This window comes from Lagenorhynchus albirostris, chromosome X (assembly GCF_949774975.1).
Source record: "Lagenorhynchus albirostris chromosome X, mLagAlb1.1, whole genome shotgun sequence".
Lineage (NCBI taxonomy): Eukaryota > Metazoa > Chordata > Mammalia > Artiodactyla > Delphinidae > Lagenorhynchus > Lagenorhynchus albirostris.
Window position 1 is genome coordinate 18,910,015 of NC_083116.1, and position 72,089 is coordinate 18,982,103.

Sequence of the window (72,089 nt, forward strand, 5' to 3'; positions counted from 1 at the left end):
TGGGGAGGAAGGTGATCTCCACGTCTTACTCCTCTTCCATCTTGAAGGTCCTCCCCTCATTTCTTCAGCTTTCATTGAATTTTTTACAATATTGCTTTTGTTTTATGTTTTGTTTTTATGGCCACAAGGCATGTGAGACCTTAGCTCTCTGACCAGGGATTGAACCCACATCCCCTGCATTGGAAGGTGAAGTCCTAACCACTAGACCACCAGAGAAGTCCCTCATTTCAGTTATTGTGTTGTTCATCACTGTTTGTTTGTTCTGTAGTTCTTTTATGTCCTTGTTAAACATTTCTTGTATCTTCTCAATCTATGCCTCCCTTCTATTTCTGAGATCTTCATTCACCTTTAATGTCATTACTTTGAATTCTTTTTTAGATAGATTACTGTTTTCCTCTTCATTTATTTGGTCTTGTGAGTTTTTACCTTTCTCCTTCATCTGCAACATATTTCTCTGTCATCTTATTTTGTCTAACTTACTGTGTTTGTGGTCTCCTTTCAGCAGGCTGCAGGGTCTTGCTCTTGCTTCTGGTGCCTGCCCCCTGGTTGTTGAGGTTGGTCCAGAGGCTTGTGTAGGCCTCTTGGTGAGAGGGACTGGTGCCTGCACTGTGGTGGGTGGAGCTGAGTCTTGCCCCTCTGATGGGCAGGCCTTCATCAGGGGTTGTGCTTTGGGGTGTCTGTGAGCTTAGTACAACTTTAGGCAGCCTGTCTTGCTGATGGGTGGGGCTGTGTTCCTGTCTTTCTGGTTGTTTGGCGAGAGGCGTCCAGCATTGGAGCATGCAGGCATTTGGGTGAAAGTGGGTTTTGGTGTCAAGATGTATACCTCTGGGAGCACTCAGGCCTATTAACATTTTCTGGGGCCAGGAATTATCTGGTGTTCCAGCATCCTGGACTGAGCACTCCCATCCCAGAGGCCCAGTCCCAACCCCTGGCCGGGGAACCAAGACCCCTCAAGCCAGGCAGTGCAGCCAAAAAAAAAAAAAAAAAAAGAAAAGAAAAGAAGCAGTCAAACAAAACCCAAGGCAAATAGCAAAAACAAAGAAACAGCAGCAACAACAGCCAAAAGAAAAGGAAAAGAAAACAAAACCCAAGACAAGTGATAAAAGCAAAACAAAATAAACAAACTATGAAACAGACCCCAAAACACAAAGAAAACAAAATAAGAGAACAACCAACCAAAAAAAAAAACCCAAAATGAAAACAAACAATAAAAACAAAACACACAAAAAAGAAAAACAGAAAGCAAACTAAAAAAAAAAAACATAAAACAAACACAGAAAAACAATCAAAAAAAGATAAAAATAAAACAAAAATAAGAACAGAAACAACAAAAAAGTAAAGTAAAAATATTAAAAGAAAAAATACATTAAAAAGTTAAAAAAAGAAAAAAAATAAAAACAACAAAAAAGAACAAAACAAAACAAAAAAATAGTAATAATAATATTTTCCTGGGGCCTCCACTGTCAGTGTCCTTACCCCCACAGTGAGCCACAGCCAAACCCTGCCTCCACAGCAGGCTCTCCAATACCTCTAGGTAGGTCTCTGGACCCACTGTGGGCACTGTGGGGTCAGCTCAGACTCTGACCTGGCACAACTCCCATGTGTACTTGCCCCCAAAGTTCACAGCTGCTAAAGCTAGACTGGTCTCAGTCGTGGGAGCACTTGCCCATTCAGATATTCCACAGATGCAGGGTTTACCATGCCGATTGCCGGGATTTAATCCACAGTTTGTGCAGGTGCAAGGAAGAGATTTCTGTTCCTCTTCCTTAGTCACACAGCCCCTGGAGCTCAGCTTTGCTTTTGGCCCCACCTCTGCATGTGGGCCACCCTCAGGCATCTTTTCCCTGCCCAGATGAGAGGGGCCAAAAGCAGTAACTGATTGGGGCACACTTACTTGCTCAGGCTGGGGAAGGATAAGGCGGCCACAACTAGGGCATGCGCAAAGTGCCTGTGGTGGCAGAGACTGGAAGGAAGTTGCAACAGCCTACAGTGTGCTTGCTCTGGTGGGAGTCCCCCCCAGTGCCCACAGAGGCAGGGGCTGGCATGTGGGGAGAGAGTCTGGGATGTAGGCTCCGCCCCTTGCACACCACTCAGCAATGGTGCCTTGTTTCCAAGGCAGACCACGCTTCCTCTAGGAGCATTCCTGGCCATGGAGCTCCTCACTCCTGTCCTCGGAGCCCCTCACTCCCATCCCCTCAGGTTTCCTCCAAGCAGCCGATAGCGGTCCTCTCTCTGATCCGCTCTCCTAACCCCACACTTTAGCGCTCAGCCCCTGCCAGCATTGGCAGATTCCCATCTCAGGCTGGGGCACCCAGGGCTGATTCCCAAGGAGGCTTTGGCATGAGCGGCATGCGTGGGCCCACCGGGGCCTGTGCAGCCAACAGAGGCTTTGGCAGTGTCAGCACTCAGGACCTTGGAGCCTGCACAGATGGAGGAGGCCTTGGCTTGAGGAGCGGGCGAGCCTGTTCAGATGGGTGCCCCCCCCCAGTGCCCACGGAGGCAGGGGCCAGTGAGGGGGGAAGGGGTTGCAATGCTGACCCTGCCCCTTGCATGCCACTCAACAGTGGCACCTTGCTTCTATGGTGGCCCAGGCTTCTTCTGCAACTTTCCCAGTTGTGGGGCTCCTTACTCCATCCCTTCAGGCTGTCTCTTCACAGCCAACAGCTGTCCCTTCCTTGGGTCCACTGTCCATACCCCACTTTCCAGCTCCCAGGCCCCCACTCTACCAGGGGACACATGACTTATGCTGGGGTGTGCAGGGCTGTGGCACAGACCATGTGCACAGTTCTTACTTTGTCCTGCCTTCCACAGACTGGTTACTGCATTCCCCTCTGATTCCCGAAAGGTCTCTTTCTGTCCCAGCTGATTTCCCCACCGTGAGCAGGGCTTTTCTGAGTGTGGGAACCTCTCTTCACCTTCAGCTCCCTGCCAGGGGTGCTGGTCCCTTCCTGTTTCCTCTTTTCTTTTTTTCTTCCTTTCATCCTATGCAGTTGTGTGGGGATTTTTCTTGTCCTTTTAAGTGTCCGAGGTCTTCCACTAGTGTTCAGCAGGTGTTCTGTGAAAATCATTCCACTTGTAGATGTATTCTTGATATACTTGTGAGGTGAGGTGAATTTCACGTCCTCCTATTCCGCAATCTTGACTACTCCCCCCCAAGACTCATATAATCTTAAGTCATTCTTTCACGATGAGTTATTTAGCACCTACTTTGCACTTACCATTGCTTTAGGCATTTGGGATACATCATTGAACAAAACTGACAAGATCCTGCCTTCTTGGAGCTTACATTGAAGGGGTGAGGAAAAGACACACAGAAAACAATAAACATAATAAATGAGAAAAGTTTTTAATAGATTAAAGGTGGCAAGTGTTGAAGAAAACAAAAGTAGAGCAGGATGGGGAAGCTGGAAGTGCTGGGGGTGGGGTGAGGGCATGTTGCAAAGCTAAACAGGGGTGCAAAGACTCGAAGGCATAGGCTTTAGCAACACTGATATCAAAAGGAATACATCTATGCCAAAAGTACATCTAAGACCTCACCTGTTACATTTCTAGTTTAACTTCTATATTACATGTATATCCTTATATATATTCTTTATATATCTTATATATTTTCATGGAAAAAAATACACCAAAATGTCACAATGGCTATCTGTAGAAAGTGGGATTGTGGTGATTTTTAAATTTTATCTTTTATATAGTTTACTGTATTTTCTAAATTTTATAACATGAGTAGGCCCAGTTTTATTATCAAGAATAAAACAATATATGATATTTTTTAAAATGTGAGATTCATTCAACAGTGATTATTCAGAACACAATCAGTCAATCCATAATCAAAGAAAGGGTCTTGTCCCCTACATCAAAAGATTAGTTAAGGAATATATCTTTGCATGGAATAAGCCAAAATAGAGTATTCTGAAAAATGAAGTGTTAAGGGGCTGTGTGAGCTTAATGACTCTTTGCTTTAATTGATGTATTTTTAATTTAAAAAAATTTCAATTATTTATTTAATTGAAGTATAGTTGATTTGCAATGTTTCAGGTGTACAGCGAAGTGATTGTTTCACATATATATATTCTTTTTCAGATTCTTTTCCATTATAAGTTATTGCAAGATATTGAATATAGTTCTCTGTGCTATACAGTAGGTTCTTGTTGTTTGTCTGTTTTAAATATAGATGTTTGTTTCTGTTAATCTCATATTCCCAATTGAGTTCCCCCCCTTTCCCCTTTGCTAACCACTAGTCTGTTCTCTATGTCTGCGAGTCTGTTTCTGTTTTGTAGATAAGTTCATTTGTGTCATAGTTTAGATTCCACATATAAGTGATATCACATGATATTTGTCTTTCTCTGTCTGACTCACTTCACTTAGTATGATAATCTCTCGGTACATTCATATTGCTGCAAATGGCATTATTTCATCCTTTTTATGGCTGAGTAGTATTCCATTGATATATATATATATATATATATATATATATATATATATATATACCATATCCTCTTTATCCATTCATCTGTTGATGGACATTTAGGTTGCATCCATGTATTAGCTATTGTAAATAGTGCTGTTATGAACATTGGGGTGCATGTATCTTTTCAAATTAGAGTTTTCATTTTTTCCACATATATGCCCAGGAGTAGAATTGTAGGAACATATGGTAGTTCTATTTTTACTTTTTTAAGGAACCTCCATACTGTTCTCCATATTGGCTGCACCAGTTTACATTCCCACAAACAGTGTAGGAGGGTTCCCTTTTCTCCACACCCTCTCCAGCATTTATTATTTGTAGACTTTTTAATGATGGCCATTCTGATTGGTGTGAGGTGGTACCTCGTTGTAGGTTTGATTTGCATTTCTCTAATAATTAGTGATGTTGAGCATCTTTTCATGTGCCTGTTGGCCATCTGTAGGTCTTCTCTGGAGAAATGTCTATTTAGGTCTTCTTCCCATGTTTCGATTGAGTTGTTTGTTTCTTTTTGTATTAAGCTGTATGAGCTGTTTGTATACTTTAGAAATGCTTTAATTGATGCTTTAAATTAAATATCCAATATCAGTCCCTGATGGTATTGGTTAAAAAGGTATTCATCATACAGAGTCCTGCTTAAGATTTTATGTTGAACATGATGAAGGAGAAGGAGAAATTGGGGAGGGAAAGGAGGAAGGGGAGTATAAGAAGGAGAAGAAGAAAAAGAAGTAGAAGGAGGAGGAGAAGACAGGGAAGCATCTAGTGCTTCTAGACTTTTTAATTTCCAAATTTTTGTAAACTGATACTTTTGTAAAATAAAACAAAAACTTCATAGCAATGTGAAATTGCTCTATATTTCTAAATGTTTGTCTCAGTTTCTAAACTTATCTCACCTCAATCCCTCTGCTGACCAGTAACAAATAGTTTTGTGATTAGCATAGGTCGGCAAACTACACTTTGAGTGCACTGACTGAACTATTGTGGTGTCGCAGCAAAGCCACAAACCCAACCCTGAAGGCAGAACAAAGAGCTAGGTTCATTCAACCAGACAGTATAACTGGAATATGTTTTAGCAGTATCAGATGCATGAAAGCCTGAAGTTTCCTCCATGATCAAAGGTTAGGATATTACACAGATACAGAATAAAAGAACCCAGGTATCATGTCTTAAGTTTCATAACCACACCTCAAATCCTCATATTCTTGTGTATGTTGAATACCTGATTTTCTTTATGTTTCTCTTGATTTATTTTGGACTCCTGGCACCTACCCACTGTGGCACTTTAACAGCCTCAGAAAGTTTTAACCTCTAACATGTTCTATATCATCAATGCGGGTAGCTAGGAGGCAAAAGTTAGTATACTGTTTCATGAATTGTATCAATGGGACACTAAGCTCAGAGAGATTAATTGAGTCATCTAGTATTACTCAACAAGTCAGCAGAAGATAAACTAAAAATAAATTTTCTGTTTTGAGAGATGACAATTGTTTTATTCAATTTGGTTTACTGAATACCTACCCTGTTTCAGGCATTATACTAGGCTAGAGCTACAGAGACTAATAAAACATAGTTCCTGTACACTGTAAAGAGATCAGATCATCCTGGATAACACTGACAAATATAATTATAATTAATTGTGATAAGTGATACAATAGTAAAATAAAGTGCTACAGGATCCTAGAGGAGAAAAGGGAATAATTTTACCTAGAAAGGTGTAAGAATTATGAAATAATTCACAGAGAGTGTAAGACCTGAGATGGAGCCTTTAAAAAGTGTCAAATGTCTGTAGGAAGAGAGAATGGAACAGATATTCCAAGGAGAGGGTGTAACATGTACAAAGACAAGAGTCATGCAAATCCATACACTGCCCAAAGAATGACAAAGTGTCCAGTGTACCTGGGATGTAGGGTGTTCAAAAGATGGTGAGCAGATAGCGAATGATGATTCTTACTTCTGGAAATGTAGGTGAGTGCAGGTGGTAGAGGATCTTAGATGCTGAAGAACTTAAGCTTTGTTGGGGAGCCTCTGTAGGGCTCAGAGCAGGACAAATGACATGATAGTTTTTGCCTTAGTTTGTTTATCTTCTATTAGTGCATCTTTTTTCTTGCCTAGTACATGAGAATGATACAGTATTCACCCCAAAATACTAGTGTGAATCAAGTCATTGTTTGGAAGTTGTGAATTTCCAAATGGTATTATCTGTAAGATATTTTGAACTATTGTCATCAATGTTTTCTTCCTTCCTTCCTCTTTTCCTCCCTTCCTTCCTATCAATGATCTAGCATGTAGGGTTTGGTAGAGGGGGAAGGGAGGCACCAACCAAAAATTAGAGACCAATTAGTAAGTACTGACTACACAGCCATAAGCTTATTCAGGTAAAACTCTGTTTGTAAATTGTGAAGGACTGTGGAGTAAAGGAGCATTTTTGTTTTGTTTTATTTTGGTATTATTTTTATAGAGAGATGAGTCCTATCTAGAGTCTTGGACCTGTATTTGGGACAGGAAATGGATGGGGAAGAAACTACCATGGTGGCACAGTAGCCTGAGGTTTGGATCCTCTGTGTGCTCATCTAAGTCTAAGAAGTTGATACAGGTATTTCTTACAGCAGGGATCACCATCTCCAGAAATAGATTTCCCTGATGAGTAGTCTCCTCAGTGCTCCTTTCATGTCCTTGTTCCTTAGACTATAGCTGAAGGGCTTCATCATGGGAGTTACAACCGTATACATGATGGCAGCCACCTTATCCCTTTCTGCTGAGTAGGCAGAAGATGGAGGAAAGTAGACCCCAACAATGGATCCATAGAAGAGGGCCACAGCTAAGAAATGGGAGCCACAAGTGGAGAATGTTTTCCACTTCCCCTTGGCTGAAGGAATCCTAAGTACAGTGCAACCAATAAGGGAATAGGAGACAAAAATGAAGGTGAATGGGATGAAGATAACTGATCCCCCAATGACTAGGATTGTCAAATCATTGATCTGGCTGTCTAAACAAGCAAGCCTTAACATGGTTTCCAGGTCACAGAAGTGTGGGATTTCTCTCTGATCACAGAAATTCAGGAGGCCCAGCAGACTGAGATGCAGTACTGAAACAAGATTAGAGACAACCCATGGAGTCACTACCAGCAGGACACAACCCTTGGGACTCAGTAATGCAGCATAGTGTAATGGGTGACAGATGGCAATGTTCAGGTCATATGCCATGGCTGCCAAGAAGAAATTGTCCAGGTCCACCAGCAACACAAAAAAGTACATTTGTGTAAGGCACCCTGCAAAAGAGATGATTAGGCTCTGGCTTTGGATGTCTGCCAACATTTTGGGGATGGTAGTGGTTGTAAAGCAGATGTCAGTGAAGGATAGATTGCCAAGGAAGAAGTACATGGGGCTGTGGAGGTGAGCGTCATTGATAATAGCCAGGATGATGAGTAAGTTTCCCACTATGGTAACCAGATACATGCACAGAAACAGCGTAAAGATGTGCTGCTGCTGTTCAGACACCACTGTGAGTCCCAGGAGGAAAAATTCGGAGATAGTTTGGTTTCCTTGGTGCATGATTTTGCTGTGTCTAAAACGGGAAAAATTCGACTTCACCGTAAAATGGTAACATGACACAAAATCCAGTCAGAGGACATTGTACCATATTATAGAAGTGAATCAAGCCTTGAACCAGATAGTCTTGTGTCTTATTTTCTGCTTACCAAAATACAAGCTCCACAAGGGCGTTGATTTTATCTACTATGTTCAATGCAATACACCAGTGTTAAAAACAGTGCCCAGCACATAGTAGGTGTTCATAAATATTGGTTGTATTTATACAAGAATGAGTGAATAAATTAAAAAAGAAATATTTTGAATTTACCACTCAGTATCTTCATGACTGTTATCTGTGCTTTTCTAAGATTATTTCATCAATTTTAAAATGTGGAGAATACCCACTTTATAGGATTTTTGTGAGGATTGCAAGGACATATGTAAAATGCCCATATCTGTATTTTAGCTATTGCTGCACAAATAGTAGCTGATATCATTCACTAATTTGGAAAAATCACAAACTTTAAAGGCAAAAAGAAACCTTCAGAGAACATCTAGCTGAGCCTCTGTCTTTGGGCAAAAAGAAACCTTCAGAGAACATCTAGCTGAGCCTCTAAATATTCAATATGCATGCGATGGTTTAGCTGATCATGTTTTAGTGTTCCAGAGAGAGAGATGCCACACTCTACTTCCAGCACCTGATCCAAAATTTTATCCTTTAAGTAATTAGTTCTTCCTCAGATCTTTCTGAAAACTTCCCAGTTTTTACTTCTCAACAAGGAAAAATTAGTTATTTGCCATAAATGCTGCTGAAGTCATGCAGGGGTGTCCACTGAATTAAGCAATGCAAAGGTAAGTGTCCTTAACAAGGCTATTTATAGTGGAGCTGATTGGGCATAAGCCACAATGAAGAAAGTTTTGGGATAACACTTTTAACAGCGAGTGTTTATTGAGGGCTTACTATGTTGCAGTTGCATGCAAGTGCTAAGTGCTTTACATTGATTATTTTATTAAATATTCACCACAACTCTGTAAGCTGAGTAGGTCTACTAAGAAAATGTTCCATTTACAGATGAATAAATCAAGAATTAAAGAAGTTAAATAATTTGATAAGAGTGATGCATAGCTAGTGTAGTGGAGTGAGGATTCTGAGCTCAGTCAGTCTGACCTCAGAACCTCTTACTTAACAACTGTGCTCGATTGCTACTATATTGCTTACAGCTTCATGTTTGTGAAGAGCATCACCTATGTTCTAGGCACATAAGAGCTTGCTCAGCCAGCGTCACAAAGCTAGCAGGTGGTGGAGATTGACTTTGAATCTTGATGCCAAAGCGTTTTTACCATATGTGTGTAAGTCCAAATGAGAGCAAATGGGCTAACAAATGGGAAGCTTTGTCTTTGCTTATTCCAGCTTGTACCTTATCTATGCTGCTGTGAAATCCATTTTACATACTTGCTACTTACTCAAAAATCTGTATGTGTTGGGCTTCCCTGGTGGCGCAGTGGTTAAGAATCCACCTGCCAATGCAGGGGACACGGGTTCGAGCCCTGGTCTGGGAAGATCCCACATGCCAAGGGGCAACTAATCCCGTGTGCCACAACTACTGAGTCCGCGTGCTACAACTACTGAAGCCCATGCTCCCAGAGCCGGTGCTCCATGGCAGGAGAAGCCATCACAATGAGAAGCCTGCAAACCACAATGAAAAGTAGTCCCCGCTAGCCACAACTAGAGAAAGCCCGCGTGCAGCAACGAAGACCCAACACAGCCATAAATAAATAAATAAATAAAACCTATAAAAATTAATTCTTAAAAAAAATCTGTATGTCTTCATACAACCTTCCCAGTGTAACACAACTGTATTGCCATTGTATAAATTCACATACTTCTGCTGGTTTGCTGTTTAACTTCATACAATCTGCAAAAAGAGGTTAGCAGAACTAATTAACAGTTGGAGCAAAATTGCAGGAGAAATGTTGCACTTACTTAACAACACAATTTTCCCCAAGTACTATAGCAGTTCTTATTTGCATACTAACAAATAAATGTGCTGATTATAAATCAGGCAGGATCAGTTCTGGTGGGACCTCTGCTAGGCAACATTTAGCCATTTCATATGTACAGAATGTACTGAAAATAATAAAGTGGCATATTATTATGTACATGTAATATAGGCTTTTCACTAATGCAGACTGTATTAGCAAAATTTGACAGTCCACGTTTCTGATTCCACCTTCAAACACCATATCAGTCAGTTCCATTTAACTGCATGTTCTCATCTACTATCTCCTAGGTGGCACCATCTTTTACAACCAAACACGTAAGTATCTTCAGGTTTTCAACCCTTGTATATTCAGGTCACTAATTTGTGACTTGAATCAAGGCACAATACTCTTGTAGTGGACTTGGGTAACAAACATTTGTGTATTTGGGTTGGGGATCCCCCTCCTTTGGAACTTACCTAGATGTTTTGTGGCTATTTCCAAAGCTTTTCCAGAAAAAAAAACAGTTCCACTTCCTCCACTCAAAAAATGGTGATTTTCCCAGCCACAGATGTGAACCTTTTCTCTTTCTAAATACAGAAAAAGACAGAGGAGAGGGATGAAATAAAACTGAAAACCTCAACTGGTGGTGGTGTCCCTGCTGCTGGATTTAGAAAAAGATCACCCTAGGGCTCAGGACACAATTCTCTAGGCTACTTATTAGAAACCACTCTCAATTCCATCCTCTATGGATGAAGTCCTCTCTACTGGGATATATTGATACTCACTGATTTCTTGGGATTTATATATATATACACATATATCTTTTCACAGATGAGGAAACTGAAAATAAAAAAGTTAAATGATTTGCCCAAGGTCATACAACTACTTTATGGTAGAGCCAAGGTTCTTAGCAGAAACTCTCACTCTTGATCCCATTTTCTTAATCACTGCACTAAAATATCCCTTATTAATCATGGGGGAGCTCTAGAAATAAAAGCATTCTGAGAACTTGACTAAAAATTATCTTCTGAAACTTCACTCCTATCTTTCTCCCTACTCTGAATCCCAGCAAAGGACCTCACTTCTGTTCAACTCTACCTCCAAACCGAGAGATTATGGACAATTCACTACCCTCCTCTTTCTTAATGTTACTACGGAAGGTTATCCTTCCTTTTATTAAGGGCCAATCCCTTCACCTATATTCTGGATTCCTTCCCCTTTTACTTTCCCAGAAGACTTATGCTATCAGTTAACTTATTTCTTATATCTTCAATCAGCCCTTCTCTACTGGATTTTTCTTTTGGCTTTAAAGCATGTTATAGTCTTTCTTATGTTCAAACAAAGAGACAAGCAAGGCCCCCAGGATCCCTTAGCCTCCTCAGTTACTAAACAATCTCACTCATACCATTAAACACAAATTTCTTGAATTGTCTACATTTCTGTCTCCATTTCTTCACCTCAACCCACTCCAATCTGTCTTCTGCCTCACACAACTCTATTGAAATAGCTCTCGATAAGGTCACAATGACACCCATGTTGCTAAATCCACACTTCTTGGCAACTCAACAACACTCACCTCAGATGATGGTCCTCTTTCTTTATATATATATATATATATATTTTAATTGAAGTATAGTTGATTTACAACGTTGTGTTAGTTTCAGGTGTACAGCACAGTGGTTCAGGTATATATATATATATATATATATACACACACACACACACACATATATATCATTTTTCAGATTCTTTCCCCTTGTAGGTTAGTACAAAATAGTGAGTATAGTTCCCTGTGCTATACAGTAGGTCCTCTTTCTTGATGTACCCTCTTTTGTTGGATGTTGAGAACCTGCAATCCCCTGGTTTTCCTTCTATCTCTTTGACCACTCTTTCTCCATCTCCTTTCATGGCTCTTCAATATAACCTTTAAATGTTTGTTGTGATATCACGAAGTTTTTATTTGCTCACTCTACTCTATCCCTAGAGTAAAATTATCCACTTTCATGACTTCTGTTACCATCTTTATGCTGATGATTCTGTTTCTTATCTTTAATTAGCTCTCTCTTCTGAGCCCCAGAACCACACACCTGACTGTTTGTTATATACAATTCTATATCTCATAAGCACCTCAAATTCAGTATTTTCAAAACCATATTCATTGTCTACCCACAACACTGCTGAAATCAATTTTGGCCCTCCTCTATTATTCCTTACCTCAATAAAATATAGCATTATCAATTTTTGTCATTTTTGATACCTTCCATCTTTATTTCTTAAGATCCCATTATTTAAGTCCTGTAGATTCCCCATCTTAAATATCTCTCAAATGTATCTGCTTCTCTCCATCACCCTATTCTAAGCCATCACCATGTCTCTACATCTACTTTTGTTCCCTCCAAACAGTCCCCAGGCTGATAATTTTCAGTGACTTCCTAATCCTCTTAGTTTATGGTCCAGAATTAATAATGTAGCCTACAATGCCTGGCCTTCTTCTGAATTCTCACGTTGTGCCACTTTCCCCTTCTTTCAGTTTCTTGAAAATACCAAATTCCTTCTTGCCTTATTGTTTTTTTCATATGTTTGTATTCTCTTTCTGGAAGGGAACAGCCTTTATATTTGGCTAACTCATGTTTTTATTTCAGTTCTCAATTTAAATGCTCCTTCTGAAGGTATACCTTTTCTGACCTCTCAAGACTATGTCATATCCTTGCAGTGACATCCCATAGCCATGTATACATCTCCTATGAAAAGTACTGCAAATACGTATTTTTCCTATTATCCTATAAATTCTATAAGGATAGGGAATATGTCTACCTACTGTTATATTCCCAGTGCTTAGCAAAGTGCCTGACAAATTGTTCATACTCAACAATTTGTGAATGACTGAATTAATAGAAGAATAGAAATTATTTATAGAACAATTAATTTGAGGTAAGGGTAGGGATCATGGAAGACTTTAAAGAGAAAATAGCTTAAAAATATGTCTTACGTAATGAAATGGAGGATGGGATGGAGGCATTCTAGCAATTTGAAACACAATTTGTAAAGATATAGAGGGGAAAAAAGTGTGAGTCCTCAAAATACAAGATGCGTGCAGTAACTTAGAGTTGTCCAGTGTGGGCTGTAGCACAGGAGATAGTGGTAGAAAGTGAGACTAGCTATAGCACAGGAGAAAGTGGTAGAAGGTGAGACTAGAAAGTAATAGGTTGGGTATGATTGTGAAGGTTTTTGTGTATACCATATGATTAAGGATGCTTGGCAACATCTAAGAGAAATAGTAAGCATCATTTTCTGTCATGGGAAATTCAGAGATCAGAGCTGACTGACAGGTACCAGGTAAGAACTAACATCAGAAGTACAAAGCAAAATAGCTATAAATAATTACTTCTTTCCTTTGTGGCTCTACTTCTATGTTTGGAGGCTCCCTAGAAACCCGACCCCCTATTTACAGTGACCAGAGAGCATGTGTGGGGCTTGCCTGACTTTCCAGCTCACTAGAGAAATGGCTGAGTATAAAGACAGAGGAATGAGGAATCATGTCACTCTCTTGTGAACCCATCAGCGCAATTCCCCAGGCCAGTAGAAAAAGGGTGTCTCTTCATTCCCCTTTTGTGTTCCTTTTTCAATTTGGTAAATCACTTCACAAACTTCACTGGATTTTCCATTTTTTTCAGGAGCCTTGAACTTTCCTAGAGGAGATTTCTAAGTCTTCAGGCAATTGGTATTCAGTATTGTAATGTCTGATTCTTTAAAGGGACATATTTGGAAACAGAACAGTGACACTGACCTTTTCTCTGAGTGGCTGCCTTTGCAAACGTCATAGCAAGTGCGTTTAGGAATTGCTCATTCGTGGGGGCTGTTCAGAGGCCAGGGAAAGAAAGAGTCCTGGGAATTGACAATAGCAGCAAAGCAGTACAGGAAAGAGCAGGGATGTTCAGATATGATGAATGGGGTCATTTTTGATTTGAAAAGATTGATGCTTCCTCATTTGGAGGATGGATCCAAATACCCTTAAATTCTTAGTTGAATATATGTTTGTTTTGACACAGAGGATCATAAACATGGCCATGGTTTTAGTTGAACTTATATTCTTAACTACCTGAGTGACCTTTGGAAAGCCCTTTCTCTGGGTATTAGTTTTATCCTCTGTAAAATGAGAGGGTTAGACTAAATTATCTCTATACTACCTTCCCACTCTGATACTTGACAATTCTGTGATTTCTAATTGGGTACATTTATGAAGGTTGTGGTGGAAATGTGATCATATATGACTAGAAGGTGGGTAGTAGAAATAGTACAGTTTCTTTTCATCTAACAATGTGGGTTTAGTATATGTGTTTTGATGTATAATTCATGAAGTTTTTCAATTTCTAGCTTAGAAAGAGTTTGTGACAATAAAATTACATTCTGCCTGATGGGTTCACCTATGCTATGTGTGGGGGTAGTGGGCTTATTATAGAAGAGGTGTTAGGGAAGAGGGGTCATCTGGAGGTGGTAGTAAAGGTTAGCAGCAGAAGGGAGAGAAAAAGATTAAACATAGCTTTAAGTAATCTGATTAATAAAAGTTTTTGAAAAACACTAGGAACTGTTATCAGCTTGTCAACTAGATTGGAGCCAATCTCTGTTTCTGCCTTTAATGGCAACCTCTTCAGGGTAGACAAACAGATTATCCATTAATTCGTTGTTTCACTAATGGGAGAAAGAGGCATTATTAAAGCTCTTCTTCAGGATTAGAGAAGAGGAAATGAAGTGAGAGAAGCATGCCATAGGTCTCCCCTCTCCTCTCTCATTCAGTTGGGAGAGGGGGCCCAAGGATCTAGGATTGACTCCCCTTCTTACCTGTTTCTTTTTCCCCTCCACAAACATCCTTTACTGCAAAAAAACAAAAATAAAAACAAAAAATACTGAGAGGAGTGATAAAGCTAAGAGAGCAAGTGTTAGATTACCTACAGCATCCTTGTTCCATCCAGTTATCAATTTATGAAGGTCTTGTTGGCAGCTACATAAGGAGACATTGGGACCTAGCGGGACTATTGAAGGGAGATCAGTAGGGAGATATTTGGCTATCAAAGTTAAACCATTTAGTTCCTATTATCACAGAGAATCATAGCAGATTGTGTCACATTTTGCTATTCAGCTTGCTTTTTTGGTACATGAGCCATATTTTTCCAACCCTTAGCTTTTATGCTTCCCCATAACATTAGATTATTTTGTCAGTGAAAAGAAATGCAGGAAAGAGAAATTTAGAACAGATAAAGCACAGGTAATGAAGACCATACTCAGAAGCAGCTATACAGAACACACAAGTTGGTTAGGGAGAACACATACTTGTACAATGACAGCTCTGCATCCCAAAGTAGTCTTTTAAAGCAAAAACTGAACAAAGGCAAACAATAGAATGCAAAGTAGAGGAATTGAGTAGTCAGAGTTAGGTGGGTTTTATCATAAAAGATGTCCTGGAGAACATAAGTTTAGGGGAGGTGACAGTTCCTATACCCATAATTGCTTCATAATCAGGAGATCATTGGGACTCTTTTCTAGTCAATGCTTCAATCTCAGTAGTAATCTGATATTTTCAACTGCGGTATGGAATTATTGGTCTGTGTTAAGTAATATTTGTTGTCATGTGGGTCTTAGGGAGCACACTGTCCTTGAAGGCAGCTGGCAAGGGAACAAGGTACTTGCAAGCTTCTAATTGGCCTGGAAAAGGATGAAATTTGCCACCTGAAGTGCCAAGGGAACAAGTACACAGTGTACTTCTTCCCTAATGAGATTCAAGGTTGGTAGAGAAGGAGGATCTTCCTGATTTTCAGTTACTTAGATGAAGTGAAAGACAGAATTCAACAACGAAGTACAGAGTAAGGGTCACAGTGACCCAAGGTTTTAGCAGCCCTTAAATCTCTATGGCATTCTTTCAGAACCAACCTGAGGCATGGGTCTCTTGGGACAATAGCCGTATCTCCAGAGGGAAAAGCCTTTTGCTGGGAGACAAGAGCTCTGGTCCCAAATCCGGCTTGAAATCTTATTTTCAGTGTGACTTTGAACATATTATTTTCCTAATATGCATACTGGATTTATGATCTATTAAACATGAAGGAATTCCTTTCCTGGCTATGTAACTTGATCCCATCAGATAACTTTAGAATATAACAATCTTTGTATTTACCACATGATGGTTTGGAAGGGTAGTAGGATGGAGAGGGGAGTGCTGGGAGTTGGATAATTGGAAATGTAGGAGTGCTTTAGTGAGCTCCACCAATAGATAAATCGTGAGAGGGATGTAATTGTAGACTCTTTCATTCAACTGTATCATCTGGCAGGCCTGCCTTACACTTTGCCTCTTTTCTCTATTAGTTTCATTACTGCTGTGGACTGAATTGCGTCCCCCCACCCAAATCCATATGTTGAAGCCCTAACCCCCAGTGTGATGGCATTTGGAGATGGGACCTTTTGGAGGTAATTAGGTTTAGATGAGGTTATGAGTGTGGGCACCTCATGATGGGATTAGTATTAGATGTCTGATAAAAAGAGACATCAGAGTGCACGCTCTCTCTCTCTCTCTCTCTCTCTCTCTCTTTCTGCCATGTGAGGACACAGCAAGAAGGTGGTTGTTTGCAAGCTGGGAACAGAGCTCTCACCATTAATTGACCATGATGGCACCCTGATCTGCAACTTCTAGCCTCCAGAACTGTGAGAAAATAAATTTCTGTTGTTTAAGCCACTCAGTGGTATTTTGTTATGGCATCCTTAGCAGACTAAGACAAGTACCCTCTCCGAAACTGGGCTTGCCATGTGATCTGTAAAGAAAGGAAATCTAATACCACCAATTTGAGTTTATGTTCTTGAGAATCAGTTAGAGCCTGGCTCTTCAGGGGTCTCTTTTTGAGGGGCAATAAAAATTATTTTTTCTATTGCTACAGTGAGGAACTGGGCTTGATTACCCTCTTTTGTATCAAAATAATCACCCCTACCTTGCACATACATACTCCATTTTACACCATTTGTGTATTTCTTACTAGTGTATCTTTTCTCCATGTTTGCTACTCCTTAGTCATGGGAACAAAGAAGCTAGAGGACATTATAGCAGAGTTCGAAGCTATTGGTTTCTCTTCAGGTGTGACATTGATGAGCCTGTTTATCATTTTTTCCTCAGCCATGGGATGCCTTTCGGATTATCTAATATGTGGCCACTATGTCACCATGTAAATCTGCAACTCTATTCTGTTGCTGTGTTAAGGTCTGTGAACTCTTGGTGGTTAATCCATTAGAAAGTTAATTCAGGCGATATTTATTGAGTACCTATGAACATGCAAAGTGATAGGCAAATTCACTTTTGCCCATATGGCACTTATATTCTTGTGGGAGAATACAGATAATAAATATATACAGAGAGATGAATTTAAAAACATAATTTTAGCTGATAATAGCTAGAATAAATGCTGGAATAAAATGGTGTAGAGAATTGCTGGGTCAGTGACTGCTTTAGGTAAGTTGATCAGGGAATTTTTCTCTGAGGAAGTGACAAGTGAGCTGAGACCTAAGTAATGAGTGATGAGAAAGAGCTGGAGATTGCAGATAGAGACTAGTGAAAAAGATCTAAGCTGGAAATGTAGTGGGCATGTACTTAGAATGTAAATTAAATCAATGTGTCTGGAAGTAATGAGAGAGACAGATAGATGATGATGTCAAAAGATATTCAAGGGCACCTAATAGTGGAGTCCAGAATGCTATGGTGAAGTGTTTGGACTTAATTCTGAAAGCAGTGTAAAGCCATTGATAGGATTAAGAAAGGAAGAAAAGAGGTCTGATTTACACTTTGCAAAGATGATTCTGGCTGCTATCTGGACGATGGGCTATAGGGGGCCAGAGTAAAGACAGAGAGCCCAGTTATAGGCTACTGTAGTAATCTAAGAGAAAGACAATTGGATTGGGCTAAGAGGGTACAGTGGAGGTAAATAGAAGTCTTTGGATACTGGATGACCTTTTAGAGTAGAGCAGGCAGAGTATGATGGATTGGATATAGTGGTTATATGCAATGCCATGACTGTGGTCATCACTGTGGCCCTTATTCATCTTTGCCTTCCTACTCAACTTCTGCCATTCAAATATAATCTCCTCTTGGTTTCCAGTATTCTTCGTATATTTCAATATGGCATGCCTTGGTGTGAACCTACTTGCATCAGTATTGCTGGGTACTCAATTGGCCCTTTTAATCTGGAAACTATTTCTTGAGTTCTGGGAATTTTACTTAAATGATTTCTTTGATAATTTCCTCTCCTCCATTTTCACTGCTCTCTTTCAGAAAAACCTTTCATTCCTATCAAACCTATTCCAAACCTCCTGGTTTGATCTTCTAAATAAAAAAATTTTTTTTCTTACTTTCTGTCTCTGTTTCCTTGGACTAGTTTTTTTTTTTTTACATCTTTATTGGAGTATAATTGCTTTACAATGGTGTGTTAGTTTCTGCTTTACAACAAAGTGAATCAGCCACAGATAGACACATGTTCCCATATCTCCTCCCTCTTGCGTCTCCCTCACTCCCACCCTCCCCATCCCACCCCTCCAGGTGGTCACAAAGCACCGAGTTGATCTCCCTGTGCTATGCGGCTGCTTCCCACTAGCTATCTATTTTACATTTGGTATTGTATATATGTCCATGCCACTCTCTCACTTTGTCACAGCTGAACCTTCCCCCTCCCCATATCCTCAAGTCCATTCTCTAGTAGGTCTGTGTCTTTATTCCTGTCTTACCCCTAGGTTCTTCATGACATTTTTTTTTCTTAAATTCCATATGTATGTGTTAGCATACGGTATCTGTCTTTCTCTTTCTGACTTACTTCACTCTGTATGACAGACTCCAGGTCTATCCACCTCATTACAAATAGCTCAATTTCGTTTCTTTTTATGGCTGAGTAATATTCCATTGTATATATGTGCCACATCTTCTTTATCCATTCATCCGATGATGGACACTTAGGTTGTTTCCATCTCCGGGCTCTTGTAAATAGAGCTGCAATGAATATTTTGGTACATGGCTCTTTTTGAATTATAGTTTTCTCAGGGTATATGCCCAGTAGTGGGATTGCTGGGTCATATGGTGGTTTAAATAGAAATACGTATGGTAGTTCTCTTTGTAGTTTTTTAAGGAACCTCCATACTGTTCTCCATAGTGGCTGTACCAATTCACATTCCCACCAGCAGTGCAAGAGTGTTCCCTTTTCCCCACAACCTCTCCAGCATTTACTGTTTCTAGATTTTTTCATGATGGCCATTCTGACCAGTGTAAGATGATATCTCATTGTAGTTTTGATTTGCATTTCTCTAATGATTAATGATGTTGAGCATTCTTTCATGTGTTCGTTGGCAATTTGTATATCTTCTTTGGAGAAATGTCTCTTTAGATCTTCTACCCATTTTTGGATTGGGTTGTTTCTTTGTTATTGAGCTGCATGAACTGCTTGTAAATCTTGGAGATTAATCCTTTGTCAGTTGTTTCATTTCCAAATATTTTCTCCCATTCCGAGGGTTGTCTTTTGGTCTTGTTTATGGTTTCCTTTGCTGTGCAAAAGCTTTGAAGTTTCATTAGGTCCCATTTGCTTATTTTTGGTTTTATTTCCATTTCTCTAGGAGGTAGGTCAAAAAGGATCTTGCTGTGATTTATGTCACACAGTGTTCTGCCTATGTTTTCCTCTAAGAGTTTGATAGTTTCTGGCCTTACATTTAGGTCTTTAATCCATTTTGAGCTTATTGTTGTGTATGGTGTTAGGGAGTGTTCTAATCTCATACTTTTACATGTACCTGTCCAGTTTTCCCAGCTCCACTTATTGAAGAGGCTGACCTTTCTCCAGTGTACATTCCTGCCTCCTTTATCAAAGATAAGGTGACCATATGTGCGTGGGTTTATCTCTGGGCTTTCTATCCTGTTCCATTGATCTGTGTTTCTGTTTTTGTGCCAGTATCATACTGTCTTGATTACTGTATCTTTGTAGTATAGTCTGAAGTCAGGGAGCCTGATTCCTCCAGCTCCGTTTTTCGTTCTCAAGATTGCTTTGGCTATTCGGGGTCTCTTGTGTTTCCATACAAATAGTGAAAATGTTTGTTCTAGTTCTGTGAAAAATGCCAGTGGTAGTTTGATAGGGATTGCACTGAATCGGTAGATTGCTTTGGGCAGTAGAGTCATTTTCACAATGTTGATTCTTCCAATCCAAGAACATGGTATATCTCTCCATCTATTTGTATCATCTTTAATTTCTTTCATCAGTGTCTTATAATTTTCTGCATACAGGTCTTTTGTCTCCTTAGGTAGGTTTATTCCTAGATATTTTATTCTTTTTGTTGCAGTGGTAAATGGGAGTGATTTCTTGATTTCACTTTCAGATTTTTCATCATTAGTGTATAGGAATGCCAGAGATTTCTGTGCATTAATTTTGTATCCTGCTACTTTACCAAATTCATTGATTAGCTCTAGTAGTTTTCTGGTAGCATCTTTAGGATTCTCTATGTATAGTATCGTGTCATCTGCAAAAGGTGACAGCTTTACTTCTTCTTTTCCGATTTGGATTCCTTTTATTTCCTTTTCTTCTCTGATTGCTGTGGCTAAAACTTCCAAAACTATGTTGAATAAGAGTGGTGAGAGTGGGCAACCTTGTCTTGTTCCTGATCTTAGTGAAAATGCTTTCAGTTTTTCACCATTGAGGACGATGTTGGCTGTGGGTTTGTCATATATGGCCTTTATTATGTTGAGGAAAGTTTCCTTTATGCCTACTTTCTGTAGGGTTTTTATCATAAATGGTGTTGAATTTTGTCGAAACCTTTCTCTGCATCTATTGAGATGACCATATGGTTTTTCTCCTTCAATTTGTTAATATGGTGTATCACATTGATTGATTTGCGTATACTGAAGCATCCTTGCATTCCTTTGATAAACCCCACTTGATCATGGTGTATGATCCTTAAATATGCTGTTTGATTCTGTTTGCTAGTATTATGTTGAGGATTTTTGCATCTATGATCATCAGTGATATGGGCCTGTAGTTTTCTTTCCTTGTGACATCCTTCTCTGGTTGCGGTATCAGGGTGATGATGGCCTCGTGCAATGAGTTTGGGAGTGTTCCTCCCTCTGCTATATTTTGGAAGAGTTTGAGCAAGATAGGTGTTAGCTCTTCTCTAAATGTTTGATAGAATTCGTCTGTGAAGCAGTGTGGTCCGGAGCTTTTGTTTGTTGGAAGATTTTTAAACACAGCTTCAATTTCACTGCTTGTGAGTGGTCTGTTCATATTTTCTATTTCTTCTTGATTCAGTCTTGGCAAGCTTGTGCATTTCTAAAAATTTGTCCATTTCTTCCAGGTTGTCCATTTTATTGGCATAGAGTTGCTTGTAGTAATCTCTCATGATCTTTTGTATTTCTGCAGTGTCAGTTGTTACTTCTCCTTTTTCATTTCAAATTCTATTGATTTGAGTCTTCTCCCTTTTTATCTTGATGAATCTGGCTAATGGTTTATCAATTTTGTTTATCTTCTCAAAGAACCAGCTTTTAGTTTTATTGATCTTTGCTATTGTTTCCTTCATTTCTTTTTCATATATTTCTGATCTGATCTTTATTATTTCTTTCCTTCTGCTAACTTTGCGTTTTTTTTGTTCTTCTTTCTCTAATTGCTTTAGGTGCATGGTGGTTGTTTATTCGAGATGTTTCCTGTTTCTTAAGGTAGGATTGTATTGCTATAAACTTCCCTCTTAGAACTGCTTTTCCTGCATCCCATAGGATTTGGGTTGTCGTGTCTCCATTGTCATTTGTAGGTATTTTTTGATTTCCTGTTTGATTTCTTCAGTGATCACTTCGTTATTAAGTAGTGTATTGTTTAGCCTCCATGTGTTTGTATTTTTTATAGATCCTTTCCTGTAATTGCTATCGAGTCTCATAGCGTTGTGGTTCGAAAAGATACTTGATACAATTTCAATTTTCTTATATTTACCAAGGCTTGATTTGTGACCCAATATATGATCTATCCTGGAGAATGTTCGATGAGCACTTGAGAAAAATGTGTATTCTGCTGTTTTTGCATGGAATGTCCTATAAATATCAATTAAGTCCATCTTGTTTAGTTTATCATTTAAAGGTTGTGTTTCCTTACTTATTTTCATTTAGGATGATCTGTCCATTGGTGAAAGTTGGGTGTTAAAGTCCCCTACACTGAATGTGTTACTGGCGATTTCCCCTTTCATGACTGTTAGTATTTGCTTTATGTACTGAGGTGCTCCTATCTTGGGTGCATAAATATTTACAATTGTTATATCTTTTTCATGGATCAATCTCTTGATCATTATGTAGTGTCCTTCTTTGTCTCTTCCAATATTCTTTATTTTAAAGTCTACTTTGTCTGATATGAGTATTGCTACTCCAGCTTTCTTTTGGTTTCCATTTGTATGGAATATCTTTTTCCATCACCTCACTTTCAGTCAGTATGTGTCTCTAGGTGTGAAGTGGGTCTCTTGTAGACAGCATATATATGGGTCTTGTTTTTGTATCCATTCAGCCAGTCTGTGTCTTTTGGTGGGAGCATTTAATCCATTTACATTTAAGGTACTTATCTATATGCACGTTCCTATTTCCATTTTGTTAATTGTTTTGGGTTTGTTATTGTAGGTCTTTTCCTTCTCTTGTGTTTCTTGCCTAGATAAAATCCTTTAGCATTTGTTGTGAAGCTGGTTTGGTGGTGCTGAACTCTCTCAGCTTTTGCTTGTCTGTAAAGTTTTTAATTTCTCCATCAAATCTGAATGAGATCCTTGCTGGGTAAAGTAATCTTAGTTGTAGGTTTTTCTCCTTCATCACTTTAAATCTGTCCTGCCAGTCCCTTCTGCATTGCAGAGTTTCTGCTGAAAGATCAGCTATTAACCTTATGGGGATTCCCTTGTGTGTTATTTGTTGTTTTTGCCTTGCTGATTTTAATATGTTTTCTTTGTATTTAATTTTTGACAATTTGATGAATATGTGTCTTGGCGTGTTTCTTCTTGGATTTATCCTGTATGGGATTCTCTGTGCTTCCTGGACTTGATTAAGTATTTCCTTTCCCATATTAGGGAAGTTTTCAACTATAATTTCTTCAAATATTTTCTCAGTCCCTTTCTTTTTTCTCTTCTTCTTCTGGGATCCCTATAATTCGAATGTTGGTGCGTTTAATGTTGTCCCAGAGGTCTCTGAGACTGTTCTCAGTTCTTTTCATTCTTTTTTCTTTATTGTGCTCTGCAGTAGTTATTTTCACTATTTATCTTCCAGGTCACTTATCTGTTCTTCTGCCTCAGTTATTCTGCTATTGATCCCTTCTAGAGTTTATTTACTTTCATTTATTTTCTTGTTCATCATTGCTTGTTTCATCTTTAGTTCTTCTAGGTCCTTGTTAAATGTTTCTTGCATTTTCTCTATTCTATTTCCAAGATTTTGGATCATCTTTACTATCATTATTCTGAATTCTTTTTCAGGTAGACTGCCTATTTCCTCTTCCTTTGTTAGGTCTGGTGGGTTTTTATCTTGCTCCTTTATCTGCTGTGTGTTTTTCTGTCTTATTTTGCTTATCTTACTGTTTGGGGTCTCCTTTTTGCAGGCTGCAGGTTCGTAGTTACTGTTGTTATTGGTGTCTGTCCCCAGTGGCTAAAGTTGGTTCAGTGGTTTGTGTAGGCTTCCTGGTGGAGGGGACTAGTGCCTGTGTTCTGGTGGATGAGGCTGGATCTTGTCTTTCTGGTGGGCAGGTCCATGTCTGGTGGTGTGTTTTGGGGTGTCTGTGGACTTATTATTATTTTAGGCAGCTTCTCTGCTAATGGGTGGGGTTGTGTTCCTGTCTTGCTAGTTGTTTGGTATAGGGTGTCCAGCACTGTAGCTTGCTGGTCGTTGAGTGAAGCCTGGTCTTGGCGTTGAGATGGAGATCTCTGGGAGATTTTCGCCATTTGATATTACGTGGAGCTGGGAGGTCTCTTGTGGACCAGTGTCCTGAAGTTGGCTCTCCCACCTCAGAGGTAGAGCACTGACTCCTGGCTGGAGCACCAAGAGCCTTTCATCCACACGGCTCAGAATAAAAGGGAGTAAAAAGTAGGAAGAAAGAAAGAAAGAGGATAAAAGAAAATAAAGTAACGTAAGATACAATAAAGTAAAGTTATTAAGATAAAAAATAATTATTAAGTAAAAATTTTTTTAAAAAGTAATAAAAACGGATGGATAGGACCCTAGGACAAATGGTGAAAGCAAAGCTATACAGACAATATCTCACACAGAAGCATACACATACACACTCACAAAAAGAGGAAAAGGGGAAAAAATAATAAATCTTGCTCTCAAAGTCCACCTCCTCAAATTGGGATGATTTGTTGTCTATTCATGTATTCCACAGATGCAGGGTCCATCAAGTTGACTGTGGAGCTTTAATCCGCTGCTCTTGAGGCTGCTGGCAGAGATTTCCCTTTCTCTTCTTTGTTCGCACACCTTCCGGGGCTCAGCTTTGGATTTGGCCCCGCCTCTGTGTGTAGGTTGCCAGAGGGTATCTGTTTTTTGCTCAGACAGGACAGGGTTAAAGGAGCTGCTGATTCAGGGGCTCTGGCTCACTCAGGGCGGGGGGAGGGAGCGGCACAGAGTGCGGGGTGGGCCTGCGGCGGCAGAGGCCGGCGTGACGTTGTGCCAGCCTGAGGCGCACCGTGCTTTCTCCCGGGGAAGTTGTCCCTGGATCCCGGGACTCTGGCAGTGGCGGGCTGCACACGCTCCCCAGAAGGGGGGTGTGGATAGTGACCTGTGCTCACACACAGGCTTCTTGGTGGCGGCAGCAGCAGCCTTACTGTCTCATGCCCGTCTCTGGGGTCTGTGCTGTTAGCCGCGGCTCACGCCTGTCTCTGGAGCTCCTTTAAGCAGTGCTCTTAATCCCCTCTCCTCACGCACCAGGAAACAAAGAGGGAAGAAGAAGTCTCTTGCCTCTTCGGCAGCTCCATGTTTTTCCCACGCCGCCAACACCAGTTCTCTCATTGCGCTCCGACCGAATCCCGAGCCTCAGCTCCTAGTGCCGCCCGCCCCGGCGGGTGAGCAGACAAGCCTCTCGGGCTGCTGAGTGCCGGTCGCCACCGATCCTCTGTGCGGGAATCTCTCCGCTTTGCCCTCCGCAGCCATGTTGCTGTGCTCTCCTCCATGGCTCTGAAGCTTTCCCCCTCCGCCACCCGCAGTCTCCACCCGAGAAGGGTCTTCCTAGTGTGTGGAAACCTTTTTTCCTTCACAGCACCTTCCCAGTGGTGCAGGTCCCATCCCTATTCTTTTGTCTCTGTTTTTTTTTTTCTTTTGCCCTACCCAGGTACGTGTGGAGTTTCTTGCCTTTTGGGAGGTGTGAGGTCTTCTGTCAGCATTCAGTAGGTGTTCTGTAGGAGTTGTTCCACGTGTAGATGTATTTCTGATGTATCTGTGGGGAGAAAGGTGATCTCCGCGTCTTACTCTTCCACCATCTTCCCCCTTTGGTCTAGTTTTTGTGAGAATCTTTCAACTTCATTTTCCACTACTTCTACTGAAGCTTTATTTCTGCTGTCATTTAAAATATCCAAGAACTCTTTTATTTAATGCACATTTAAAAAATAATATACTATTCTTGTTTAATGACTACAATATCTTCTTTTATATTTCCGATGATTTTTAACGTTCTCATCTTCCTAAAATGTTTCCTCTAAGTTGCTTTTTTTCCTCATTCGTTTTGATCTCTTCCTTCCATGAAATAATTAAAAACAAATCATATGTCTTGCGATCCTTGAATGTTTGGTTATATTTGAATGGGGCATGAAAAGCACGATTAAAACTTTTTGTTATGGTGGGCCCTACTGTAGGATGATTTGGCTGGATTCTTTCCTTTGGTTAACCCCTAATTATTTTCAGATAATTTTCTGTAAGTCTGGTCAAATTCTCTCAGAAAATAATCTTCTACTTGGGGGATACAAGCGTTGGCTGTAGGTTTCTGAGAACCAAGTGGAAGAGGGCTGGTGGTCTCAACATGCAGTATATAGCTAGACTTTCACCTAATCTTACACTCAGTTCTAAGACAGAACTCCTATTTTAATTATCAGAGAATAAGTCTCTAGTCTTTTATGAGAGGGAAGTACGTAGGGGAATTACCCAGCTGCAAAGAATAAATGGGATTTGGAGGCCTAATTGCTTCCCAAATCACTTATCTACTAATTCCCATGTTTTGGGCTCCACTTTTACCCTCACTTATAGAAGTACCAGATGCTGACTAGATGCTGCTAGTGTCTGAGCCTTTTGGGGGGAGTTTGTTGGTACAAATTGTATTGTTCATTTTCTCACTGCTGGTTTAGGATTCAGGTTCCTTGGGTCTGCTAATCAGTTAATATTTGCTCTTTAGCTTTCCATTTTCTAAAATGCTGCTGTTTTCATCCTCTTTCCTGTTTTTTTCTCATGGGTTTACGGCTCTAAAATAGTTCTTTTATGTCATTTATAGATAAATATGAATGTCTAATCCACTGCATTTAACTGGAAACACTTTTTCATCATGGCATTTAACAAGTTTATTGTAGCACTTTCGTTGTATTATATATTTATATATTTGTTTATTATATGTCTTCATCTACAAGTATGCATGTTTCATAAAAATAGGGATATTGTCTATCTTGTTCACGATGCATTTCTAGTGCCTAGGACATAATAGACCCTCAGTAAATATTTGTTGAATAAATTAATCTGGCATTTTATTATTTGGAAGAAATGATATTTGTAGTCTTAACATCTGATAGTGTTTGCGGGAAAAGTGAAAATAATTATATAGCAAATTAGTCAAGTCAAAATGATAATTAGTGACTCAAGGAAAAGAGGTATACAGGACAAGATACATAATAATAGTACATAAATTTTCCCTTTTTCCATACATATTCCAATTTTTGTCTTAAAAGACCAACTGGATGTGCATAATAAATTTATTTTAGAAGCCTAAGAAAAGCCAAATAGAGATCAATTAGCAGATTTTTGCAGTTTCCAGGTGAGAAAAATTTTTCACCTAGTAGAGGGGTTAGAAAGTATTAAACAGAATTTAGAAGATAGAGTTAGAAGGACTTGGTTACCTTTGGATAAGGGAGGAGTGGAGAAAGGAGGTATTGATATTAAGGTGTTAAGTGTGACTCCTAGGTTTCTGGCTAGATGGAGAGTTGCACCCTTCACTCAGATGGTCAGACTAACTGGAGGAGGACAAGAGTATATATGGGGAAGTAAGCATTGACATTAATTTGCCCTGCTTCTTCTGCAACTGCCCAAGTATTTTTCATTTGGCTCTTTTGCCCCAAACATAGGAAAAAAAGCTTTAATCTGAATTACTCAGATTTCCAGTATTCTATTTTGCTCTTCTTGCATAGACTTAGATAAGCAGTAAAGGACATGGGGAGGGGGAAGGGTAAGTGAGAGAGTGGCATGGACATATATACACTACCAAGTGTGAAATAGATAGCTAGTGGGTAGCAGCCGCATAGCACAGGGAAATCAGCTCGGTGCTTTGTGACCACCTAGAGGGGTGGGTTAGGGTGGGTGGAAGGGAGACGCAAGAGGGAGGGGATATGGGAATATATGTATACGTATAGCTGATTCTCTTTGTTATATAGCAAAAACTAACACACCATTGTAAAGCAATTATACTCCAATAAAGATGTTAAAAAAAGTGAATGAAAATAATTGTTATTATTGCCTGACACCGCAAACTGTTAATAGCAGTACAGCCTAGTCTAAAGTGTATCAGTTGAGTGCATAAAATCTGCTGACCTGGGGATGAGATGACCTGGGTTCTAGATTCAGCTCTGTCACTAACTCACTGTATGATGTTACACTAGTCATATAACTTTGGTTTCCTTATGTGTAAAATCAGGTTGCTAATAAAGTAATTGCACTATTGCCAAGCTATTCCTTGGGAAAGTAGAGAAGATCTATGTTTATTTTGAGAGCTAGAAAGAGAGAGTATTTATAAATAATTAATGTACAAATATGTTCTGAAGAGAAAGCTACAATGTATTAGCCTACATAGCAGCTAATAATGACCACCATTTATTGAGAAGCTGTCATTGCCATGTGCTTTACCTATGTTTCATATTTAATCATCACGATAGCATATGAGCTTAGTATTACTATCACCTTTTTTTTTTAAACATCTTTATTGGGGTATAATTGCTTTACAATGGTGTGTTAGTTTCTGCTTTATAACAAAGTGAATCAGTTATACATATACATATGTTCCCATATCTCTTCCCTCTTGCGTCTCCCTCCCTCCCACCCTCCCTATCCCACCCCTCCAGGCTGTCACAAAGCACCGAGCCAATATCCCTGTGCCATGCGGCTGCTTCCCACTAGCTATCTACCTTACTACGTTTGTTAGTGTGTATATGTCCATGACTCTCTCCCGCCCCACCTTTTGACAGACAAGAAAGGTGAGGTTCAGAGAGGACAACTTTGCTAAAGTAAAACTGTTATTTCGTAGTAAATACAAGATTCAGACTCAGTTTTGTTGTACTTCAAAGCCAATATATTTTCAACTTTATTATTTATTTAACATCTTTATTGGAGTATAATTGCTTTACAATGGTGTGTTCGTTTCTGCTTTATAACAAAGTGAATCAAAGTGAATACATATACGTATATTTCCTCCCTCTTGCGTCTCATCCAATACTATATTTTGGGCATAGTGGACTGCCCAGAAACATGTCTATGAATTTAAACTCATTGAATCTTCTTTTTTTTTTTCCAATAGGTATTTTGTTTCTTTTTCTTTTTTTTTAACATCTTTATTGGAATATAATTGCTTCACAATGGTGTGTTAGTTTTTGCTTTATAACAAAGTGAATAAGCTATACATATACATATATCCCCATATCTCCTCCCCCTTACATCTCCCTCATACCCTCCCTATCTCACCCCTCTAGGTGGTCAGAGAGAACTGAGCTGATCTCCCTGTGCTATGTGGCTGCTTCCCACTAGCTATCTAATTTACATTTGGTAGTATATATAAGCCCATGCCACTCTCTCACTTCATCCCAGCTTACCCTTCCCCCTCCCCGTGTCCTCAAGTCCATTCTCGACGTCTGCATCTTTATTCCTGTCCTGACCCTAGGTTCTTCAGAACCTATTTTTGTTTTTTTTTTTAGATTCCATATATATGTGTTAGCATATCATATTTGTTTTTCTCATTCTGACTTACTTCACTCTGTATGTCAGACTCTAGGTCCATCCACCACACTATAAATAACTCAATTTCGTTTCTTTTTATGGCTGAGTAATATTCCACTGTATATATGTGCCACATCTTCTTTATCCATTCATCTGTCGATGGACACTTAGGTTGCTTCCATGTTCTGGCTCTTGTAAATAGCGCTGCAATGAACATTGTGGTACATGACTCTTTTTGAATTATGGTTTTCTCAGGGTATATGCCCAGTAGTGGGATTGCTGCGTCATATGGTAGTTCTATTTTTAGTTTCTTTTTTTTTTTTTTTGGACGCAGAGGTAGTCTTTTTTTTCTTTAACATCTTTAATGGAGTATAATTGCTTTAAAATGGTGTGTTAGTTTTTGCTGTATAACAAAGTGAATCAGCTATACATATACATATATCCCCATATCTCCTCCCTCTTGCATCTCCCTCCCTCCCACCCTCCCTATTCCACCCCTCTAGGTAGTCACAAAACACCGAGCTGATCTTCCTGTGCTATGTGGCTGCTTCCCACTATTTACCTATTTTACATTTGGTAGTATATATAAGTCCGTGCCACTCTTTCACTTCGTCGCAGCTTACCCATCCCCATCCCAGTGTCCTCAAATCCATTCTCTATATCTCTGCCTTTATTCCTGTCATGCCCCTAGGCTCTTCATAACCATTTGTTTCTTTTTTTTTCATAGATTCCATATATATGTGTTAGCATACAGTATTTATTTTTCTCTTACTGACTTACTTCATGCAGTATGACAGACTCTAGGCCCATCCACCTCACTACAAATAGCTCAATTTCATTTCTTTTTATGGCTGAGTAATATTCCATTGTATATATGTGCCACATCTTCTTTATCGATCATCTGTCAATGGACACTTAGGCTGCTTCCATGTGCTGGCTCTTGTAAATAGCGCTGCAATGAACATTGCGGTACATGACTCTTTTTGAATTATGGTTTTCTCAGGGTATGTGCCCAGTAGTGGGATTGCTGGGTCATATGGTAGTTCTATTTCTACTTTTTTAAGGAACCTCCATGCTCTTCTCCATAGTGGCTGTATCAATTTACATTCCCACCAGCAGTGCAAGAGGGTTCCCTCTTCTCCACATCCTCTCCAGCATTTATTGTTTGTAGACTTTTGGATGATGGCCATTCTGACCGGTGTGAGGTGATATCTCATTGTAGTTTTGATTTGCATTTCTCTAATGATTAGTGATGTTGAGCATCCTTTCATGTGTTTGTTGGCAATCTGTATATCTTCTTTGGAGAAATGTCTATTTAGGTCTTCTGCCCATTTTTGTATTGGATTGTTTGTTTTTTTGATATTGAGCTGCTTGTAAATTTGGAGATTAATCCTTTGTCAGTTGCTTCATTTGCAAATATTTTCTCCCATTCTGAGGGTTGTGTTTTCGTCTTGTTTATGGTTTCCTTTGCTGTGCAAAAGGTTTTAAGTTTCATTAGGTCCCATTTGTTTATTTTTTATTTTATTTCCATTTCTCTAGGAGGTGGGTCAGAAAGGATCTTGCTTTGATTTATGTCATAGAGTGTTCTGCCTATGTTTTCCTCTAAGAGTTTGATAGTGTCTGTCCTTACATTTAGGTCTTTAATCAATTTGAGTTTATTTTTGTGTATGGTGTTAGTGAGTATTCTAATTTCATACTTTTACATGTAGCTGTCTAGTTTTCCAAGCACCACTTATTGAAGAAGCTGTATGTTCTCACTTCTATATTCTTGCCTCCTTTATCAAAAATAAGACGACCATATGTGTGTGGGTTTATCTCTGGCTTTGTATCCTGTTCCATTGATCTATATTTCTGCTTCTGTGCCAGTGCCATACTGTCTTAATTACTGTAGCTTTGTAGTATAGGCAAAAGTCAGGCTCCCTGATTCCTCCAGCTCCGTTTTTCTTTCTCAAAATTGCTTTGGCTATTCTGGGTCTTTTGTGTTTCCATACAAACTGTGAATTTTTTTGTTGTAGTCCTGTGAAAAATGCCATTGGTAGTTTGATAGGGATTGCATTGGATCTGTAGATTGCTTTGGGTAGTAGAGTCATTTTCACAGTGTTGATTCTTCCAATCCAAGAACATGGTATATCTCTCCATCTGTTTGTATCATCTTTAATTTCTTTCATCAGTGTCTTATAGTTTTCAGCATACAGGTCTTATGTCTCCTTCGGTAGGTTTATTCCTAGGTATTTTATTATTTTTAGCCCCTTTAAAGCTGTGTTCCCGCAGCCAGCCCCAGTCCTCTCCCTGGGATCTGACCTCCAAAGCTGGAGCCTCATCTCCAAGCCCCCTCCTGCCCCAGCAGGTGAGCAGACAAGCCTCTCAGGCTGGTGAGTGCTGATCGGCACTGATCTTCTGTGTGGAAATCTCTCCACTTTGCCCTCTGCACCCCTGCTGCTGTGCTCTCCTCCGTGGCTCCAAATCTTCCCTGCTCCGCCACCTGCAGTCTCTGCCCATGAAGGGGCTTCTAGTGTGTGGAAACCTTTCCTCCTTCACGGCTCCCTCCCACTGGTGCAGGTCCTGTTCCTATTCTTTGTCTCTGTTTTCTCTTTTTTCTTTTGCCCTACCCAGGTACATGGGGAGTTTCTTGCCTTTTGGGAGGTCTGAGGTCTTCTGCCAGCGTTCAGTAGTTGGTGTTCTGTAGGAGTTGTTCCACATGTAGATGTATTTCTGATGTATTTGTGGGGAGGAAGGTGATCTCCACATCTTACTCCTCCGCCATCTTGAAGGTCTCTCACATTGCACTTTCTAATTTGAGGCCTGTTGATAGGACCTGATCGTAATCAGCCCAGATGTGAAAGTGTGTACCAACACTGGCCTAGTAATCTCACAGGGGTGTTAGGACAGTGAAAGTGTAGGAATAGATTTGAGTGGGATTTGGATGAAAAAAAATTAGTGGCATGAGGTTTTTTTTAACATTTGCTAAAACATAAGATATAATTAAGGAAAGAGAGTTTTTTTACACAGCAGCCTTTCAGTTAGCCTCAGATTTTCTCAGAGGAGAATGATTCTGTATTATATGATGTATATTGCTTGTTTTGAATACTACACAATTGGATCATAAGTGGCTATTTATATGGATAGAAGTCCAGGAAGCTGAAAGCCTCAGTCCTTCCAGAAGAAACAGTTGAGGGAGATGGGTGAAATGCTGAAGGTGTCCTTGATAAAAATGACAAGACATTGTAGGTGAGTTTAGTGGCATTGTGCATTTTGTTGAAATCCCTACATTTGGAGTGAACAATGGGGTGGGCTTTTTCACCAAGAGCCACTGATTTTGGTCATACAGTAAAAATTGATCTATTTTTATATGTTTGCCTGAGGCATAGAACTTGAAAAACTTCAGACATAGAAACAAGATTGTCTTTGAGTAGCTCCAAATTGGTATTCACATTTCTGTTTTATGTCTGCAAAGGAAACACTCAATAAATTTGGGTAAGAATGTAGTGGGGAGGAATCAGAGCTGATGAATTCCAAGCTTACATAAACTAAGGTTCTCAATCCTGGGTGCTTTTCTTTCTCCCTGTTAGTAGACTTAGTAAAACAAGACAGATGTTTGGAGTCCTCCTAACTCCTATCCCATTACTCATGGATTTTGGAGACAAGGCATTGCAATTGCTTGTTGAAATAGAAGAGGATTTAGTGGGCTAGGATATGAGGGGGCAAGAGGGTGACTAGAGGAGGGAGCAGCACATCAAGCACATGACTCGTGTTCATAGGAAATGTAAAAATGAAACACAGAATCCAGCCCCTTGCAGTAACCACAAGCAACTACCACTCTTATTTTCCTGAAGACACTGCAGGAACTTAATGTTCACAGCCTTCCTGACCCTGAGAGTTTAATCTCAGAGAAGGACCAGTTCAAATGCTTGTTGGTTTGTCTTAGCACTCATATGTATCTAGTGGTGTTGACTTTTTAAAATTATGAAACTTGAGCAACTTTACCGAATCAAACATTGTGGATATCCAGCACTCTGAGTGCCTGTCTGACATTTTTCAGCTACAATCATGGTTTTATGTGGCTTGAGGTTATTTCACAAATATATTTCTTTTGGTTGTTTCTAGTGATTACATAGGCATCCAGCCTGTTAATATCCAGTGGTGTGTTTAGCCATCCCTCAGCTATTGATCATTTGGAATCTTACATGAAATGTCTTTTAACCATTCCCATCTTGTACCAAACCCCACTCATATTTCAAGGTCTATGTTTAATATTACCTCCTCCATGATACCTTTTTTCTCCCCAACCCCACCCCACTCCACCCTGATGGAATGAAATTGGTTCTTCTTCTTTGCTGCTGTAGTTCTTTATCTTACATATAGTTGCCTTCCCAGCTACATTATGGGATCCTTGAGGAGAGGGATTGGGTCTTACACGTAGTTGAATCCCCTAAACATATAACATGGTGATTTACAGATATACATATACAGTAGATGAATATTTAAATAGCAATATAATGAACATTTTTGCATAAATTACTTTTATTTATTTTGGATTGTATCCCTGGGGATGTATTCCTGCAAACAAAATTTCTTGGGCAAAGAGCTGTGTTTCATAAATATCACCAGCAATTTACATGGCAAGACAGATAATAAACATTTCCATCAGGAATTTACAGGGTGACCTGTTTCCTGATAGTGCTCTTTATTTTTTATATATATATATATATATATATACATATATATATATATATATATATATATATATACTTACCAAGGTTTTTGGGAAACTGTGTTTTAATTTGTATTATGCTGAGGTCACATGTTTTGTCATGTGATTACATACTCAGTAAGTTTCCTACTGTGAATGTTGTCCATTTTTGACCATTCATCTGGTGAGCTTCATACATTGATCTCATATGTTTCATTATTTATTTATATCTTCTGACTGGTGTGTTTTAAAAGTTCTGCTCAATCGCATAATTTTCTCTTTCTGTTGTTTCCTTTTTGATCTTCATTTTGTTATAGTACAGTGTGCACAAGTTTTTTAGTCATATTTGAACACATCATCTTGGCTTTGATGTTACCTTCCATTTTTTCAATGGCTACACTAGCTAGATAAACAATGCTATTCATTTTTTTTCTAGTTTCACAGTTTAGATTTTTATGTTTAACTTTTTGATCTGGAGTTTACTGAAATATATGATGTGAGTTACATATCCAAATTTATTTCTCTTTTTATAGATACACACTTTTCCCAATAATATTTATTTGTGAGTGCTTCCTTTACTGTATGTGTATATATATGTATGTGTATGCATGTTCTTTCTAGCCAACTGGAGACGTTTTTATGTATTTGGTTTTCTTTCTCTAAAATATGCTATTTCATTGATCAATCTTTGTTTTTAACCCAGTGCCAGATGGTCCTTTTTACATGTATGGATTAGTAATAAAGTTTAAAACTTGAGAAGCTATCTCCATCATTACTAAAAATGATATTTTTTGTCATTTTTGTCTTCTTATTCTTCCAGGTGAATTTCACTATAAATTTGTCATAGTCTATAAAATATCCTGGAGAATTTTGAATTGATATTGCATTAAATCTATACATGAACTTAAAGAGTCTCATCTTTCTTATATTTTAGCCTTGCTGTTTGGGAGCAAGGTGTCTCTTTCCATTTCTTTATTTCTCCAATTATGATTTTATCATTTGTTTTGAATACATTTCTTGTATCATTATTAAATTTTTCAAAGTACTTTTAAATTAATGATCTCATCCAGTGCTTACCAGGGCCCTCTGCTGTAGGTCAGTAGAAGGATTTAGATGCAGCCAAGGATGACCAATCTATAATGGACTTTTTCCCCTAGTACTCATCAGGATTACTGTTTTTGGTAACAGATTTATTGAGATGTAATTCACATACCATAAAATACACACATGTGAATGTGTGTACATTCAAGAGTTTTTAGTATATTCAGAATTGTGCAACCTTCACCATAATTTTAGAACATTTCATAACCAAAAAAAGAGAGAAAGGCTGAGAAACTTGTAAACATATGGGAATATCAAATAATGGTGGACATTGAAATAAAGGAACAATAAGGTCCTTGGCAGCATAAGTGTCAAAAGTTTAAGACCTATTAAAAGTATAAGTCCATAAATTTTTAAGGATCAGATAGCTTTTAATCAAAACAAACAAACAAACAAACTCCCATACCTACCATTCCTGCACCACTCCTCAAGACCTTGCCAACCACTAATATACTTTCTGCCTGTGTAGATGTGCCTGTTCTGGACCTTTCATATATATGGAATCATAAAACAAAAAATGGACTTTTAAGGAGAAGTCAAAGCAACATTTATTAAGCACCTAAATATCTGTTAAGCACTTTGTATATTTTTTCTTATTTAATCTTCAAAACAGTCACTTAATTTAGGTAAAATTATTTCCATTTTAGATAAGGGAATTGATGGCAGAGAGGTTGAAAAAACTGTCTGAGATTATAGGGTTAGAATGTGACATAACCTGGACACTTTAACCCGATCTTTGACTGAGCTGTTCTACTTTAAGGTGGCTAGTAAGTTTGGAAACATCCCTCCCATGCTCTTACCTCAGTGTCTCACACTAAGACCAAACACCAATATGACATTTCTGTCACTGTGAGGGCTGAGAGAGCAGAGTAGGATGGAGTGGTTTGTATAGCCTAGATTCATGGAATTACAGAAATTTTCTTTCAGCATCCCTCAGTCAGATATTGAGAATGACCAATGATGTGTATATAGTTTAACTCACGGAGCCATGCAAAATTAGAGCTTAAAGCTGGAAAGAGCCTCAGAGACCACCTAATCTAGCTGCTTCATTTTACTGATGAAGAAACTAGGACCCAGAAAGAGCAAGATATTTTCTCAAGATCATATAGCTCAAATACAGCAACAGAGGATGACATTGTTATTTCATCTGTTATTGAAAGAATGAATGTACCAAAGGCGAAAGTCCTATCCAGAATAACTTCAGAAAACAAATTAAGGGGAAAGCCAGATAGTGATGTGAAAAGGTCACTGAATTAGGTCAAGGAGATCTGGGTTCCATCACCAGCTCTGCCACTAATTCATTGTGAGACCTTAGACAAGTCTCTTAACCTCTCTGGACTTCTGTTTCTTCATCTGGAAATATGTGGGTTGGAATATATGATCTTTTGGAAGACTGCACTGAGAGAGTGACATGGACATATATACACTACCAAATGTAAAATAGATAGCTATTGGGAAGCAGCCGCATAGCACAGGGAGATCAGCTCAGTGCTTTGTGACCACCTAGAGGGGTGGGATAGGGAGGGTGGGAGGGAGGGAGATGCAAGAGGGAAGAGATATGGGAACATATGTATACGTATAACTGATTCACTTTGTTATAAAGCAGAAACTAACACACCATTGTAAAGCAATTATACTCCAATAAAGATGTTTAAAAAAAGAAATTTTATTGAATAAGTAAATAAGTGAACTTTTATTTAAATTCTAAATGTTATGCTATTTTTGGAAGATCCCCACCGAGCTACATAACTGAAGAAAAGACGGGTAACCAAAAAATTTTTCTTAAAGAGCTCGTACTGTAAATTTACATGAATGCATTTTTCAAACATGAAAGGTTACTTCTTCAACAAATAAGAGGAGTGCCTGATTATTTCCTATAAGTACATATCCAAGACACATTAGCCAAGTTAATAACATACCCATTCTGGCTGTTATATTGACACTAGTTAATGCAGTGGCATGTGCAGATGGGGTGTATCAAATCATTTCCTTAATACAGTCTTAATTTTGTATGTTTATTTCTTTGGGGAAGAAAAAGCAATTCAATCTTATTTTAAGGGAAAAAGATTTCACTATGTTCTAAAGACTAATAGAGAGTCATTTATTCATTCAACTAATATTTATTGAATGCCTACAATAGATACAGACATCAAGGAATAGTGTTAGCCTAAAATGGGAAATTTAAAAAATGATACAAGGACGTGAAAGTAACATTGAAAACCTGTCTTTTTTTGTGATTCAAGATACATGAACAACTAAGAGCTGTTTGTTTAAGCCTTCACAGGTTGAAACTTTCACAGTGGAGAGGCAGAACAGATGATGTGTGTGTAGAGGGTGAGTGGGAGGGCAAAGAGTACAGCTCTGTAAGCAGGAGCTGAAGCAGGCAGCAGAAAATGATCATATTGACGCATTCCTCCTCCGTCTCCCACCTCCCATGATGGAAGAATAATAGGGATCCGTTCCAGGTGTATTGTATCACACTTCAGAGTTTACGGAGTGTTTTCACATTCATTATCTTATTTGATCCTCATGCCAACCTTAAAAGAGAGCCATGGTGGATATTGCTTTTTCCATTTTCAAGATGAGAAAATATGGGGCTCAAAGGGGGTAAGTGGCTTTTCCACTGAAAGACAGTACAAATTAGTGCCAGGACTAGAACTCATGTCTTTTGTCTTTCAAAACAGTGTTTTATCCATTGTCTCAACTCAGCCCAGGATTTTCTCCTCCGATCATCCCATTTTGGAGGTATAAGTTGAATATTCCCCTGGGCAGGCTGCTGTGCTCAGCAGCAGCAGCAGTAGCAGCAGTAGCAGCAGTAGCAGCAGGAGTTAACTCCAACAGTTTGGGTAGAGCAAAAAGGAGTGAATTACTACCACAAGTAAAAGATGCTTCTTTCATCTGCTCCAGCCAAAACTGCTGTGGTGTGTGTGTGTGCGTGCGCGTGTGTGTGTGCGTGTGTCTGAGGGATGGTTAGGGGGTGGAACATGGAGATGATACTTCAGCCAGTCTCTCTAAGGTTCACTGCTGTTGGTCTAAAACGATAATAGTATACAAAGAACAATACCTCTGCTTCCATTTAGTGGAATGGAGAAGAAAAAAAATAGTAAATACATAAGTAGGATTGGTCATAAAGGAATAAAGAGAGTAGAAGTCAGTGAGCAATTAATATGTACCAAGTGTTTTACTTAAATATTTAGTTTAACCTTTGCTATTGCCCCATAACATAGGTCTTATTAGTGCCCTTCTTTTACAGATTAGTGCACTTAGGTAGGTTAAGTCCTAAGTCACAGAACGAGTGATCTCCAAAACCAGGATTCAAATAGGTCCGTATAGCTCCAGAATCAGACACCTTAACTACTACACCAAATAAAGAACCTATGTTTTCTGGTGAATTGAAACAGATAGGCTTTTTTTTTTTTAATCAAAGTTGGGAGAGCCCTCTGAGGTTTCCTTGTCCATACTCTCACCAAATACAGGAATCCCTTCTAAACACCCCTCGCTGATGGCCATCCAGTGAAACACAAGGGTTCTGATTTAGTTTAAATTGTATAAATGGAGATGGATCTGTATGGATTTATCCCTTTTCTTGTTTGGTGCTTCATCCAGGGTAAGACCCAGGCATTTGTGTGAGGGTGCAAGTCAGCATTAGAAATATCCTGTGACCACAAGAGAGGGGGACAGAGTCCATGCACTTAGCCTCAGTGCCACCTGACTCCAGCTATTTTGTGACCTGGCCCTTTGCTCAGACAGATCTGACCAACAAGTCCTTGTGGAATTTGCAGTTAGTTTTGTGTAGCTGCATAACCTTTGCCCCAAGCATGGTTAAAGGAATCAGTCAGGTGATGATCAGACAACAACTTCATGAATCTTTCGGTTGCTCTTTCACAGGATCCAAATGATACCTGATAACCTTGAGTTCAGTTTCTGATGGTGATTTCGGAGCATTCTGATTCTGCAACAATCTACCAGTGAAGAGGTGATCAAGGTCCTGAAAAACCCTTTACTTACCAAGCAAAATAGTGAGTATTCATGACTTCTACTTTTTCAGAAACAATGTCACTAATACTGAAGGGAGAAGGGGGCTGTCTGTCAAGATGAAATCAGTCGACATATTTACTATACTGTTACTTCATCTGCAATAATTCCTTGAGATTGATTTGGAAAAGTGAGGGAGGGTGAGATGGAATTCCATACCCCCAAATTTTCTAAGAGTTTGTAGTCCTGTATCAGTAAAGTACATCTCTCTCTCTCTTTTTTAGTTTAATAGTCTCTTTTATTTTTTAAAACATTTTTATTGGGGTATAATTGATTTACAATGTTGTGATATATGTATTAGTAAAGAACATCTCTTGATGACATCTGTTTTTCTTTCTCCTTCATTTATTCCTTCAACAAATATTAAGTGTCTTTTGCATCCTAGGCCTTTACTTTCTTACTTCTGTGTTCCTTTTGCTTTCTGAATTTTCTTTACCTCATTTTCCTTCCCCTTTTTTCTCCTATCGTTACTTTCCCAATGTTATGCTTGGGAAATAGTGATACTGTTTGGGAAGATGTTTAAAGTGAGATTGTAGATGCAGGGAAGGGTTGGAGAGTGCTGTGGATTCATGTGTTTTGAGTGGGACTGTTTTACCCGTATCATCCAGTTTTCTGTTATTTCCTCACTTAAAGCATGTCAAAAGCATTCTTACCTCATCAAGCATAATACCCAGCTTGTGTTGATGGAGAATTCATCTACAGTGACTGACCTCATCCTTCTGGGCATGACAGAGAACCCTCAGCTTGGGGTCCTGCTATTTGGAGTCTTCCTTATTGTTTATATTGTCACTGTGTTGGGGAATCTAGGCCTGGTAGTCCTGATGAGAGTCAGTCCCTGCCTCCACACCCCCATGTATTTTTTCCTCTCTAATCTGTCCTTTCTTGATGTCTATTTTTCTTCTGTCACGATCCCAGAGACTTTAGCAAATTCGTTATCTAAGTTGCAGGCTGTTTCTTTCCTTGGATGTGTGACTCAAATGGGCTTGTTCATAATCTTTGCCTCCGCTGAATGCAACATTTTGGCTTCCATGGCCTATGACCTCTATACTGCCATTTGTCACCCACTGCTCTACCACATCACCATGTCTAGAGTCCGTCGTCTCAAATTGGTAGCAGGATGCTACCTTGGTGGATTAGTTAACATGGTTTCTGTGACAACTTCCATCACACAACTATCGTTCTGTCAACCACATGTCCTTCCTCACTTCTGTGACATCCCTCTACTGTCAGCACTGGCTTGCTCAGACCACTGGGTCACCCAGATCTTGATTGTTGGCTGCGGAGGATTCACCCTGTTCACCTCCATTATGGTAATCCTTGTCTCCTACCTGTCTGTCCTCATGACTATCCTGAGAATTCCCTCAGCTTCTGGCAGGCAAAAAACTTTCTCTACCTGTGCTTCCCACTTGACTGCTGTTGGCCTATACTATGGAACAACTATGTACACCTACTTTCAGCCCTCTCAACGTGGATCCCAGTCAGGAAATCAGATGGTCTCAGTGTTTTATGCAATGGTGATCCCAGTGTCAAATCCTCTCATCTATAGTTTGAGAAACCAGGAAGTGAAAGTTGCTCTACAGAAAATATTGAAGAAAAGTCCCTAATCCCCCATCTGTGTCTCCAAAATGTAATATATTCTATGAAGACTTGCTCACAGTTCTATTCACAGTGTTTTCTTTACCTGCGAATAAAGCCTTTTAAGAATAATTGAATTGCTCTGGCTAAGTGTTTAGGTGTAGATGCTTTGATAAACAGCAATATGATAGGAAGAAATTATATGGACAAAATGATGTGTATTTTCTGAAACAACTGATAAGAAATACTTTAAGAAGAGGAAATAATGTATGTGGGTATGAATATGTCAGTCTGAGTTGTGAACGAGTATAACACTAGTCATGAGTTAATTCCAAGATAACAAGGTTAGAAAACAATGTAATTTGACTATAAGTTATAGAAGAGAACATTAATTCCTTTGCTTTACCACTCATGTACTTATATAGAGGATTTCCTTGATATCCCTTAGGCTGAATTAAGTTAAATCCATATCTTTCATAAGGACTCAGAATATTCCTAGATGTGTGTTTTCCAAATGCTCTATGATATCTGCCACAGTGAAGCTGTAAAATGTAAGTCTATATATGAATTCACATGTGCAATTATTGAGATTTACAGGGATAAATCTTTTTATTTTTTGTGGTACGCGGGCCTCTCACTGTTGTGGCCTCTCCCGTTGCGGAGCACAGGCTCCGGACGTGCAGGCTCAGCGGCCATGGCTCATGGGCCCAGCCGCTCCGCGGCATGTGGGATCTTCCCGAACCGGGGCACGAACTCGTGCCCCCTGCATCGGCAGGTGAACTCTCAGCCACTGCGCCACCAGGGAAGCCCTACAGGGATAAATCTTAAAGAGAGCAGTACTCAGCCAAACTTCTAAATTTGGCATGTGAAGATCTTCAGGTCCTGCTCGTCCAAGTCCTATTCATTTTTAAAGTCCAAACTTAAATCCAATCTTCATTTCCAGATAACTTTTCATGACATTTCAGATGGAAGTGAGTATTCATACACTGTTTTCCCATGGTACTTTGCACCTCTATTTTACCATTATGATGCTTGGCCTTATAAAATACTCTGTGCATTTTTCAGAATTTCTGTTTTGCTCACCTATGTTGAAACACTTTTGTAAAGATGGAGCCATATTTGGTTAATTTTTTTTTATCTTCCACCCAAAGTCTAGCCTAAACTTTGGTACCCGGTAAAGGCTCAAAAAACATTAGCAGAGTTGAAATTCACTCCCAACTAACCCTTTTCCTTATTCAGTTCATTTTATCCACAAAACATTGTTACATTCTATCACGTAATGGAGGAGAGGTAGAAAATCTTACCTCTTGAGACATGATCATCTAGCTGAATCTCCTGGTTTTATGGATGTTTCCTGTTAACACTCAACCCACAGTAGGGAACCTGAACCTCTTCTTCATTGCCCTTATCTTTTAGTTCTATACCACCCAGGCATTTGCCCTTTAACCCCTTGTCCTCCCTGGATTTCTCTTCTTCTGTGGTAACCAGCCCATGCATATCATAGATTTCTTCCTGGAATAAAGATCATCCTTTTTGTAGGATTCAAGGTTAAAGATTCTCACAATCAGAACTCAGAGGTATAAGGGCCCATAGAGATCATTGAGAATTATGGGTTTTAATTTTTTAAGCATTGGAATTATTTCTTTAAGTGAATTCCAATGCAGAACAAAAAATATAAAACAGAAGTGGAACAGATTTGGCTAGAAAAGTGTGGGGTGCCTACAGCCCCATTGCCTAGCACTCACCTCTCCCTCTCTGAGGCACTGCTCTAGAAACTCAATGACGGTCTGAAAACGCTAGGTTAATTGAAACTGCTCTTTTCACATATGAGGACACACAGTGTCCCCAAGGGAGAGCAACATTCTCAGCTAGTCAGAGGGAGAGGCAGATTTGGAATTCAGGTCTCCTGATTCATACCACAGAATATTGTTTACTACCACATCCTCCTAAGCCCCTCTCATGATGTGAGATACTTAACACAGCTGGGAGTTTGGGACAAAATGGGCTTCTTCCTTGGCAAGTAGAAGTGTCCCCTATCCTCTAAACAGCCCCAGCAAGACTAGAGACAGTTAAAACCTCATCAGCTTCATCATTTCTACACAGGGAATGGTAGATCTCAGGGAATAACAAAGTACTTCAGTAATACACAGTCCGTACAGTGAGAACTGGCAAAATTACTAAATTACTAAAATACTTTAGTAATAGACAGTCCTTACAGTCAGAATTTGTAGCCCCAGTGCAAAATGTTAATGTGAAGTCCCTGTTCAAAAAGCAAGAAAAAGTGCTGTTAAATATATTCAGATAAAAAGTTTTTTCCTTTCTACTGGAGTATCTCTCTCAACCTCTTATGGTGCTTAAAATTTTCCATTTAATGTCATACCCTCTCAGGCACAGGGATACTTGTGGGGCAAGTGTATAGCCTCACAAGTGCCCTGTGACCCCACCCTGTGATCTGATGCACATGTGCGGGGCCCACTGGCTGCTGGGTCCTCCTCCTACCTGCTGGACAGATGCATTGTACCCTGGTCAGGAGTGAGTAGGTAGAACCAGGCATATCCTCTTCCCATGGGTCAGCTGCCCCAACCCATGGTGGACAAGTGACCATCAAGGGTATTGCAATCTCTACACCAGGATGCATTAGGTACCTGGATCAGGGTGGGCAATGAGCCCTGCTGGGTGATCTGCCAAATGTGCAATGGCATTACCACCCTGGGGCCAGGATGGCTGGCTGTCATCACGTCTAACCCTGAGATGTCGCAGGGCATGTGTACCTGACCCCAATCCTCCCTGGGCCCATGCCCAGATCCCTGAGAGTGGAGGGTTGCAGCGGTCACTGGGTGAGACAGAGAAGAAGAGACTGGGTGGGGCCCTGAGTATTAATGGACAGGGAAGTGGGCAGTCAATAATCTGTCCCAGGGAGGTGAAGAAGCAGTGAAAGATGGGACTATGTGCTAGCTGAGACTCCAAGCTTCAAGTGCCTACTCAATTATTCTATCACATTTTGGTTTTCACTTACAAAGCACAAATTCAAATTATTAAAATTAAGGCAGTGGCATTAAACCCCAAGTACAAGGCTCTTCTAAGCTCAGGGTGCTGTACCACTGCACTGATCACATGTCCATGAAGCCAGTTCTGCTTAGAGAGAAGGATTTCTTTTATCTTTGTCAGGCAGTAGAATGTAGTGGTTAAGAGCACAAGCTCTGATTCAGACTGCCAGACTTTGAGGCCCACCTCCCTCACTTTCTAATTCTTTGACCTTAGACAAGTTACTTAACTTTTCTACCTCAGTTTTCTTATCTGTAAAATAAGGATAATAAGAATATCCTTATCCTTATTGTAGGGTTCTACAATTTTCAGGTATTCAATACAGGCATCAGGTTTTGTTTACTCTGGATCTGCTGTAGGCCTGTGTTCCAAATGGTATTTACCCAGCTTACACAGCATATAACCAGATTTAGTCTCCAGTGACTTCTCAGGCTTAAGGGGAAGTCCACTAGATTTATACAAACTGAGTGAGCCCAGCCAGCTGTCAGTGGTACAGTTTAGAGTTTCTTCTTTTACAGACTCAGGACCCATTTGAGTTAGTGTTAGGCTGTACCATACTGGATCTCAAAACTACCAAACTCAACCTCAGGGACCTCACATCTAGTTCTGCTGCTTCTCCAACAAGCTCTCAAGAAGAGGATATCCTTATTGTCTTATAAATAGTGGTTCTTAATTATAGGGCTAATGGAAAAGACTCTCCAAGGCAATCTCTGGCGTTCCTATCTCAGTCCTGCTGCTGCAGCTCCAGCCCTTAGGGACATGGACAGTCATGGAGACAGAACTACGTGTGAAACCAGTGGGGCCTAAGCTAGCCCTTCCAGAGGGAGCAAGGCCCCTCCCAGTGAGGGGATGAGGGATGGTGGGTGGAGGGAGGTCTCCATAAGTTAAGCCAGCAACTCTGTCCCCTCAGATGCTATAACAGAATAATCACTGACCTCTCTCTGCATCTGCTGCTCAAAGTTTCAGGAGAAGCTAAGCCTTGCTTTCCAGGGAGCTCTCAGCACGTCTCCAAGCCCTCCATCCCCGCCCCGCATGCACACAGGGTGGGCTGCAGTCAGCTACACTTGGGGGGTGGGCTTTTCCAGCTATTCCGGGCTGGGCCTCCCTCCCCAGCACTGCTCCAGGTGGCGGTGCTCAGAGAAGCATTTGGTCTTGGTCTCTCTGACTGAAGGACCCTGCTGAGACAGTTCTCAGCCACACTGAACTCAGCCAGAACCAGTCCTCAGGCTGAATCGGGGGCCTGAGCAAATGCTCCGATATTGGGGGAAGGGTGGTGCTGGGGGTCCCAGTAACAGGATCCTGCAGGCCCCAAAGGCTGAGCTGCAGAGTCCGGCTGGCTGTATGGTTCCTAGCTATTGTCCAAGCCAAGGACATCTCAGGGACTCCTTTGGCCTGGAGCTGACACTTCTTCTGTCAGCCACTTGGGTTTCCTGGAGGATGTGGTCAGGGGTGTCCCATCCAGGGATGAATGTCCCCGTCTGGCCTCCTGGATATTGAGTGGCCTCCTGGTCAAGCCTCTGTGTATCAGGGGGACTGGCTGGAGTAAACCCACAATCCCCGCAAGGGTAGAAATCCTGGAGCTTGGAACTAGCTGAGGTCTGTCTCACACTGCACAAGTGGAGTTCTGGGACCCAGAGCACTAAACAGGGGCAGTAGGAACAGATATCAGGCTTCTGAAGATGCAGGATCCATTTTGTAGAATTCTGAGAACATGGCTCGGCTGGGATTAATGGAAAACAGAAATAAGCAAGTCCATCAACAAATATTTTCTAAGTATTCATGGTGTATACAAACTTATTCTAGGCAGTATAGAAGCATAAAGAAGAGAATGGGGAGAGAGGTGAGAGATACTTAAGTATCTTTAAGTACTTAAAGAAAAAGTCAAATATAAGTTGGTTTTACTTTATGTTTTTCTTGAAAAGGGATATGTGAAATGACTATTTAGAGCTCAATAAGTTCCCACTAACTTACATTTTAAATTTAGAGATGTGTTACTACCTTAAAAAACGTAACCTCAATTCAAAACAACAATAAAGGTGTTAATTTCTCTTCAGTAAGAACTGCCGCCTTTTCCACACATGCTGATTGACCTTGGTAACTAATTGAATTATCTAAAATTACTTTTTTTCTGATTATAAAAGAGTGGCATGCTCATTATTGAGAAATTGAAAAATATGGAGAAATAAGAGGAATATGAATCAGCACCTGGAGACAACCATCAGTACTTTGTTATATGTCCTTTTAGTGTTATGCTTTTTAATACATGCATACGTGTCTGTGTATGTGTGTGTCTATAAATGTATTTTTAGTGAAATAATAATGTAATACTATTTTGTGCCATGTCCTTTTCACTTAAAAATATGTTAGATAAATATGCATGTCGATAAGTATTCTTCCTCTTGAGTTTAATGGCTGCATAATACCCAGTGTATGGATGAACTCTCATGATTAATTGTTAACAAAGAACTTTGAAAAGACTGATAAGAAGAACATCTAGCTTCTATCAATGTGCTCAAAGCAAGAGATGAAATACACAATTTGAATGTGACATTTTGTTAAATTCATATGAGCCTTGGCTAAATGAAGTTACTAGGAAGAAGAATTATCTTCTATGATAAAATCTCATGTGAACACAAAGGCTTTAAATGATACTTTCATTTGAACAGGTGGAAAAGAGAAAAAGCTGATATTCTAAAAGATTTTACTAGACATTTTCCCTTAGATTATGGAGTTGAACATGCATATTATTTCAGTGTAGAACACTGAAACCAGCCTGTGCCAGCCACTGAGTGTTCATCCCAAGGATGTCAGGGGAAAAGCAGGTGAATGCCCTGGTTCTATAACCTAGGCTGAGAGCAGTCAGATGGGAGGCCAGTACAAGAAGGACTTGTACTTGCCCTGGAGCTGAGAGCCTTCTGAGGATGGTAAGGAAGACGGGTGTTTGTGAATACAGTGCAGAGGAAATTAAAGGCTTCAGAGTCACAGAGGATAAGGAGGAAAGCATAGCAGTTTAATCAAAGGAGGAGTATCACAAAAGAAGTGGTCAGTAGTAGAAGTTGCAGAATAGAGTGTAAAACATAAGAGCTGATAAGGACACTGGAGTTGATGGCCCTTGGTGCTTGGAAAACAAGTTGGACAGGATGCTGGCCATGGGCACAGTGAGTAAAGAAATCTAAGCAGGACAGAGAAATAAAAGGGGACTTACCCAATGAAGATGACCAGCCAGTTTTGGTACTATAGTGATAGCATAGAGGAGGATGAGTAGCCCAAGAGAAGAGTTAAAATAAAAGTAAATCTGAGGAGGATCAGTCAGCTCTAGGAGAATGAACTTTGCCGTAACACTGAAACTTCCTTGCATAGTTCCCAAAAGTCATCTGAGATAAACCTCCTAAGACACAAATTCAGGGATCTGAGAGATATTCTGGTTTGGTCCTCTAGTTTTGGTTCCTACTCAGAGTTGTCACAAAATCAGTATAGGCAATTTGCAGTTATCCCAAGGGGTAAAACCAATTTACATCATTTAAATTCATTTAAAGGCATGTTTAATTAACATAATATTTAATTCTACTTTAATTACTTTTAAGAACCCACATATTGCTTTGGGGAATTAGTAAAATTAGACAAAATTAGTGTGTCATAACATGGAACATGTTGGGAATCATTAGTCTAAACCATCTGGATAGATGACTGTCTCCCTTTCTACTTGATAATTGCCAGCATTGAAAACCCTCCACTCACCCTCCCCTCCACCCACCTCCAGTAGGCATTTTCTTGAGAGCTAGATCTTGTGTTTATCCAACAATATTCACTCATCTTTAACTTGAACCTCTGATCAAGCCAAAAGCAACATAACCTCAGTTTTCTCATGTAAAACCTAAAGGTAATCACAGTTTCTTCCTGTCTAGATTATTGTGGGAACTCAATAAGATAATGTACATAAAAAGTATTCAAGAAAAATTTGCCATTAGTAGTAAAACTTACACCTAAGGAGAACGTCAGGCAGTAGATCTTCATTTACACAGTTGAATAAACAAGAAGCAATTTGGGAAGGTTTGCAACTGCATTCCATTAAAAAGATATAGTGGGTAGTGGAATTAAAATTCTTCATATGTGAAGGGTGTAACTTTCATTTCCTTACTCACAAGTCAAAAACACCATTTGTAATATCTAACAACACCCATTAAGCCTGTAATGTTCTGGTCTCAGGCTCCAAGAATACAATTAAGTCATCTTCTAAACCATGGAGCCCAAGTGATGGGGAATCCCAAATATGGAGAAGCAAGACCCTGGATGAGATGTTGCTGCTCCTTTGTACCTGACTAGAGGTGATAGTGGCAAGGTGGTGGCAAATGCAAGAACATAGCTTCAATCCAGGATAAAGAATGAACTATCCTTTCTTCAAGGATCAGATATGACTTTGCATGTCCAGCGCCTAAATTGGGACTTTGTTATTTCTGTCTCTATAGAGAAAGAATGATCTCATTAAGTGTTTTCCTATCTTCTTTCTCTAACCTAACTTTTTTCTCATTTCCACCTTTTGTGTCTCACATAGAAATATAATACAATTGGAAGATCAGGGATTTTAAATCCAGACAAGCTTAATATCTTCTTGAAGTCTTGGATTCTTTGAGTCCACCAGCCTTTCTACCTGATTTGTCTGTTTCCTTGTCTCTGTCCTGATCCCCTCACCACATCTCTTCCTCATATCTTTCTTCTGTGTCTATGCCCTTGTCACTTCTTCTAAGAATCAGTTTATTGGCAAGGATGTGGAGAAATTGGAAACTTCATAAACTGCTGGCAGGAATGCAAAATGGTGTCACCACTGTTTAGTCAGACAGGTCCTCAAAAAGTTAAACATAGAGTTACCATATGACATAGAATTTTCACTCCTAAGTATATACCCAAGAAAAATGAAAATATATGTTCACACAAAAATTTTACATAAAGTTTCATAGAAACACTATCTACTGTAGCCAAAAAGTTGCAACTATCCAAGTGTCCATCAATGAATGAGTGAATACATGTGGTACATCCAAATAAAGGAATATTATTTAGCTATAAGAAGGATGGAAGTACTGATACATGCTACAACATGAGTGAATCTTGAAATCATTATGCTAAGTGAAAGAAACCAGTCATAAAAGACCATATACTCTATGATTCCATTTATATGCAATGCTCTGAATGGGTAAATCTATGGAGACAAAATATATACTAGTGGTTGCCAGGGGCTGGAGGAGAGGAGAATCAGGAGTAACTGATAATGGGTACAAGGATTTTGGGGAGGATGATGAAAATATTCTAAAATTGATTGTGGTGACAGTTGTACAACTCTGTTAATATAGTAAAAATCATTTAATTGTGCGATTTAAATTGTTATGTTATATCTAAATATGTGAATTATATCTATATAAGGTGATTACTTAAGAGAAAGATCAGCCTATCTATTTCTAACTAGGTGTTAGTATAAGTAGTGTCTTTTTAGGAGCCATAGAAAGATTCCCTGTGACTGGCATTACTAACCAGAAGGAAATAATGGAACGTTTGCTTCATAAAAGTGAGTTCTGGGACTTCCATGGTGGTCCAGTAGGAAAGACTCTGTGCTCCCAATGCAGGGGGCCCAGGTTCGATCCCTGGTCTGGGAACTAGATCCCACAAGCATGCCACAACCAAGAAGTCCTCATGCCACAACTAAAATATCCCTCATGCCACAACTAAGACCCAGCACAACCAAAATAAACAAATAAATATCAATAAATAAATTTTTAAAAAGTGAGTTCTACTCCTAAACAAATCCTATTTCTGCTTCATAAATGATACAAGGTAAAATTTTAAAATATCACATACATGTGGTAAAACATTTTTAAATGGTAGTAAGTGGTATACAGTGAAAAGTTTCCCTCTTATCTACTATCTCCAGTCCTCCAGTTTTCCTCTGAAGGAGCAACTATTCTTATCCATCTTTATTCATCCTTCCATGTTATAAACACATTAAAACATGCGTTTGAAAAATGTAAAAATTATTTCACTGTACATACTGTTCTGCACCTTACTTTTTTCATATAAAATTATATTTTAGAGAATGTTCTATATCAGCTATTCCAGTTATCTATTCGGGCACAAGAAAAAACCTCAAAAGAGTGACAAAACAATAAAAATCATTTATTTTGATCATGAATCTGAGGTGGACTGGACTCAGGTAGGAATTCTCACTCAGGATCCCACATGTGGTTGCAATCAGATGGTAATTTGGGGTGGAATAGTTTTATAGCTACAGGCTTCATCACTTAATATATCTGGCATCTGGGGACAAGGACCAATTCCTTCTCAGACATATCTCCCTCCATCTTTGTCTATCTGCCTTTCTCTGTTTCTGTTTTTTTTTTTCTCTCTCTCTTTCTCTCCTATGCTTTTCTTCCGGCTTCTTACCCCCCACCCCCATTATGGTGGCTTCATGATAGCCAGATTACATGCATGGTAACTAAATGCTCCTAGAGCAATTGTCCTAAGAGAAACTGGTAGATGATGCATGATCTTTTCTAACCTAGCCTTGGAAGTCATGCACCATCATTTCTGCTCTATTGTATTCAGTTGCAAAGCCCCAACTAAGTTCAAGGGATGGTGGCACAGACTTTGAGCTTTTTGATTGGACTGACAAGAATTTTTGAATATGTTTTCTTTTTTTATTGACGTATAGTTGATTTATAATATCAATATCATGTTAGTTTCAGGTGTACAGCACAGGGATTCAGTTATACATATATATAGATATAGTTATATAAATATATACACATATATATGGCCTTTTTCAGATTCTCTTCCCTTATAGGTTATTAGAAAATATTGAGAATAGTTCTCTGTGCTATATAGTAGGTCCCTGCTGATTATCTATTTTATATATATTAGTGTATATATGTTAATCCCAACCGTCTAATTTATCCCTTCCCCCACCCTCCTTTCCCCTTTTGTAACCATAAGTTTGTTTTCAATGTCTGTGAGTTTCAATCCACTGCATCAAACAATGCAGAGATACTTTATTCTTTGTTTAATGACTGCATGGTATTTCATAGCATGAATGCACAATAATGAATCAGTCCCCTATTAATGGACATTAAGATTGCTTTCTGTCTTTTGCTACTGCAACAAAGTGCAATAAATATATTTGTGCATACATCTTTGAAAACATGTGTAAGTATATCTGAAAGACAAATTAATTAAACTAGATTTGCTGGACCAAATGAAATGAGACTTCAAAGACTACACCACCAACAATAATACATGAGGGTGTTTTTGACACACATTTTTGTCAATGCAATGTATTATTAAACCTATTAATCTTGGCTTTACATTTGCTGTATTTAAACAGTTTTCTGTGAACTGTTGTTCATTTTTTGGGCCCAATTTTCAATTAAGTTGTGGGTCTTTTTCTCATTGACTGTTAGACACTTTTTTTTCTGGACAGGAGAGAAAACTATAATATACAGTATAGCAAAGAATGACAATAATTATTCAATGTATAGTGGTATTATTTACTATGCTAGAAAAGAGAGTCAAGAGACTAGTACTTAATAACCATCTCACTTTCTTCATTGCTTTTTCTTTACATTGGTTTTAAGACATATACATATGTTCTCTGAATATTGTGTTTCTCCCATTCATTCTGTTTTCTGAGAACTCTTACTACACATGATTTAAATATCTTCATTTTATCCTCTCTGTCTCTTAGTCTCTCATAGTTTCCATTCAGGTATCCATCAGGATTATGTCTTTATATTTATCTTTCAGTTTTCTAATTCTCTTTTTGATTCTATCAAATCTGTTGTTTAATTTAGTCATAAAACTTTTAATTTCAAAGGATATCTTTTTCAGTTCTAGAATTTCCACTTGGTTGTTTATGATACCTGCCTCATCTTTTAAAATAGTGTCTTGGGGGGAGACCTTAAAGATGGCAGAGGAATAAGAAATGGAGATCCCCTTCCTCCCCACAAATACATCAGAAATACATCTACATGTGGAACAACTTCTACAGAACACCTACTGAACACTGGCAGAAGACCTCAGACTTCCCAAAAGATATATATATGTTTTTCCTTTTTCTCTTTTTGTGAGTGTGCATGTGTATGCTTCTTTGTGTGATTTTGTCTGTGTAGATTAGGTTTTACCATTTGTCCTAGGGTTCTGTCTGTCCCGTTTTTTATTTTTTTTATAGTACTTAGTGCTTGTTATCATTGGTAGATTTGTTTTTTGGTTGGGTTGTTCTCTTTGTTCTTTCTTTCTTTTCTTTTTTTCTTCTTTTAAATTACTTTTTAATTTTAATAATGAAACATTTTAATAACTTTATTTCTTTTATTTTCTTTCTTTCTTTCTTTCTTTCTTTCGTTCTTTCTTTCTTTTCCTTCTTCCTTTTTTGTCCCTTTTCTTCTGAGCTGTGTGGCTAACAGGGACTTGGTTCTCCGGCTGGGTGTCAGGCCTGAGCCTCTGAGGTGGGAGATCCAAGTTCAGGACATTGGTCCACCAGAGACCTCCTGGCTCCACATAGTATCAAATGACAAAAGCTCTCCCAGAGATCTCCATCTCAATGCTAACACCCAGGTCCACTCAACAACCAGCAAGCTACAGTGCTGGACACCCTATGCCAAACAACAAGCAAGACAGGAACACAACTGCACCCATTAGCAGGGAGGCTGCCTAAAATCATAATAAGGTCACAGACACCCCAAAACACACCACCAGACGTGCTCCTGCCCAACAGAAAGACAAGATCCAGCCTCATCCACCAGAACACAGGCACTAGTCCCCTCCACCAGGAAGCCTACACAACCCACTGAACCAACCTTACCCACTGGGAGCAGACACGCACAAAAAAAACGGGAACTACAAACCTGCAGCCTGCAAAAAGCAGACCCCCAACAGTAAGTTAAGCAAAATGAAAAGACACAGAAACATGCAGCAGATGAAGGAGCAAGGCAAAAACCCACCAGACCAAACAAATGAAGAGGAAATAGGCAGTCTACCTGAAGAAGAATTCAGAGTAATGACAGTAAGGATGATCCAAAATCTTGGAAGGAGAATGGAGAAAATACAAGAAATATTTAACAAGGACCTAGAAGAACAAAAGAGCAAAGAAACAATGATGAACAACACAATAAATGAAATAAAAGGTTCTCTAGAGGGAATCAATAGCAGAAAAACTGAGGTAGAAGAATGTATAAGTGACCTGGAAGATAAAATAGTAGAAATAACTACCGCAGAGCAGAATAAATAAAAAAGAATGAAAAGAATTGAGGACAGTCACAGAGACCTCTGGACAACATTAAACGCACCAACACTCGAAATATAGGGGTCCAAAAGAAGAAGAGAAAAAGAAAGGGACTGAGAAAATATTTGAAGAGATTATAGTTGAAAACTTCACTAATAGGGGAAAGAAAATAGTCAATCAGGTCGAGGAAGCACAGAAAGTCCAATACAGGCTAAATCCAAGGAGAAACACACCAAGACACATATTAATCGAACTATCAAAAATTAAACACAAAGAAACAATATTAAAAGCAGCAAGGGGAAAACAGCAAATAACATACAAGGGAATCCCCAAAAGGTTAACAGCTGATCTTTCAGCAGAAACTCTGCAAGCCAGAAGGGAGTGGCATGACACATTTAAAGTGATGAAACGGAAAAAACTACAACCAAGATTGCTCTACCCAGCAAGGATCTCATTCAGATTTGATGGAGAAATTAAAACAGTTACAGACAAGGAAAACCTAAGAGAATTCAGCACCACCAAACCAGCTATACAACAAATGCTGAAGGAACTTCTCTAGGCAGGAAACACAAGAGAAGGAATAGACCTACAATAACAACCCAAAACAAGAAAATGGTAATAGGAACATACATATTGATAATTACCTTAAATGTAAATGGATTAAATGCTCCCACCAAAAGACACAGACTGACTGAATGGATACAAAACAAGACCCATATATATGCTGTCTACAAGACACCTACTTCAGACCTAGGGACACATAGAGACTGAAAATGAGGGGATGGAAAAAGATATTCCATGCAAATGGAAATCAAAACGAGGCTGGAGTAGCAATTCTCATATCAGACAAAATACACTTTAAAATAAAGATTATTACAAGAGACAAAGAAGGACAGTACATAATGATGAAAGGATCAATCCAAGATGAGATATAACAATTGTAAATATTTATGCACCCAACATAGGAGCACCACAATACATAAGGCAAATACTAACAGCCATAAAAAGGGAAATCGACAGGAACAAAATCATAGCAGGGGACTTTAACATCCCACCTTCACCAATGGACAGATCATCCAAAATGAAAATAAATAAGCAAACACAGCTTTAAATGATACATTAAACAATATGCACTTAATTGATATTTGTAGGACATTCCATCCAAAAACAACAAAATACACTTCCATCTCAAGTGCTCATGGAACATTCTCCAGGATACATCATATCTTGGGTCACAAACCAAGCCTCAGTAAATTTAAGAAAATTGGAATCTTATCAAGTATTTTTTCCGGTCACAATGCTAAGAGACTATCTATCAGTGACACAAAAAAGTCGGTGAAGAATAAAAACACATGGAGCGTAAAAAATACACTACTTAATAACAAGAGATCACTAAGGAAATGAGAGGAAATCAAAAAATACCTAGAAAGAAATGACAATGAAAACATGACGACTCAAAACCTATGGGATGCAGCATAAGCAGTTCTAAGAGGGAAGTTTATAGCAATAGAATCCTACCTCAAGATTCAAGAAACATCTCAAATACACAACCTAACATTATACCTAAAGCAATTAGAGAAAGAAGAACAAACAAACCCCAAATTTAGCAGAAGGAAGGAAACCATAAAGATCAGATCAGAAATAAATAAAAAGAAATGAAGGAAACGATAGCAAAGATCAATAAAACTAAAAGCTGGTTCTTTGAGAAGATAAACAAAATTGATAAACCATTAACCAGACTCATCAAGAAAAGAAAATAAGACTCAGTAGAATTAGAAATGAAAAAGGAGAAGGAACAACTGACACTGCAGAAATACAAAGGATCATGAGAGATTACTACAAGCAACAATATGCCAATAAAATGGACCACCTGGAAGAAATGGACAACTTCTTAGAAAAGCACAACCTTTCAAGACTGAACCTGGAGGAAATAGAAAATATAAATAGAACAATCACAAGCTTGAAATGGAGACTGTCATTAAAAATCTTCCAAAAAACAAAAGCCCAGGACAAGATGGCTTCACAGGCAAATTCTCTCAAACATTTAGAGAAGAGCTAACACCTATCCTTCTCAAACTCTTCCAAAATATAGCATGGGAGGAACACTCCCAAACTCATTCTATGAGGCCACCATCACCCTGATACCAAAACCAGACAAAGATGACACAAAGAAAGAAAATTACAGGCCAATATCACTGATGAACATAGACGCAAAACTCCTCAACAAAATACTGGCAAACAGAATTGAACAGCACATTAAAAGGACCATACACCATGATCAAGAGGGGTTTATCCCAGGAATGCCAGGATTCTTCAGTATAGGCAAATCAATCAAGGTGATAAACCATGTTAACAAATTTTAGGAGAAAAACCATATGATAATCTCAATAGATGCAGAAAAAGCTTTCGACAAAATTCAACACCCATTTATGATAAAAACCCTACAGAAAGTAGGCATAGAGGGAATTTACCTCAACGTAATAAAGGCCATGTATGACAAGCCCACAGCCAACATCATTCTCAATGGTGACAAACTGAAACCATTTTCTCTAAGATCAGGAACAAGGCAAGCTTGACCAGTCTCGCCACTATTCTTCAATAAGTTTTGGAAGTTTTAGCCACAGCAATCAGAGAAGAAAAAGAAATAAAAGGAATCCAAATTGGAAAAGAAGAAGTAAAGCTGTCACTGTTTGCAGATGACATGATACTATGCATAGAGTATCCTAAAGATGCTACCAGAAAACTACTAGAGCTAATCAATGAATTTGGTAAAGTAGCTGGATACAAATTTAATGCACTGAAATCTCTCACATTCCTGTACAGTAATGATCAGAAATCTGAAAGAGAAATTAGGAAACACTCCCATTTACCACTGCCACAAAAAGAATAAAATACCTAGGAATAAACCTACCGAGGGAGACCAAAGACCTGTATGCTGAAAACTATAAGACACTGATGAAAGGTATTAAAGATGATACAAACAGATGGAGGGATATACCATGTTCTTGGATTGGAAGAATCAACTTGTGAAAATGACTCTACTACCCAAAGCAATCTACAGATCCAATGCAATCCATATCAAACTACCAATGGCATTTATCATAGAACTAGAACAAAAAAATTTACAATTTGTACAAAAATACAGAAGACCGTGAATAGCCAAAGCAATCTTGAGAAGAAAAACGAAGTTGGAGGAATCAGTCTCCTGGACATCAGACTATACTACAGAGGTACAGTATCAAGACAGTATGGTACTGGCACAAAAACAGAAATGTAGATCAATGGAACAGGATAGAAAGCCCAGAGATAAACCCACGCACATATGGTCACCTTATTTTTGATAAAGGAGGCAAGAATATACAATGGAGAAAAGACAGCCTCTTCAATAAGTGGTGCTGAGAACACTGGACATCTACATGTAAAAGACTGAAATTAGAACCCTCCGTAACACCATACACAAAAATAAACTCAAAATGGATTAAAGACCTAAATGTAAGGCCAGGCACTATAAAACCCTTAGAGGAAAACATAGGCAGAACACTCTATGACATAAATCACAGCAAGATTCTTTTTGACCCACCTCCTAGAGAAATGGAAATAAAAACAAAAATAAACAAATAGGACCTAATGAAACTTAAAAACTTTTGCACAGCAAAGGAAAGCATAAACAAGATGAAAAGACATCCCTCAGAATGGGAGAAAATATTTGCCAATGAAGCAACTGACAAAGGATTTATCTCCAAAACTTATAAGCAGCTCATACAGCTCAATATCAAAAATCAAACAACCCATCCAAAATTGGGCAGAAGACCTAAATAGACATTTCTCCATAGAAGATATACAGATTGCCTACAAACACATGAAAGTATACTCAACATCACTAATCGTTAGAGAAATGCAAATCAAAACTACAAAGAGGTATCACCTCACCCCAGTCAGAATGGCCATCATCCAAAAATCTACAAACAATAAATGCTGGAGTGGGTGTGGAGAAAAGGGGACCCTCTTGCACTGTTGCTGGGAATGTAAATTGATACAGCCACTATAAGAACAGTATGGAGGTTCCCTAAAAAACTAAAAATATAACTACCATACGACCCAGCAATCCCACTACTGGGCGTATACTTTGAAGAAACCATATTTCAAAAAGAGTCATATACCACAATGTTCATTGCAGCTCTATTTACAATAGCCAGGATATGGAAGCAACTTAAGTGTCCATCAACAGATGAATGGATAAAGAAGGTGTGGCACATATATTCAATGGAATATTGCTCAGCCAAAAAAAGAAACAAATCTGAGTTATTTGTAGTGAAATGGATGGACCTAGAGTCTGTCATACAGAATGAAGTAAGTCAGAAAGAGAGAAACAAATACCGTATGCTAACACATATATGGAATTTAAAAACAAACAAACAAAATGGTTCTGAAGAACCCAGGGGTAGGACAGGAATAAAGACTCAGATGTACAGAATGGACTTGAGGACACGGGGAGGGGGAAGTGTAAGCTGGGACGAAGTGAGAGAGTGGCATACACTTATATATACTACCAAATGTAGAATAGATAGCTAGTGAGAAGCAACCACATAGCACAAGGAGATCAGCTGGGTGCTTTGTGGCCACCTAGAGGGGTGGGACACGGAGTGTGGGAAGGAGACGCAAGATGGAGGCGATATGGGGATATATGTATATGTATAGCTGATTCACTTTGTTATAAAGCAGAAAGTGATACCCCATTTTAAAGCAATTATACTCCAATAAAAAAAGATTTTAAAAAAATTTAAAAATAAATAAATAAAATAATGTCTTGTTTTATTATTCAGATTATTTTATATTGTAAATCATTAAAAATATTCCGTTCATTTAAACTAAAAAAAATCAGTTCTCCCATTTTTCTCACCTCTCGCCCCTCACCCCTTATAACTGCAAATCCATTCTCTGTATCTATGAACTTTTTTTTTTAAATTTTGGATTCCACATATAAGAGACATTGTACAGTATTTGTCTTTCTCTGGCTTATTTCATTTATCATAATGTCCTTGAGATACGTGCACATTGTGGTAAGTGGTAGCATATCATTCTTTTCTTTATGGCTGAATAATATTCCATTATATATATATATATATTTTTATATAATTTCCTTATCCATTCATCCCTCAGTGAACACTTAGTTTGTTGCCATATCTTAGCTATTGTAAACAATGCTGCAATGAACATTGGGTGCATATTTCTTTTAGAATTAGTGTTTTAATTTTCTTTGGATAAATACCCAGAAGTGGAATTGTTAAATTACATGGTAGCTCTATTCTAATTTTTTGAGGACCCTCCATACTGTTTTTCATAGTCATTGTACCAATTTACATTCCCACCAACAGTATATTAGTGCTCCCTTTTTTCCACATTGTCACCAGCACTTGTTATATATTCTCTTTTTGATAATAGCCGTTCTGAGAGGTATGAGGTGATATATCATTGCGGTTTTGATTTGCATTTCCCTGATGATTAATGATGTTGAGCATCTGGTCATGTTCCTGTTGGCCATCTCTATGTCATCTTTGGAAAAATGTCTATTCAGATCTTCTTCCTATTGTTTTAAATCAGATTTTTTTTTGCTATTAAGTTGTATGAGTTCTTTATATATTTGGCGTATTAGTCCTTTATCAAATATATGTGTTTTAATCCTATTCAGTAGGCTGTCTTTTCATTTTTTGCTGGTTTCCTTCCTTGTGCAGAAGCTTTTAAAATGATGTAGTCGCACTTGTTATTTTTGCTTTTGGTATTAGGTTAAAAAAATCATCACCAAGACCTATGTCAAGAAGCTTACCATCTATGTGTTTTGTTTTGTTTTGTTTTTTGCGGTACGCGGACCTCTCACTGTTGTGGCCTCTCCCGCTGTGGAGCACAGGCTCCAGATGCGCAGGCTCAGCAGCCATGGCTCATGGGCCCAGCCGCTCCACGGCATGTGGGATCCTCCCGGACTGGGGCACGAACCCACATCCCCTGCATCAGCAGGCAGACTCTCAACCACTGCGCCACCAGGGAAGCCCCACCATCTGTTTTATTCTTGAAATTTAATGGTTTCAGGTTTTACATTCAAGTATTTCATCCATTTTTAGTTAACTTTTGTTTTTTTGTATGGTGTAAAATAGTGGTCCAGTTTCATTCCTTTGCGTGTGGCTGTCGAATTTTCCAACACCATTTATTAAAGAGAATGTCCTTTCTCCACTGTATATTCTTGGCTTCTTTGTTGTAAATTAATTGACCATATACGTGTGGGTTTATTTCTGGGCTTTCCATTATGTTTCGTTGATTTATGTGTCTGCTTTTATGCCAATACCATACGTTTTAATTATAATAACTTATGGTTTGAAATCAGTAAGTGTTTTGTTCTTTTACAAGTTTGTTCTTTCTCAAGATTGCCTTGGCTATTCAGGGTAGTTTGTTGTTCCATACAAATTTTAGGATTGTTTGTTCTATTTCTGTGAAAAATACTATTGGAATTTTGATAGAGGGTGCATTGAATCTGTAGATTGCTTTGGATAATATGTCCATTTTAACAATATTAATTTTTCGGATCCATGAGCACAGTATGTCTTTCCATTTATTTCTGTTCACTTCAATTTTTTTTTGTTAATATCTTGTAGTTTTCAATATACAGATCTTTTACCTACTTGGTTAAATTTATTCCTAGGTATTTTATTTGATGCAATTATAAATGAGATTGTTTTTAAAAATTTCTCTTTCTGATAGTTCATTATTAGTATATAGGAACACAACAAATTTCTGTATATTTATTTTGTACCCTGCAAATTTACTGAATTCATTTAGTAGTTCTAGTAGTTTTTTAGTGGAGTCTTTAGGATTTTCTATACCTAGTATGATGTCATCTGCAAATAGTGACAGCTTTAATTCTTCCTTTCCAATATGGATGCCTTTTATCTCTTTTTATTTTCTGATTGCTGTGACTAGGACTTCCAAAACTATGTTGAATAGAAGTAGTGAGAGTGGGAAGTCTTGCCTTGTTCCAGTCTTAGAGGAAAAGCTTTCAGTTTTTCACCATTAAGAATGATGTTAGCTAGGGGCTTTTTATATATGACCTTTATTAAGTCGAGGTAATTTCTTCTATTCCTAGTTTGTTGAGTGTTTTTCTCATGAGTTTTAAAGTTTGTCAAATATTTTTCTACATCTCCTGAGGTGATTGTGTGATTTTTATCTGTTTTGTTGATATGGTGTATGTTGTTGATTGATTTTCATATGTTGAACCATCCTTGCTTCCCAGGGATAAATCCCAGTAGGTCATAGTGTATGATCCTTTTAATGTGCTGTTGAGTTAGATTAGCTAGTATTTTCCTGATATTTGCATCTATATTCATTAGGGTTATTGGCCTGTAATTTTCTTTTCTTCTAGCTTTTTTCCAGGTTTTGGTATAAGTGTATACTTATGATACACTTATAAAATCAGTTTGGAAGTGTTCCCTTCACCTTAATATTTTGGAAGAGTTTGAGAAGGATTGACATTAATCCTTTAAATATTTGGTAGAATTGACCAGTGAAGCTGTTTGTACTTGACTTTTCTTTTGAAGGAAGTTTTTGATTATTGATACAACCTCCTTACTAGTCATAGGTCTCTTCAGATTTTCTGTTTCTTCATGATTTGGTTTTGGTAGGTTGTATGTTTCTCAGAATTTATTCTTCTCTTCTAGATTATCCAGTTGTCACATAATTGTTTGTAATAGTCTCTTATAATACGTTTTATTTCTGTGGCATTAGTTGTAATGGTTCTTTCATTTCTGGTTATTATTTGAGTCATCTCTATTTTTTTTTCTTAGTGTGGCTAACGGTTTGTCAATTTCTTTGAGTTTTTAAAAAATCAATTCTTAATTTTGTTGATTTTTCTATTGTTTTCCTATTCTCTAGTTTGTTTATTTTTGCTCTAATCTTTATTATTTCCTACCTTCTGCTAACTTTGGGCTTAGTTCTTCTTTTTTCAGTTCCTTGAGGTGTAAAGTTAGGTGGTTTATTTGGGAGCTTTCTTTTTTAATATATACATTTATTGCATTAAACTTCCCTCTTTGTTTTGTTTTTGCTGCATCATATAAGTTTTGGTATGCTATCTTGTGTCTTGCTTTCATTTGTCTCAACGTATTTTCTAATTTCCCTTTTGATTTCTTTTATGACCTATTGGTTATTCAAGAATGTGTTGTTTAGTTTCCACATGTTTATAAATTTTCCATTTTTCCTTCTGCTATTGATTTCTAGTTTCATTCCATTATGGTCAGAAAAGATACTTGGTATGATTCCAGTCTTCTTAAATTTGTTAAGGCTTGTTTTGTGACCTCACATGTGATTTATCCTGGGTAATGCTTCATGGGTGCTTGAGAAGAATGTGTATTGTGTTGCTGTTGGATGGAATGTTCTGCATATGTCTGTTAGGTCCCTATATAGTGTTTTTGAGAGTGTCTCATTGTATAGCTTTTCTTACTATTTGCAGTAAGTATTGCATTATATATATGTATAACTTATGCAAGTCTACTGGTATCAACATTTTACCTATTTAAATGAAGACTAGAAAACTTACTCCCTTTTCCATCTCTTTACCCTCCTCCACTTACTATATAATTTTCTTAAATATTTTCTCTACATACTTTGAGAACCATATCAGGCAGTGTTAAAATTATATTTGCTCATATATTTTCTCTTTCCATTGTTCTTCCTTCTTCCCTAATATTCGAAGATTCCCTCATTTATCATTTCCATTTTGTTCAGAGAACCTCTCTTTAGCCGTTCTTAGGGTAGATCTACTAATGAAAAATTCTTAATGTTCCTTCATTTGAGAATATCTTGATTTCTCCTTCTTTCCTGAGGGATATTTTCGCTGGATGTATGATTCTGAGCTGACAGTTCTTTTCTTTCAGAATTTGAAAAATATTTTGCCATTTTCTTCTGTCCTCCATCAGTTCTGATGAGGAATTCCTTATCATTTTAATAGCCTTCTCCCTACTGATAAGGTGTTTTTCTCTGGCAGCTTACACACTTTTTCTTTGTTTTTAATTTTCAGGAATTTAATCATGATGTGTCTTGGCATGAATATTTTTGGTGTTTAGGATTTGCTCAGCTTCATGAATCTGTTGGCCATCTGCCAAATTTGGGAAATTCTTAGCCATTATACCTTTAAACTTTGTTTTTTAACTTTTTACCTTAAGCTTCAAATTTTTTTATTCCCATCATCTTTCTCAATTCTTATGAGACTACAGTGACATGAATGATAGTTATTTTATTATAGTTCCACATGTTCCTGAGGGTCTATTCATTTTTTAAAGCTCTATTTTCTCTCTGTTGTTCAAATTGGGTAATTTTAACTTTTCTATCTTCAAGTTCACTGATTATTTCCTGTTCATTCTTCTGCTGATCTTATCTATTTAGTTTTTTATTTCAGTTATTGTATTTTTCAGTTTTAATATTTCCATGTAGTCCTTCTTTATATCTTCAACTTCTTTGCTGAGACTTTCTATTTTTGGTTGAGACTTCCTAATTTTTTCATTTGTTTCAAGTGTGTTTGTAATTTTCTGTTGAATCATTATTATGATGAGTGCTTTTAATTCTCAAATCTCTGTCATCTTAAGGTTGGTATCTGTTAGTTGTCTTTTTTCATTGAAGTTGAGATTTTTCTGGTTCTTGGTATGATTTTTGGTTAAAACTCAGATATTTTTGTTATGTTATGATACTCTGGAGTTTATTTAAATGTTGGGTTTTAGTAAGTTTCCTCTGATATTGCTCTAGTTTTCTGATATTGCTCATGTTCCCATTTGGTCTCTATTGATACAAGGCAGGGTGCAGATGAGATTTTCATTACTGATGGTCACTGGTCAGGTGTGGGAGTTTGATTTCTCTACTAGGCCTCCAGTGATACCACACTGACTGCAAGAGGGAGGGGCATCTCCTTCCTGCTCCCCTTGTGGTTTCCATGGATATTGTGGATGAGAGGATGTCTTATTACTGCCAAGTGTGAGTGAATGTCCCAAATCCCCACTCTGACACCACCCTGACAAGGGTGTCAAGACACTTTATAGCCTGAGGAAGGTGCAAGTCTACACTCTTCATTAACATTTGCTGGCAAGAGTGTGGGTGGAGCCAAAGACTTTCTGTGGTGTGTAGTCAGAGTAGAACACTTACTGTCTAAAAATTTCTGTTTCGTTAGGCTGCCCCTTTTCTGGCCCTTTAGCTAGAGAGAGCAGGCTTTTCTTATTTCTTTATTTTCTTTTTTTTATCAGTGCCCATTGGTGCTTCCAGATTTCCAGGTTCTCCATTACCTAGTCTGGGAATATGAAGAAAAATGAATACTTAGGGAACTCTCCACCATGCCATTCCTTGGGTCCTGAGGTCCCAGGCCTATCTGTCTTTTCCCCTCCACTTTCAATATTTTAATGGTTGTTTTATACATAATATCCAAAGTTTTTATCTGTACTTAGCCGGGTAAGTTAGAAAAATTGAATAGATTCTATTTTTCCAGAAGCAAAAATTCATAAAGATTTGAATAGTTAATTTACCTGTCTTTTCTTTTATAGCTTCTCGATTTGTGTCATACTTAGAAAGGTCTTCTCTACTCTGAAATGAAAGACAAGAGCTCCTATATTTTCTTCTAGTACTTTGTCTTAATTTTTTAATTTGCATCTTTGATCCACCTGAAATTTATTTTGGTTTATGGCATGAGATCAGGAGCCAACTCTTTTTTTTTCTAGTGGGAAACACATTTGTCTCAGCACCATTTATTAATTGAATCATCTCTTCTTCCTACTGATTTTAAATGCCGTCTTTTCAATATACCAAATTCCAGTATGATTTGGGTCTCTTTACTTTATAATGCATAAGATGTTGTATGCCAGTTCCATTTCATTATTATTCTTTTGCAGAAAGGCCTTGTTTATTCTTCAATGATTTTTTCCCAGAGGTATTTTAAAATAAATTTGATTAATTAAAAAATGCCTATAGTGATGGATATGTGTCACTATGCATTTGTCCAAACACAGAGAATGTACAACACCAAGAGTGAACCCTAAGGTAAACCGTCAGGGCTTTGGCTGATAATGATGTGTCAATGTGGGTTCATCCTTGGTTTAAGAAAAAGTATCATTCTGGTGAGTGATGTTGATAAAGGTGTCAGGTATGCATGTGTGGAGGCAAGGGGTATCTGGGAAATTTCTATAACTACCTCCCAATGTTGTAAATGTCATAAACTTAAAAATGCTCTAAAAAATAAAGTTAAAAAAATTCCTGTTAGCGTTATAATAGGATCATGTTAACATTATAGGTGAATTTAAACAACAAAGTATGTCATCCCATTCATTTAACTTTTATGACCCAATGCAGTGTTTTATATTTTCTTTATGTGCTTCCTATACATTTCTAGTTATGTCTATTCTTAGAGTCTACTTCTTTTTTATGAACAAAACACTTTATTAAAGTTTTGTAAAAGATACAAAGCTTAGAAAACGTGATCCCTATCCTCACTCTCCTGCATACTCATAAAGGGGATGGAGTTTGAAAACAAATAGTTATAGTACAAAGGAGAGAATAGAAAACACTGTAAGTTAGTGGTTTTAAAAATTTTAACTTGACATCTAAAATTTTTCATTATATGTTTAAATAGCTGCAAAGGATATAATTTTTCAAAATATAGTATATGTTTACATTTTTAAATTGCTATGCTCCATTTATTCAATAGCATTTATTTTTTATTTTTTATTGGATTATAGCTGCTTTACAATATTGTGTTAGTTTATACTGTACAGCAAAGTGAATCGGCTATATGTATACATATATTCCCTCTTTTTGGATTTCCTTCTCATTTAGGTCACCACAGCATTGAGTTGAGTTCCCTGTGCTATACAGTAGCTTCTCATTAATTACCTATTTTATACATAGTATCAGAAGTGTATATGTCAATCCCAATCTCCCAGTTCATCCCACTCCACTCCTTTCCCCCTTGGTATCCATACGTTTGTTCTCCACGTCTATGTCTCTATTTTTGTTCTGTAAATAAGATTGTCTCTACCAATTTTTTTAGATTCCACATATATGCATTAATGTACGACATTTGTTTTTCTTTTTTTTGTTTGTTTGCTCTTATAGTTGCAATTGTAAATGTTATGTTTTTTTCATGGCATTTTAAAAATGTGTTTAAAATAATTTAAAAATGTGTTTACGTATGAACACTTGCATTTTTAATTTTATTTTTCTGTTATTGGTCTTATTGATCTCTCCTATTTTTTAAAGAATAAAATATGTTTATTAATAAGTAAATATAAGTTTGGATTAATTTTGAACAATATAAATCTTAATACAGAATGATAATACTTTCTCTGCTTTAGAAAGGTGATTTATCAATATTTATAGCTCTTATTTTTTTCTTTCGTATACAATATTTATTTTAATGACCTTCTCAGGTCTAAATTACAAAGTTGCATGGTGGATTTATTTTTTCATTTCTTTTTTTAAAAATTGAAGTATAGTTGATTTATAATATTGTGTTAGTTTCAGGAGTACAGCATGGTGATTCAGTATTTTTGTGAAATATTTCAACCTTACTAATAAGTTGAAAGGACAAAGAACTCCTGTATCTCCTTCACCCATATTATTCAATGGCTAACATTTTAGCATACTGGTTCCATTTCTCCCTTTCTCTGTAGACAAACACACCCACACACATGAACACACACACAATCATTACTCTTTTTTTTTACAACTTTATTGGAGTATAATTGCCTTAAAATGGTGTGTTAGTTTCTGCTTTATAACAAAGTGAATCAATTATACATATATATATGTTCCCATATCTCTTCCCTCTTGCGTCTCCCGCCCTCCCACTCTCCCTATCCCACTCTTCTAGGTGGTCACAAAGCACTGAGCTGATCTCCCTGTGCTATGCGGCTGCTTCCCACTAGCTATCTATTTTACGTCTGGTAGTGTATATATGTCCATGCCACTCTCTCGCTTTGTCACAGCTTACCCTTCCCCCTCCCCATTTCCTCAAGTCCATTCTCTAGTAGGTCTGTGTCTTTATTCCTGTCTTACCCCTAGGTTCTTCATGACATTTTTTTTCTTAAATTCCATATATATGTGTTAGCATACGGTATTTGTCTCTCTCTTTCTGACTTACTTCACTCTGTATGACAGACTCTGGGTCCATCCACCTCATTACAGATAGCTCAATTTCGTTTCTTTTTATGGCTGAGTAATATTCCATTGTATATATGTGCCACATCTTTTTATCCATTCATCCGATGATGGACACTTAGGTTGTTTCCATGTCCGGGCTATTGTAAATAGAGCTGCAATGAACATTTTGGTACATGACTCTTTTTGAATTATGGTTTTCTCAGGGTATATGCCCAGTAGTGGGATTGCTGGGTCGTATGGTAGTTCTATTTGTAGTTTTTTAAGGAACCTCCATACTGTTCTCCATAGTGGCTGTATCAATTTACATTCCCACCAACAGTGCAAGAGGGTTCCCTTTTCTCCACACCCTCTCCAGCATTTATATTGTTTCTAGATTTTTTGATGATGGCCATTCTGACTGGTGTGAGATGATATCTCATTGTAGTTTTGATTTGCATTTCTCTAATGATTAATGATGTTGAACATTCTTTCATGTGTTTGTTGGCAGTCTGTATATCTTCTTTGGAGAAATGTCTATTTAGGTCTTCTGCCCATTTTTCGATTGGGTTGTTTGTTTTTTGTTATTGAGCTGCATGAGCTGCTTATAAATTTTGGAGATTAATCCTTTGTCAGTTGCTTCATTTGCAAATATTTTCTCCCATTCTGAGGGTTGTCTTTTGGTCTTGTTTATGGTTTCCTTTGCTGTGCAAAAGCTTTGAAGTTTCATTAGGTCCCATTTGTTTACTTTTATTTTTATTTCCATTTCTCTAGGAGGTGGGTCAAAAAGGATATTGCTGTGATTTTCATACAGTGTTCTGCCTATGTTTTCCTCTAAGAGTTTGATAGTTTCTGGCCTTACATTTAGGTCTTTAATCCATTTTGAGCTTCTTTTTGTGTATGGTGTTTGGGAGTGATCTAATCTCAAACTTTTACATGTACCTGTCCAGTTTTCCCAGCACCACTTAGTGAAGAGGCTGTGCTTTCTCCACTGTACATCCCTGCCTCCTTTATCAAAGATAAGGTGACCATATGTGTGTGGGTTTATCTCTGGGCTTTCTATCCTGTTCCATTGATTTATCTTTCTGTTTTTGTGTCAGTACCATACGGTCTTGATTACTGTAGCTTTGTAGTATAGTCTGAAGTCAGGGAGCCTGATTCCGCCGGCTCCGTTTTTCTTCTCAAGATTGCTTTGGCTATTAGAGGTCTTTTGTGTTTCCATACAAATTGTGAAATTTTTTGTTCTAGTTCTGTGAAAAATGCCAGTGGTAGTTTGATAGGGATTGCACTGAATATGTAGATTGCTTTGGGTAGTAGAGTCGTTTTCACAATGTTGATTCTTCCAATCCAAGAACATGGTATATCTCTCCATCTATTTGTATCATCTTTAATTTCTTTCATCAGTGTCTTATAATTGTCTGCATACAGGTCTTTTGTCTCCTTAGGTAGGTTTATTCTTAGATATTTTATTCTTTTTGTTGCAATAGTAAATGGGAGTGTTTTCTTGATTTCACTTTCAGATTTTCATCATTAGTGTATAGGAATGCAAGAGATTTCTGTGCATTAATTTTGTATCCTGCTACTTTACCAGATTCATTGATTAGCTCTAGTAGTTTCCTGGTAGCATCTTTAGGATTCTCTATGTATTGTGTCATGTCATCTGCAAACAGTGACAGCTTTACTTCTTCTTTTCCGATTTGGATTCCTTTTATTTCCATTTCTTCTCTGATTGCTGTGGCTAAAACTTCCAAAACTATGTTGAATAAGAGTGGTGAGAGTTGGCAACCTTGTCTTGTTCCTGATCTTAGTGGAAATGCTTTCAGTTTTTCACCATTGAGGATGATGTTGGCTGTGGGTTTGTCATATACAGCCTTTATTATGTTAAGGAAAGTTCCCTCTATGCCTACTTTCTGCAGGGTTTTTATCATAATGGGTGTTGAATTTTGTCAAAAGATTTCTCTGCATCTATTGAGATGATCATATGGTTTTTCTCCTTCAGTTTGTTAATATGGTGTATCACATTGATTATGTTAATATGGTGTATCACATTGATTCTCTGTATCACATTGATTCTCTTCAATTGAAGAGAAGAGAAGAGTCCTTGCATCCTGGGATAAACCCCACTTGATCATGGTGTATGATCCTTTTAATGTGCTGTTGGATTCTGTTTGCTAGTATTTTGTTGAGGATTTTTACATCTATGTTCATCAGTGATATTGGCCTGTAGTTTTCTTTCTTTGTGACATCCTTGTCTGGTTTTGATATCAAGGTGATGGTAGCCTCATAGAATGAGTCTGGGTGTGTTCCTCCCTCTACTATATTTTGGAAGAGTTTGAGAAGGATAGGTGTTAGCTCTTCTCTAAATGTTTGATAGAATTCGCCTGTGAAGCCATCTGGTCCTGGGCTTTTGTTTGTTGGAAGATTTTTAATCACAGTTTCAATTTTAGTGCTTGTGATTGGCCTGTTTATATTTTCTATTTCTTCCTGATTCCATCTTCGCAGGTTGTGCATTTCTGAGAATTTGTCCATTTCTTCCAGGTTGTCCATTTTATTGGCATAGAGTTGCTTGTAGTAATCTCTCATGATCTTTTGTGTTTCTGCAGTGTCAATTGTTACTTCTTTTTCATTTCTAATTCTATTGATTTGAGTCTTCTCCCTTTTTTCCTTGATGAGTCTGGCTAATGGTTTATCAATTTTGTTTATCTTCTCAAAGAACCAGCTTTTAGTTTTATTGATCTTTGCTATCATTTCCTTTATTTCTTATTCATTTATTTCTGATCTGATTTTTATGATTTCTTTCCTTCCGCTAACTTTGGGGTTTTTTTGCTTTTTTTTTCTCTAATTGCTTTAGGTGCAAGGTCAGGTTGTTTATTCGAGATGTTTCCTGTTTCCTAAGGTAGGATTGTATTGCTATAAACTTCCCTCTTAGAACTGCTTTTACTGCATCCCATAGGTTTTGGGTCGTCGTGTCTACATTGTCATTTTTTTCTAGGTAGTTTTTGATTTCCTCTTTGATTTCTTCAGTGATCACTTCATTATTAAATAGTGTATTGTTTAACCTCCATGTGTTTGTATTTTTTACAGATCTTTTCCTGTTATTGATATCTAGTCTCATAGCATTGTGGTCCGGAAAGATACTTGATACAATTTCAATTTTCTTAAATTTATCAAGGCTTGATTTGTGACCCAATATATGATCTATCCTGGAGAATGTTGCATGAGCACTTGAGAAAAATGTGTATTCTGTTGTTTTTGGATGGAATGTCCTATAAATATCAATTAAGTCCATCTTGTTTAATGTATCATTTAAAGCTTGTGTTTCCTTATATATTTTCATTTTGGATGATTTGTCCATTGGTGAAAGTGGGGTTTTAAAGTCCCCTACTATGAATGTGTTACTGTCTATTTCCCCTTTTATGGCTGTTAGTATTTGCCTTATGTATTGAGGTGCTCCTATGTTGGGTGCATAAATATTTACAATTGTTATATCTTCTTCTTGGATCGATCCCTTGATCATTATGTAGTGTCCCTCGTTGTCTCTTGTAATAGTCTTTATTTTAAAGTCTATTTTGTCTGATATGAGTATTGCTACTCCAGATTTCTTTTGGTTTCCATTTGCATGGAATATCTTTTTCCATCCCCTCACTTTGTGTCTCTAGGTCTGAAGTGGGTCTCTTGTAGACAGCACATATATGGGTCTTGATTTTGTATCCATTCAGCCAATCTGTGTCTTTTGGTGGGAGCATTTAGTCCATTTACATTTAAGGTAATTATTGATATGCATGGTCCTGTTCCCATTTTCTTACTTGTTTTGGGTTTGTTATTGTAGGTCTTTTCCTTGTTTTGTGTTTGTTGCCTAGAGAAGTTCCTTTAGCATTTGTTGTGAAGCTGGTTTGGTGGTGCTGAACTCTCTCAGCTTTTGCTTGTCTGTAAAGTTTTTAATTTCTCCATCAAATCTGAATGAGATCCTTGCTGGGCAGAGTAATCTTGGTTGGAGGTTTTTCTCCTTCATCACTTTAGATATGTCCTGTCAGTCCCTTCTGGCTTGCAGAGTTTCTGCTGAAAGTTCAGCTGTTAACCTTATGGGTATTCCCTTGTGTGTTATTTGTTGTTTCTTCCTTGCTGCTTTTAATATGTTTTCTTTGTATTTAATTGTTGACAGTTTGATTAATATGTGTCTTGGTGTATTTCTCCTTGGATGTATCCTGTATGGGTCTGTTTTCGCTTCCTGGACTTGATTAACTATTTCCTTTCCCATATTAGGGGAGTTTTCAACTATAATCTCTTCAAATATTTTCTCAGTCCCTTTCTTTTTCTCTTCTTCTTCTGGGACCCCTATAATTCGAATGTTAGTGCGTTTAATGTTGTCCCAGAGGTCTCTGAGACTGTCCTCGATTCTTTTCATTCTTTTTTCTTTATTCTGCTCTGCAGTCGTTATTTCCATTATTTCATCTTCCAGGTCACTTATGCATTCTTCTGCCTCAGTTATTCTGCTGTTGATCCCATGTAGAGTATTGTTAATTGCACTTATTGTGTTGTTCATCGTTGCTTGTTTCATCTTTAGTTGTTCTAGGTCCTTGTTAAATGTTTCTTGCATTTTCTCTATTCTATTTCCAAGATTTTGGATCATCTTTACTATCATTATTCTGAATTCTTTTTCAGGTAGACTGCCTATTTCCTCTTCATGTGTTAGGTCTGGTGGGTTTTTATCTTGCTCCTTCATCTGCTGTGTGTTTTTCTGTCTTCTCATTTTGCTTATCATACTGTGTTTGGGGTCTCCTTTTTGCAGGCTGCAGGTTCGTAGTTACCGTTGTTTTTGGTGTTTGTCCCTAGTGGCTAAAGTTGGTTCAGTGGGTTGTGTAGGCTTCCTGGTGGAGGGGACTAGTGCCTGTGTTCTGGTGGATGAGGCTGGATTTTGTCTTTCTGGTGGGCAGGTGCACTTCTGGTGGTGTGTTTGGGGTGTCTGTGGACTTTTTATGATTTTAGGCAGCCTCTCTGCTAAGGGGTGGGGTTGTGTTCCTGTCTTGCTAGTTGTTTGGCATAGGGTGTCCAGCACAGTAGCTTGTTGGTCGTTGAGTGAAGCTGGGTGCTGGTGTTGAGATGGAGATCTCTGGGAGATTTTCGCCATTTGATATTACTTGGAGCTGCGAGGTCTCTTGTGGACCAGTGTCCTGAAGTTGGCTCTGCTACCTCAGAGGCACAGCCCTGACACCTGGCTGTAACACCAAGAGCCTTTCATCCACACGGCTCAGAATGAAAGGGAGTAAAGGAGAAAGAAAAGAAGAGAGAAAGAAAGAAAGAAAGAAGGAAAGAAGGAAGGAAGGAAGGAAGGAAGGAAGGAAGGAAGGAAGGAAGGGGATAGAAGAAAATTAAGATAAAATAAAGTTATTAAAATAAAAAATAATAAGAAAAAAAATTTTTTTTGAGTAAAAAACCAATGGACGGATAGAACCCTAGGACAAATGGAGAAAGCAAAGCTATACAGACAAAACCTCCCACAGAAGCATACACATACACACTCACAAAAAGAGAAAAAGGGGAAAAAATAATAAATCTTGCTCTGAATGTCCATCTCCTCTATTTGGGATGATTCGTTGTCTATTCAGGTATTCCACAGATGCAGGGTCCATCAAGTTGACTGTGGAGCTTTAATCTGCTGCTCCTGAGGTTGCATGGAGAGATTTCACTTTCACTTCTTTGTTCGCACAGCTTCTGGGGTTCAGCTTTGATTTGGCCCCGCCTCTGCGTGTAGGTCGCCTGAGGGCATATGTTCCCCACCCAGACAGGACGGGGTTAAAGTAGCAGCTGATTATGGGGTTCTGGCTCACTCAGGCCAGGGGGAGGGAGGGATACAGAATGTGGGGCGAGTCCGCGGTGGCAGAGGCTGGCGTGATGTTGCAACAGCCTGAGGCATGATGTGTGTTCTCCTGGGGATGTTGTCCCTGGATCCCGGGACCCTGGCAGTGGCGGGCTGCACAGGCTCCCGGGAGGGGAGGTGTGGGTAGTGCCCTGTGCTTGCACACAGGCTTCTTGGTGGCGGCAGCAGCAGCAGCCTTAGCGTCTCATGCCCGTCTCTGGGGTCC

The 72,089-nt window shown here is 38.4% G+C and overlaps 2 protein-coding genes across 2 annotated transcripts; one reads left to right on the plus strand and one right to left on the minus strand.

Moving 5' to 3' along the window:
• Positions 1–7,080: 7,080 nt before the first annotated feature.
• On the minus strand, positions 7,081–8,019 carry LOC132513949 (olfactory receptor 1361-like). The gene has a single exon (XM_060138601.1). The coding sequence runs from the start codon at positions 8,017–8,019 to the stop codon at positions 7,081–7,083; it is 939 nt and encodes a 312-aa protein (XP_059994584.1).
• A 31,639-nt stretch (positions 8,020–39,658) lies between these two features.
• Positions 39,659–40,579, plus strand: LOC132513951 (olfactory receptor 5AR1-like). The gene has a single exon (XM_060138602.1). The coding sequence runs from the start codon at positions 39,659–39,661 to the stop codon at positions 40,577–40,579; it is 921 nt and encodes a 306-aa protein (XP_059994585.1).
• The last annotated feature ends 31,510 nt before the right edge of the window (positions 40,580–72,089 follow it).

Coding starts and splice junctions, on each gene's coding strand:
- LOC132513949 (XM_060138601.1), bottom strand. CDS start 8,019: ATGCACCAAGGAAACCAAACTATCTCCGAATTTTTCCTCCTGGGACTC.
- LOC132513951 (XM_060138602.1), top strand. CDS start 39,659: ATGGAGAATTCATCTACAGTGACTGACCTCATCCTTCTGGGCATGACA.